The 72089-nt window shown below is 40.9% G+C and overlaps 1 protein-coding gene across 1 annotated transcript; it reads right to left on the reverse strand.

Moving 5' to 3' along the window:
• Positions 1–6578: 6578 nt before the first annotated feature.
• LOC136886203 (F-box/LRR-repeat protein fbxl-1) lies at positions 6579–42612 on the reverse strand. Its single transcript, XM_067158937.2, has 4 exons — positions 42158–42612; positions 21179–21450; positions 19412–21086; positions 6579–7175 (listed from the first exon to the last, which is right to left on the reverse strand). The coding sequence occupies exon 3, from the start codon at positions 21071–21073 to the stop codon at positions 19844–19846; it is 1230 nt and encodes a 409-aa protein (XP_067015038.2). The 5' UTR covers positions 21074–21086; positions 21179–21450; positions 42158–42612; the 3' UTR covers positions 6579–7175; positions 19412–19843.
• Between the last annotated feature and the right edge of the window lie 29477 nt (positions 42613–72089).

Below are 72089 nucleotides of genomic sequence, written 5' to 3' on the forward strand. Positions count from 1 at the left end.
TACGAGCACTAACATGAGTCAATGCAGAGTGTCACGCACCACTACGAGCACTAACGTGAGTCAATACAGAGTGTCACTTACGCACCACTACGAGCACTAACGTGAGTCAATACAGAGTGTCACGCACCACTACGAGCTCTAATGTGAGTCAATACAGAGTGTCACTTACGCACCACTACGAGCACTAACGTGAGTCAATACAGAGTGTCACATACGCACCACTACGAGCACTAGCGTGAGTCAATGCAGAGTGTCACTTACGCACCACTACGAGCACTAACGTGAGTCAATACAGAGTGTCACTTACGCACCACTACGAGCACTAACGTGAGTCAATACAGAGTGTCACTTACGCACCACTACGAGCACTAACGTGAGTCAATACAGAGTGTCACGCACCACTACGAGCACTAACGTGAGTCAATACAGAGTGTCACTTACGCACCACTACGAGCACTAACGTGAGTCAATACAGAGTGTCACTTACGCACCACTACGAGCACTAACGTGAGTCAATACAGAGTGTCACTTACGCACCACTACGAGCACTAACGTGTGTCAATGCAGTGTGTCACGCACCACTACGAGCACTAACGTGAGTCAATGCAGAGTGTCACTTACGCACCACTACGAGCACTAACGTGAGTCAATACAGTGTGTCACTTACGCACCACTACGAGCACTAACGTGAGTCAATACAGAGTGTCACTTACGCACCACTACGAGCACTAACGTTAGTCAATACAGAGTGTCAATTACGCACCACTACGAGCACTAACGTGTGTCAATGCAGTGTGTCACGCACCACTACGAGCACTAACGTGAGTCAATGCAGAGTGTCACGCACCACTACGAGCACTAACGTGTGTCAATGCAGTGTGTCACGCACCACTACGAGCACTAACGTGAGTCAATACAGAGTGTCACTTACGCACCACTACGAGCACTAACGTGAGTCAATACAGAGTGTCACATACGCACCACTACGAGCACTAACGTGAGTCAATACAGAGTGTCACTTACGCACCACTACGAGCACTAACGTGAGTCAATACAGAGTGTCACTTACGCACCACTACGAGCACTAACGTGAGTCAATACAGAGTGTCACTTACGCACCACTACGAGCACTAACGTGAGTCAATACAGAGTGTCACTTACGCACCACTACGAGCACTAACGTGAGTCAATACAGAGTGTCACTTACGCACCACTACGAGCACTAACGTGAGTCAATACAGAGTGTCACTTACGCACCACTACGAGCTCTAACGTGAGTCAATACAGAGTGTCACTTACGCACCACTACGAGCACTAACGTGAGTCAATGCAGAGTGTCACTTACGCACCACTACGAGCACTAACGTGAGTCAATACAGAGTGTCACTTACGCACCACTACGAGCACTAACGTGAGTCAATGCAGAGTGTCACTTACGCACCACTACGAGCACTAACGTGAGTCAATGCAGTGTGTCACGCACCACTACGAGCTCTAATGTGAGTCAATACAGAGTGTCACTTACGCACCACTCGTAGCACTAACGTGAGTCAATGCAGAGTGTCACTTACGCACCACTACGAGCACTAACGTGAGTCAATGCAGAGTGTCACTTACGCACCACTACGAGCTCTAATGTGAGTCAATACAGAGTGTCACTTACGCACCACTACGAGCACTAACGTGAGTCAATGCAGAGTGTCACGCACCACTACGAGCACTAACGTGAGTCAATACAGAGTGTCACTTACGCACCACTACGAGCACTAACGTGAGTCAATGCAGAGTGTCACGCACCACTACGAGCACTAACGTGAGTCAATGCAGTGTGTCACGCACCACTACGAGCACTAACGTGAGTCAATACAGAGTGTCACTTACGCACCACTACGAGCACTAACGTGAGTCAATGCAGTGTGTCACGCACCACTACGAGCACTAACGTGAGTCAATACAGAGTGTCACTTACGCACCACTACGAGCTCTAACGTGAGTCAATACAGAGTGTCACTTACGCACCACTACGAGCACTAACATGAGTCAATACAGAGTGTCACTTACGCACCACTACGAGCACTAACGTGAGTCAATGCAGAGTGTCACTTAAACCCTTATAACTACATTCGGTGAGGACTTTTTCAAAAAATGTAAATAAAAGCCTGAGGGTATTCAACTAAGGAACAGAAATTATGATGTAAGTAAGTTAATTTGGCTGGGAATTGAATCAAAAAGACAACGAGTAAAGAAACGAGCCATTTCAGGCTGTTGTTCCACAACTGCATTTAGGCCAGAAATGATTTTTGAAATTTGATTTTCAGTTTGATAAGGTTGAAATTTCTCTCACATTCATTGCATTCTCCTCACTCTGGAACATGGACGGATGGCTACTTCTTCTTTCATCCTTAACCAAACCTGTGGTCAGTAGCTTCGGAAGACAATTCCTTATTGTCTCTGGACGGCTTGTGGCATTCCTTCCCTTCACCACATGCCATTATATCTGAATAACTCTGAATAACACTTCAGTGTGTGGCCTAATCTGTGGTTGGTCCCTAACACACAGATGGTCAGCCATCTTGCTTTTTGCTGTGTTTACCCCCTCTCACGGCCAGCATATGTACTATCAATGTGCGAAAGAGTAAATCCTATTTCATGACATGCATGTACACACTAGTTTTATTATGATTCCTTTGATATTATAAATTCTACAGCCATTACTTAATACCTAGTTACTTTCCAACCACCCTGTACATGTAAATTCTGCCGACATTGATGAGCATTTTTGAGGACTCGTTCCAGTTTGAAAGACTACAGGTCAAGAGTAAAGTAACTGAATAGTCTGTAAGTCAAAGTGGTGTCATCACAAATTAACATCATATATAGTACTAGCTGATGTACCCGTGCTTTGCTACGGGATTCTCAGAAAGACTTGACTTTGTGGTCTTCTTAACTGAAGTCAACATAGGTCATTACAAAAACGTCAGTAGTAAAGTAGCGATTAAAAGCAATGTTATCATATAAAAAATTCAATCAAATGAAAAACTGCACATTTTCTCACTTTCAACAAATAGTACTACGGTGCCGATCTAACAGTCCAAAGTTCCAGAGCTGGAATGACCAGGCCGCAGACATCCATGAACGCTCCTTTGCCATTATTCCGTTAAATATGCACACTGCTCATTACAATCAGTGCCTCAGAGTAGGGATTGAATAGCTCGAATGCTATGATGAACCAGTCTTTTATGTACCAGTAGTACCAGAAAATTTATGAACCAGAGGATTGGCATGCTAAAGAAGAAAGTTATCTAACTCCCCAGATACTTCCCGCCAATATTCAGGCAGGCTGTTACACTCGGTACGACCAGGCAAGTTGGCCGTGTGGATAGGGACACGCAGCTGTGAGCTTGCATCCGAGATAGTGGATTTGAACCCCACTATCGGCAGCCCTGAAGATGTTACTCCGTGGTTTCCCATTTTTACACCAGGCCAAGGCCACCTCCTTCACACTCCTACCCCTTTCCTACCCCATCATCGCCATAAGACCTACCTGTGTCGGTGCAAAGGAAAATTAAAAGAAAATAGTCAGTACGCAGCAGTAATCCTATCTGTCAGAGATGGGTGGCAACAGAAGACACAAAGCACATCACAACAAACAATGGTCAATGTAATGTTATTGTTGATCAATTTTATGAGCTTTCAGTACTGTAGGCCTTCACATTTAGTTTCCTTCCGACTCTGTGATATTAGGGTGTCTTATAAAATTCCTTATAGCGCAGACTGTAGTTCCTTATTCTCCGACTTTACATACGGATTTTCATTAAATCCCGTTTAACCATTTTATCGTGACTCGGCGCTGATATGGACTTGGTAACAAAAATCCAAATTCATGAATATCTCTGTGATTATAGCCGGTACGGTAACAATGTATAAGACATAAATGATCGGAAATTTAATACCGGGTAGTATTTATTGATACGACCACTAATAACATTATTATTTGGGAATTAAATTCTAGGCCTTCCCCTAAACTACCATTCACTCAGAGCGAATTAAATTATTTATGGCCTAGAATATACCTAGTTATTCCCCAACCTTGCATACCGATTTTCATTAAGATAAGACCACTAATAACAAATATTTGAGAATTCCATTTTAGGCCTTCCACAAAACTATCATTTCTCTCAGCGTGATACAATTATTTATGGTCTAGATTGTAGCGACTTATTCCCCGACTTCACCTACCAATTTTCGTTATGATACGATCATTAATAACATAAATATTTGAGAATTAAATTTTAGGCCTTCCACTAAACTAACATTCGACTCAGCGTGAATAAAATTATTTATTATCTAGATTATATCAACATATTCCCTGACTTTGCATACCGATCTCCATAATAACATAAATATTTGAGAATTAAATTTTAGGCCTTCCCCTAAACTACCATTTCAGTCAGCGTGAATAAAATTATTTATAGCCTAGATTGTAGCGCCTTATTCGCCGACTTTGGATACTGATTTTCATTAAATTCTCTTCAGCCGTTTTCTCGTGATGCGTGTACAGACAGACAGAAATTACAGAAAAGTAAAAAGTGCATATCCTTGTTACTGTGGACACGACTGATACAGAAGTACCATCCTTTTTTAAATTCTGAGCAATGTACAGACAAAACTCTTATTTTATATACATAGATTATAATAATGTAGTGGGAACAATAGAGACAATTCCTTAGCAACTACAGCACAACACATAAGCAACAGTTCACAAAATTATTTTACTAATTTAGGTAGTTTACATGTTATACTTACAGTGGAACCTTGGATTGCGAGCATAATTCGTTCCAAAGCGCTCGTATATCAAAGCAAGTTTTCCCATAAGAAACAATTGAAACGCGAATGATTCGTCCACAACACAAAAATATTTATTCGCATACCATTTCTAAAACAAAACAAAACATAACTTAAAACAAATTAAAGTGCACTTTTCCTTCCAATACAATCATTGTTGGTGTGAGGGAGACGAGAGATGACATGAGAAGAGTTATTGTGTAGCATGAATTTCATTAACGGAATCGCTGCTATCTGTTGGCTCACTGGAATTGTTTTCTTTTCGTGCAACTTTAACGAGGAACCTGTCCAATAACTGTTGCTTTTGCCTCTTTTTGAGGACTTCACGAAAATGTGACATTGCATTGTTATTGAAATGATTCATCGCTCGCACTGCTACAGCCTTATTTGGGTAGTGATTTTCTAAAAAAAAAATGCACCTTTTCCCACATTTTGCACTTCTCCCGAATCACAGTTGAAGTGAGAGATTCCACTTACTTTTCCTCCTCCTCTTCCCCGGACGAGATCTCCATAACCTCCTCCTGTTGTTTGCGATGCAGGTCCATCAGTTTGTTGGTGGTCAGTTCTTGCCATGTTCTTCCACCAGCTCTTGAATGTCCACATCGTTCGCCTCCAGCCCCATAGTCTTCCCTAAGGACACAATTTCATCGACAATCGGCGGCTCATTGTCACCAACAATCCCTTCAAAGTCACCTCCGAAAACACAGTCAGGCCACAGCTTTCCACAAGCGGAAAAGAGAGTTCTCTTGGTGACTCCATCCCAGGCTTCATCGATGATCTTCAGGCAGTTCACGATGGGGAAATGATTTCTCCCAAACTCTCGGAGGGTAAGGTTTGTTCCTTCAGTGACTTTGAAGCATCGCTGAAATAGTGCTTTGGTGTATAGCTTCTTGAAGTTCGAAATGACTTGCTTATCCATAGGCTGGAGTAGTGCTGGGAGGAAGGAACTTAACCTTAACAAACTTGAATTCTTCGTCATCCTCAAGGCCTCAAGACCTGGAGGATGAGCAGGAGCATTGTCCATAACCAGCAAGACATTGACCGGCAGATTATATTCTGAAAAGTATTTCTTCTCTACAGGACCAAATATCTCGTTCATCCATTCAACAAACGAACAGGGAAGGGGAAATGTAGACACACGTGACGCTCGTATTGCGGAACCCCACTTGCATATCAAGTTACAATTTATTTATAATGTTTGCTCGTCTTGCAAAACACTCGTAGACAAAGTTACTCGCATTCCAAGGTTTCACTGTATTTCAAAAAGGCTTATGGCTGTATATACCGTGAGAGAATGTTCAACTACCTAACAGAGGTTGAGATCGCTAAAAAAAAACTCGTCAACCTTGTAAGGATCTGTCTGAATGGAACAAGCAGTAAGGTGAAGATGGGAAACAGGGCCTTGAAACTTCTGAGACAAGGAGATGGGTTATCTCCTACCCTGTTCAATTTTATACTTCAGAAAATCATAAGCGAGACTTTCTGAGAGAACGTTAGATGGATCCAAGTAGAAGGAAAGAACCTGGTGCATTTAGCTTATTCTGAGCAGTTAACAGCACCATTAAAACAAAGATATTAAAACATGGAAAATTACTGAGTTAAAAACAACATAAAATCAGTAAAACCAACAACAAATACAGGGTAAGGATGTGGAAAGCGGAATGGACTCTACTACATACTAGAGCATAAACTTTTGTCAATGATAAGCTCAAGAGAAGGTAACATTTGTTTTGTAGGAGAATAATTTATTTCTATAATATACCAAATTTAAAAAAATAAAGAACCCTGTAAAATTAAATCACTAACCTAACAACAATAAAAACAAAAGGTAAACTGAACTTACATTGTCCTAGAATTAAACTCTGTGCTCGTTGCAATTAACCAACAAAACTCTGCCATATAACAAAGGTGAACAGGTTAACTGTAAGTTACATTTTAAAGAATAACACCACTGGGCCATCACATACGACCAGAAACCCTACTTAGATATTTTTAAGTGGGCTAGTCCCATGTATACAGTAGAACCCCGTTTATTCTAAATAAAGGGGGCGGAGCCACTTCGGTTGACGCGTTTTTTCAGATGACACATGGTAAATATTTTCGGAAGTTAAATGTCGAAATAAAAATGCATAAACTCTGTTAAGCAAAGGTGCATACTGTATACTAACATTTAAATCTTTACATAATCTCACTTATTGTATAAAATCAGTGATTTTCTTCTGAATTTTCTTGGTGCAGCACTGTCGTGCAGCTTTGTCGCGCCACCGTTTAATCAACAATACATCAGCTGGTGTAGATTCGTTGCTTCGTTCAACAAAGCGCAAAGCCATCTGAAATTATGAAAAAGTTTCTTTTGCAATGGAGTAAGAAAAGCATTTGAATTACAGTATAAAACCGCAAGGCCAGAGGAACGACCTTGGGTGAAAGAAAAATATCCCTGGTTTAGTAATAGAAGCTGCAGTATAGTCCGAGCAGTAAACAAGATGAAACTCCCGCAACTGAAGCAACGTTAACCACAGTCTACATAATCTTCATGACGAATAGTACAGTAATAATAATTCCTGCTTGTTCAAGACAAAATGTATCATGGAACGAACTAGATGGTAAGAAACAAACTGTTTTGTTTAATGCTACACGTGCATTCTGGTATAAGTCATATATAAAAATAGGATTTACGTAGTACCTTTCAGCACATATAGGGAAAGAATTACGAATATCGACGGCTAAGAATGAGAGGGTTAAAACAAAATATTAAAATAGAATTTTGTCAGAGCATTTTGGTTAAGCCGGGTTTCAGTTAAACGAAGTTCATTTAAGCAGGGTTCTACTGTACATTTAAATTGCAAAATAATCAAACAAGGTATACAGAAAGATTAATAGTTTACATTTAGTTAAACAGAAAATAACAGAGGCAAAACATGATGGGAACTTAAAGTAAATATTACCAAATTCGACCAAATTTGAGATAGGAGTAATTGGAAAATGACCCCCAGTGATGAATTCCTCCAACCTTTTAGGCTACATAAATCAACAAGAAAACACTTGTGGTAAATATTACATCGAAAGTTTAAGTTAAATTTAAGCTGAAACAGTGGGCTGAGTGGCTCGGATGGTTGAGGCGCTGGCCTTCTTACCCCAACTTGACAGGTTCGATCCAGGCTCAGTCCGGTGGTACTTGAAGGTGTTAAAATATGTCATACCGGCCGAGTTGGCCGTGTGGTTACGAGCATGCAGCCGTGAGCTCACATCCGGGAGACAGTGGGATCGCTTTGCTAGTTGATTTACGTCGCACCAACACAGATAGGTCTTATGGCGACGATGGAATAGGAAAGGCGTAGGAATGGGAAGGAAGCGGCCGTGGCCTTAATTTTTTTTTTTGCTAGTGGCTTTACGTCGCACCGACACAGATAGGTCTTATGGCGACGATGGGATAGGAAAGGCCTAGGAGTTGGAAGGAAGCGGCCGTGGCCTTAATTAAGGTACAACCCCAGCATTTGCCTGGTGTGAAAATGGGAAGCCACGGAAAACCATTTACAGGGCTGCCGACAGTGGGATTCAAACCCACTATCTCCTGGATGCGAGCTCACAGCTGCGCACTCCTAACCGCACGGTGATAGTGGGTTCGAACCCCACTGTCGGCAACCCTGAAAATGGTTTTCCGTGGTTTCCCATTTTCACACCAGGCAAATGCTGGAGCTGTACCTTAATTAAGGCCATGACCACTTCATTCCCATTACTAGGCCTTTCCAATTCCATCGTCACCATAAAACCTATATGTGTCGGTGCGACGTAAAGCAAATAGCAACAAAAAAAGAGAATCGTCAGCCACATGTCAGTAGATTTACTGGCACATAAAGGAACACCTGTGGGTCTCAATTCCAGCACCTCGTTGCTTACCCCAAGAGAAGCAAGGCCCCTCATGTGCACGGAGCACATGAGCAACATGTTCATACAACCAGATTCCCAAAATCAGAAATCCGCCATCCCACAACATGCTTCCCGAAGGTAGCACGCACTAGGTGGGAGTACAGGAAACAATACAGCGAGAAAAATAACCAATGAACGCGTGAGTTTACCATTTCAACTTATTTAAACCAATTGTATTTAAATATTTCTGTACCCGCTGGTCATCCCATCCTTGGTAACTTCCAGAAGCTTATGTCTTTTGCAACTTAATCAAGCCCTACAAAATTTGACACGTGTGGTACCAAGTGTCCTGCAAGTTTCGATAATTAAAATTGAAATTTTTTATAATCTTCAATATTCTTGAAGTTGGCCAAATGTAGAGTTTTATTGAACTTAATTCTCACAACACAAGGCATGCAAATGACGAGATATGGCAGCCAGCATATTTGGCCTCATCATAAATGACTAATTACCTCATGACTGGAGGGGCAAGATCAGGATGCTCAATAACTACAGTCAATGCAGGTAGATCAGTCCTACAGAGTCCATGAATTCAAATACCTGGGAACACTTTTCACAGAGGACTTGTCATGCGAGGGGCAGAAATCAACTCTTGCATCCAAGCAGGAAACCTATCTGGTCCAAAAATCTCTCAAAACAGATTAAGATTCGACTGTATGAAACCCCGATCCAGCCCGTTGTACCGTATGGCTGTGAGACGTGGAGTATCTCAAAGCAGGCCATTCATAAACTCCTCGTATTTCAGAGAAAAGTTTTGTGAAAGATCTTTGGACCAGCACTGGACGAATGGAGGATCAGACACAATTGTGAGTTAGAGGAACTGTACCAGGATGCAACCATAAGAAGCAAGCAACTGCAGTGGGCTGGACATGTGGCCACGGAAGCTCCAGGAAGGGGAGGAGTGATGGTCCCCATGAGGACTTGAAACAGTCAGCAATAGGTATACATGGAAGGCGATGGAGGAGACTTGTAGCAGTGCACGGTTTGTTAGGTCTAATCGCATAAAATAAAAATAATTATTGATGCATGGTAGGCCATCAAATGATACAGAATTCTTTCTGTAAAAGAGGACCACGTTCCTGCATTAGCCTGCATCTTTGACACACTGGTAACCAAGATTAAATTAGCTGGAAAATCTATCATTTCAAATAACGGACCAATTACAATGCTATTATGGATTTACTCATTCAGGACAAATATTTCAAGTTTCCTTTGGGAATCTAAATTTAGATCAACATATGGCTTAGTCGAGCAGCTTGTGTCCTTTCTGCCACGTCTTCCCAATCGAAAATTTGCAACATTTTGTCGGAAATCACCCAGAACCAATTAAGCTGCTTTTCTCCGGATTTTTTTCCAGTTCTCGAATCAAGTAATCCTTTGGAGGGTCCCATACATTGGAACCATACTCTAATTAGGGTCATACACTGGAACCATACTCTAACTGGGGTCTTACTAGAAAATGAAAGAAGGTTGCCTGGAATACTATCTTTCAAAACTGTGTTATAAGTTATCCTTGAAACATCACTGAAGCTAACTCAAAATTTCCAGAAGATGGCATCATAAATACATTTAATATTTCTAAAGCATTGTTGATTTGCTTGTATAATTCTTTAAGGGCTTTCCAGAAACTATCAGTGTTACAATCAGACAAGTCACATGAAAGTTCCATCTTAAAAGCACAAATTCTGTGCTACTGTGAGCAAAAGACACATTTTTCCCTTGCAAACAAACATTTAAATCACGGAAATAGTTTGTTATGTCAGCTAAACTGACAAGGTAAGCAACGCAGTGCATGTGTTATTACATCAACACAGCCACGTTAAGTAGTGGAGGGGGCAGCGTGAGCCACCGGGCAAACTCGCCTTAAAATTCCGAGTTGGCTTAAGGCAGGCTCCGGTGATTTCTGTTACCTGGAGTGACAACGCAACAATTTCATATGTATTAATTAAAGAATTACAAGTGATAGATTTCAAATTTACTTCCATATTGACTAGACAATTTATGACAATATCATTCAATGCTTCAATACCAAGTTCTAGACTATACACTTTAATCCTAATGGTGTATATGGTCTTGTTAAAATTAGTACACATTTCAACCCTTGTTGGGCCATCTCAGCTAATAAATGATTATGGAAGACATCTTAAAATTCATACAAAACATTAAGAATGAAACAGTAAAGTAACACATTAACTTTATTTTTCAAAAACAAACAACATGCAGTATCTGTCTTTGTCTTGACTATATCTTCTTAATCAAGTTGGTTGGTGGTGACAGTGTGAAACTATCATATTACAGTATTACAGGCAAAACCAATGCTAGTTAAAAGGTCATAATAGGCTGGAGGAAATGTCCCCTTTACGAGGGTGTACCAAATATAAACCAGAATTTAAAATTAGCATCTCCGATAGCAAACGGGGAATGGGCGGGGCTTTGAAAGGATATTGGTGGAGTAGTAAGGGTCTTGAAGCGCCACATGCTGCAGAGCGACCGCTCGCTTCAATACGCCATGAGCGGGCAAGATGTACACACATCCGTTGTGCAGAACATCATCAATTTTCTGATGAAAAAAGGCACCAAAGCTTCGGAAATTTTGAGAAGGCTCCATGTACAGTTTGGAGAAGCAACCCTTTCAAACACCCAGGCGTATGAATGATTATCTCTACACTATTCACATTATTTTATAAATTGTACAACGGTGTTCCATAATATGCTTTGGCATAATAGCAGGCTTTAAAGCCTGAGCCCCGACCATTTAAGAAAGGCAATAAACTAAACTAAAACTATGAATGGCACAAACAAATTTTGGCAGAGGAGGGGACGAAATGGAAAATGAGCCCGCCACCAAAAACGACCATGGACAAACATCGCTGCAGACAATATTCATCACCTTACTGAAGAAGATCAGCACAAAGCATTTCTGAAATTGACCCACACATAGGAATAGGCTTTGGAAGTGTTCAAGCCATCATCAATGAACTCAACCTTCGGAAATTGTCTACCAGGTGCGCTCCTCGTCTCCGTATCCAGCCTACGAGTGACTACCATTTAAATCTAGGAATTTCATTTTTGTCCGTATTGAACTGTTTATATGTTTATATGTTTATTGTTTAAGTGATTATGTTATCTCATGTTTATACAATTTTTTGACTCACCCTTCATGACCACTTTGAAACTGACATTGTACTTCGCGTCTTCATGTTCTCTCATTTAATCACACTGATGTAACACCTTGTGTAATATAAATATCTACATGCTAGCCTTTTTCCCACATTTTGGCTAAAGACGACGCCAAACAGCGTCGAAACTAGTTCCAAGTGTAAATATATGTTGTAAATAAACTATAACATTTATTTGTATTGAAAAGGTGGACCCTTTTAAGTATGACTACCATTTGTTTGTAATACCAATATAAATGGTCCGTTATTGGACATTATAAATTTTCCAGCTAACTCATTCCTGGTTGCCAGCGTTACGCCCCCGTGTGCTAGGCTGGGCTCTTCAGTTGGTACCTAGCACACCTACCAAGACGCTGGCTAGTGCATACCATGGAGGCCACAGGGGCGAAACGCTGGCAACCAGGAATGAGTTAGCTGGAAAATTTATAATGTCCAATAACGGACCATTTATATTGGTATTATAAATTTACTCATTCGGGACAAATATTTCAGATTCCCTATGGGAATCAACATCTATACCATTTGTTTGGACCGCTGAAAGAACTGGAAGGAAAGAGATTTCATGACGATGCAGCGGTCGATGAATTCGAGCACAACTGGCTGCACACATGTTCTTCTTTCTTAGAGGATGGCATCAAAAAACTGGCCATTCCCTGGCAAAAGTGTGTCAAATCAACACCACCTAGATATAAGGCCTGTGCATGGTGTCAAGATTAAAAGGAAAGTGGCGGACTTTTGAGGCAATGCCACGTGAAAGTGAGCCTTAGTTCTGTCTTACAAAATACAATAATGGTCTACAAATGTTGTGTGCCGAATTGTAGAGGAAACTACAGTGCTAATAGCAAAGTACAGATTTTTAGATTTCCAAAAGATGAAGATCTAAAAAGGAAATGGATATGTGCAATAAAGCGTGAGAATTTCGTTCCAACCAAGTGTTCAGTGGTAAGTAACTAGAGACTAGGTTGTGCATTTTTATTCGCAAATGTTTTTATTTCATATCATGTTCATATATTCATATAAGAGAGGGTAGTATAAGATATCTAAAAAACGGCTGTTAGGTTAGATGGGATCTAACCTCCAACATGCATGATGAAATGCATTCAGGTTAGGTTAATTGATTCAGATATTTTTCTTATTTTCTTTATCACAATTAAATTAGAATCTAGCGAGTTCCACCTTTTCAATACAAAATACAATGTTGTTGGATGGTATTTACAACATTATTTATTACAGAACATGTTTCGGTGTTCAATTTTTGACACCATCATCAGGTGCTCATAAAGTACGAAAAAACTTGGCAATCTAAACATTAAACAACATATGTTGTTTATGGTGTCAAAAATTGAACACCGAAACATGTTCTGTAATAAATAATGTTGTAAGTACAAAATCACAGACATTAAGGAATGTGAAGACAACTCATCAAACAGACGAGAAATTTTATATTTATGACTTACAAGAATTTTCTTCTTACATATTAGAGTTTTAATATAGCATAATTTACTGTAGATGTTTTAGGATTTAACTAGTGCAATATTCTGTTGTTTGTATATATGTATATTAAGGAGTTACGTATGACAATATGTTGTTTAATGTTTAGATTGCCAAGTTTTTTCGTACTTTATGAGCACCTGATGATGGTGTCAAAAATTGAACACCGAAACATGTTCTGTAATAAATAATGTTGTAAATACCATCCAACAACATTGTATTTTGTATTGAAAAGGTGGAACCCGCTAGATTCTAATTTAATTGTGATCTCAGTTCAATACGGACCAAAAGATGAAGTTCCTTACGTTTAATATTTTCTTTATTGCATGACTGCCACCACGAGATGTCCTTTATGAAGTAAAGATGGGGAAATGTCTGTCCCAGCCAGCGACATAAACAGACTAGCTAGCATGAATTTCTTTTCTTTCACCATGATACATCACATTTGATCATTTAAAGAAAGTGTCAACTCATCAGAACCTGAGAATTTTTTTTTTTTTTTTGCTAGGGGCTTTACGTCGCACCGACACAGATAGGTCTTATGGCGACGATGGGATAGGAAAGGCTTAGGAGTTGGAAGGAAGCGGCCGTGGCCTTAATTAAGGTGCCTGGTGTGAAAATGGGAAACCACGGAAAACCATTTTCAGGGCTGCCGATAGTGGGATTCGAACCTACTATCTCCCGTGAGAATTATGCACTACAGCTTAAGTTACATTTTACTGGATGATCACATTCACACATTTCACCACCCACGAACTTGATTACGAAGATATAATCAAGTAAAAGACAAAGCATTACTTTTTTTAGTTTTTAATGTGTTAATGTCTTTATACATAGATACATACACACATACATAATCATTATAGGCTGTTATGCCTTTCAGTGTTCAGTCTGCAAGCCTCTGTGAGTTTACAAAACGTTGCCACAATCCTCTATTTGCAACTAGTGCTCTGGCCTGATTTGGTTCTATAACTTTCATCTTTAAATCGTTAGAAACTCAGTCCAACCATCGTCGTCTTGGTCTACCTCTACTTCTCTTACCCTCCAGAACAGAGTGCATTATTCTCCTAGGTAACCTATCCTCCTCGATTCACCTCACATGACCCCACCACCGAAGCCGGTTTATGCATACAGCTTCATCCATCAACTTCATTCCTAAATGAGCCTTTATCTTCTCTCCTGCCACTGTTCCCACCTGTTTGTACCAGCAATCATTCTTGCTACTTTTATGTCTGTTATTTCTAACTTATACAGAAGATATCCTGAGTCCACCTAGCTTTCGTTCCCATAAAGCAAAGTTGGTCTGAAAACAGACCAATGTAAAGATAGTTTTGTCCGTGAGCTGACTTCCTTCTTACAGAACAACGCTGATCGAAACTGCAAGCTCCCAGCATTAGCTTTACTACACCTTGATTCAATCTCACTTACTATATTACCATCCTGGGAGAACACACAACCTAAATACTTGAAATTATCGACCTGTTCTAGCTTTGTATCACCAATCAGACATTCAATTCTGTTGAATGTTTTACCTACTGATATCAATTTAGTCTTCGAGAGGTTAATTTTCATACCATACTCACTGAACCTATTTTCAAGTTCCAAGATATTAGACTGCAGGCTTTCAGCACAATCTGCCACTAAGATCAAGTCGTCAGCATAGGCCAGACTGCTTACTACATTTCCACCTAACTGAATCCCTCCCTACCATTTTATACCTTTCAGCAGATGATCCATGTAAACTACGAACAGCAAAGGTAGAGGATTACAGCCTTGTCTAACCCCTGTAAGAACCCTGAACCAAGAACTCATTCTACCATCAATTCTCACTGCAGCCCAATTGTCAACATAAAGGCCTTTGATTGATTTTAATAATCTACCTTTAATTCCATAGTCCCCAAGTATGGCAAACATCTTTTCCCTTGGTTCCCTGTCATATGCTTTTTCTAGATCTCTGAAACATAAACACAACTACCTATACCTCTCGTAGCATTTTTCAATTACTTGGCGCATACTGAAAATCTGATCCTGACAGCCTCTCTGTGGTCTGAAACCACACTGGCTTTCATCCAACTTCCTCTCAACGGCTGACTGCACCCTCCCTTCCAACATGCCAGTGAATACTTTGCATGGTATACTAATCAATGAAATACCTCAATAGTTGTTGCAATCCTTCTTGCTCCCTTGCTTATAGATAGGTGCAATTACTGCTTTTGTCCAATCTGAAGGTACCTTACCAACAATCCACGCTAATCTCCCTGCCTTCCTACTATACTTCACCATTTCAGGTCTAATTTCATCTATTCCTGCTGCCTTATGACAATGGAGTTTATTTACCATTCTTTCCACTTCCTCAAGCGTGATTTCATCAACATTTTCCTCTTCCCCATGAGCTTGGCTGTTTGCGACACCACCAGGAAGATTTCCTTTTACGTCGAGAATATTTTCAAAATAACCCTCCACCTCTCCAGTGATTCCCTGTGATCTATTAAGAGTTCACCTGAATTACTCAAAATACTCTTCATTTCCTTTTTCTCCTCCCTTCCTAAGATTCTTAATTACTGTCCAGAAAGGTTTCCCTGCTGCTTGACCTAGCCTTTCCAGGTTATTACCAAAATCTTCCCATGACTTCTTTTTGGATTCAACAACTATTTGTTTCGCTCTGTTTCTTTCATCTCTGCCCTTGTTTGGAGCCATTTCTGATAAGACTTCTTTTTTCATTGACAAGCTGCTCTCACTTCATCATTCCACCAAGATGTTCGCTTTTTCCCATCTCTTACAGGGCTGAGTGGCTCAGACGGTTTAGGCGCTGGCCTTCTAACCCCAACTTGGCAGGTTCGATCCTGGCTCAGTCCGGTGATACTTGAAGATGCTCAAATACGACAGCCTCGTGTCGGTAGATTTACTGGCATGTAAAAGAACTCCTGCGGGACTAAATTCCAGCACCTCGGCATCTCCGAAGACCATAAAAGTAGTTAGTGGGACGTAAAGCAAATAACATTATTATTATTATATTTTTCCATCTTTACACACAGTTGTTTCTACTTCCCTTGCAATCCCTTGCTGTTTCTACTACAGCATCCCTATATGCCACCCATTCTCTTTCTATATCCTGAACCTGCTTGCTGTCTACGGTTTGAAAATTCTCGCTAATCATATCCATATACATCTGTCTAATTTCCTCGTCCTGGAGATTTTCTACCCTTATTCGTTTGCAGACAGATTTCACTTGCTCTACCCTAGGCCTAGAGATACTTAGTTCACTACAGATCAGATAGCGGCCTGCATCATTGAAAAATCCCTGGAAAACTTGTACATTCCCAACAGATTTCCTGAATTCAAAGTCAGTTAAGATATAGTCTATTATGGATCTGGTACCGCTCGCCTCCCATGTGTAGCAGTGAATAGCCTTATGCTTGAAGAATGTATTCGTAACTGCTAAACCCATACTAGCACAGACGTCGAGCAAACGCGTCCCATTCCCATTAGCTTCCATATCTTCCTCACATTTACCAATCACCCTTTTGTATCCTTCAGTTCTATTTCCAACTCTCGCATTGAAATCACCCATTAGCACTATTCTATCCTTGCTGTTGACCCTGACCACGATGTCACTCAATGCTTCATAAAACTTGTCAACTTCATACTCATCTGCACCCTCACATGGTGAATACACTGAGACAATTCTCGTCCTAATCATTCGCTCATTTACATGTCTAACAGAAACTGTGTTGCATGCAATGGTATTCCTGATAAACAGCCCTACCCCATACTCTGCCCTTCTCTTTCTAACACCCGTCAAGTATACTTATAATCTCCCATCTCTTCCTCGTTATCTCCCCTTACCCAAATATCACTTACTCCTAGCACATCCAGCTGCATCCTCTTTGCTGACTCAACCAGTTCTACTTTCTTTCTTCCATTAGCCCCATTAATTTTGATAGCTCCCCATCTACTGTAATTCCATTTTGTTTGCCAAGTTGTTTCCAAGGAGTCCCTCGCCTGTTAAATGGGACTGGGACTCCGTTACTCCCATAGGTCCGAGGCTTGCTTAAAATGTTCTGAGCTAGGTAAATTCATGAAGCAGGATGCTACCCTACTTACACATAGTCCAAGTGAAGGTCGCTCCTCTAACGGGTTATGAACCACCGGTGGATTGTATAGTTTTAGCCGCCTGAGCACAAGGAGGGCCATGACTCAGAATATGTCCGAGATGCCCACTCCCATTCCATAGCAAGTGGTATAACGACTCTCAGGAACTACTAGACTACTCAGCCATTGCCCATGGTTCACGAACTAGGACGTGACTATAGTAACCCACACCATGAACCATTAATGTCTTTATAATTGAATTTTGTCATGTCACTTGTCTAACATATTTTATGAATTTTAAGATGTCTTCCATAATAATTGATTAGATTAATATGACCCAACAAGGGTCGAAATGTGTACTAATTTTAACATGACTATATTACATACCATTTAGATTTAAGTGGATAGTCTAAACTTGTACTGAATAGGTGGACCATTAGTTAGTGCAGTCAAGGTTACGCAGCTGTGAGCTTGCATTCAGGAGATCATGGGTTTGAATTCCACTATCGGCAGCCCTGAAGATGGTTTTTGCATTGTTTCCCATTTTCACACCAAGCAATTAATTAAGGCCACAGCCACTTCCTTCCCACTCCTCGGCCTTTCCTATCCATCGTCATCATAAGACCTGTCTGCATTGGTGCAAGATAAAGGAAACTGTAAAAACATATTTTGTCAAAAATTATTTAAAGGATGTGCATGTCTTCGTGCTGAAGGGAAAAACAAGCAGTCCACATAAACAAGGTCCTTGGGTACTTCACATCACTAAACAAGCTCTCGAATATTCTAATACCATATTCCTAAATGTCGAGAGAATGTATAAGATCTTGAAAATTAACTTCTGTACACCTGAAAAATCAAATTAACCCATTTAGTGCCAGGCAAAAATGTGAAGGTGAGGTCTTAAAGTGCCAGGCTGGGAAAATGTAGGCTTTCATAAAAATAAAAAAGAATGTAACTCCTCTGTTTTTAAAGATATGAAAGTGAAGCTTAATCAGGAGGTGCAAAACATAGTCATCTAAATTCAGGATAATTTTCAGATCATGATGAAATTTATTCCTAATGTTATTAATTAATTAATTAAAATAATTTATTAAGGAAATTAAAAGTTGGAAAATCTGGTAATTCCTATTACCACATGCTTACAAATGGAGGGCACACATACATAACACAAGAACCAAGAAAAGCATTTTGTTTGTTCTAAAAATATCTGCAGGGGTGTCAAAAATCCAAAATTCTAAAATCTAGCATATTGAAAAATGCACCAACAATGGCAATCACACAAGTAAGGACAATTAAATGAAGATGGTGAAAATAATATAGCAGATGACTGGGGAGTAAATTGGTGACCTCTCGGACATTGCAGACTGTCATTCCAATTCTGGTGATGAATCAAGAGCCGATATTGCCCCAGACAATGAATTATGTTACCTGCGTGGAATGTAACTGTACATAACCAAGCAAGTGATAGTGTTGATACAAACAGTGACTGGGAAGAAAGGAATGTTGAGCAGGACAATCCTACGCATTTCCTGAACTCATTAGTTCTTTAATTTCCTCCACTCTTACCCAACTCTTCTTACACTCCATCGCACATAAAGTAGTCAAGGAACTTTTAACATCGCTCAAGATTATCGATAGACAGAAAACAAGACAATGTTGTCAGAACATGGTAGCTTGAACTCTCTGAAATGGTCGTGCCGAGATTAGGCACCATTTTCGGTGTAGAAGCCTATCAAACAATAAAGAAAACAACTGTCTCTCAGAGCGACACAGGCAAGTATCATTCATTTTTTTTGAAGAGTGCTCGCTGTGACTCTTGCACTAAAAAGATTAAGATTACTGAAATGAGTATGAAAATGGACTGAGGGGACTGTTACCTTGTCCACAGACATTCTGAAAGGCTATGGATCAGTCCAGGCTGTGGCTCTTGCGATTAGAACATCCGTTGAAGCATCGGTCCAATTCCACATTAACCTGGAAACGTGCAGCATTTGTTGACATCTCTCCTACCTTCATCTAAGGAAGACATGATCTACAAACTCCGTCTGTTTATACCTCACAAAACCATAGCACAACTTATTAATAGGAAGTTTCAGGTAATCATCGGGAGCATAAGGGGAGGAAGCTGAACAACTTCATTTTATGGGTTCTGCAGGCTGCAATACTGGTAGGCTACACTACATACAGTTTTAATCATGGTGAACTAGAGCTGTGTTGACTGTCTGCCTGTAATAACTGACTGCACTCAGACACCAAAGAACAACTTTACACTTTCTCACTTTTGAAGCACAACATTTGCAGGATAGCATTCAATCCCACACAGAGTATTCTTTGAGCAACGATATCCTGAGCCGCTGACGTCTAAGGTGATCCAGTACGCACGTATCCTTACAATTATAAAACATTATGTGAAGATCTGGGTTCTTCACATGGCTGGCACCAAGATTGGCAGGAAGATCACAATACTGAAGATCAAACTTCAACGTCTGTAGCTTATCAAAACTACACAGAACTAGCAAGCATTGTGGGGAAACTTCTTCACAGTCTGAAATATCAAGATATCTCAATTCCAAGATTGCTTGGAGGTGGACCACACAGTCATCATTGATGTAACTGTTGCTTCTCAAACACAAGAACTTCAGCTTTTTGAAGTTAGAAATATAAGTAAGGTTGCGATTTCTGAAGTAGCGTCCTAGAGAAGAAAGTGTCAATTTCTCAATTAAAGGACAGTTTTCAGCAACCAAACGCAATGGTTGTTCATCGTGTAGAGTGCATTTGTCCAACTGCAGCACCACCAGATTGGGAAAATAAGCAAACAGTGACAAATAATCATTCATATCAGACCACTTTGAATCTCGAAGTGTTAAAGAAGAAATCCGTTTCAAGTGTTCCATCGACTGAACATTTAACAACTTAATTTGATCGCACAGACAAAACAAAGTTAGACTTTTCAAGTTTGTACATACTGACAAAAATGGTAAGATACAATGAGAATCATATGTTTCACAACGAAAACCTGCAGTATGCAAAGAGCGTCTCTTCTTCTTCAAGTACGCCTTGAGGTCACTCTCCATAATAAGGAGAGAACTGCAATCTATGTGTTCAACATTAGGAAAATATTTTTGCAGGAATTTTAAACTGACTTCATCATAGTCTTCAAAGTCCAGAATCAAGATCTTGATTTTCTTGATCTCCACATGTATTTTTTCAGATAAGCAATCCCACAAAACCGTGAGCTGCTCCAATCCAGGACACCCATTTGCTATCTCCTGAACAAGTTCCTTAGTGACAGTACTACGTTTGACATACCTCAGATCAAGTGCTTGTAACTCTGGCGATGCCTTTAAATTTTCTATTATCTGTTTTGCATCGTCCGTCCAATCTGGTTTGTAAACAATGTCTTTCCACAAATGTTTGTGTCTGGTTACCTGCTGCCACCATTTGCAGACAGACTGGAATTTAACCAGATCTGTGTAGGAGCAATAGGAGAAAATTTCCAGCAGAATGTCAGCAGGAAGTAAACCTGGATTGCTCTCCATTTTGAACCAACAGCTGGAAAAGAAAAGAAAAAATCAGTTATCAAAGTCATTTTTTACAAAATGTTAAGAAAAGACTCTAGAAATAAAATTCATATAAGTTAACACCTGTTAACAATAGGCTGGCAATTCTGTAAACGATGTTCATCAATATTCACACATCCTCTGGGTCAAGTAGCAGTGTTAGGATATGAGCTCTGATGCCTGATATTTGGTCGAAGCTAGGAAGCGGAAAGAAGTTCATCAGAGGTTGAGAAGAACTGGGACTGACGGTGAACGAGCCCTTGTTCTTGTGTGTTTTCATGTTTGTGCACAACTCTTCTTTCTGTTGCCCATCACCATGGTCAGTAATTATCAAAACTGTAATACAGCATAACTACCTGCAACAGTAATACAACCTAACTGAAACAGAAAAGTATAATACCGTTATCATATGTTATCTTTTTCACGTAGTTTATAAATTTATTACTCAAGATTAGTTTTGACAGACTGAAGAACCAAGCAGCTTCATGGGAAGTCGCGGCAGCTTGTAGGTACTGCACTGAGCTACAAACATTAGTCGAGATGAACAGTGCGAGCTCTGCGTGTTCATTATGCAGTACTTACAGTAAATGTGTAACTAAAGCACGACAGCACCTTAGTGAACAATGTTTATTGGTAGGCCTTGAGAGTTGCGCACCCGCCGCACACTTCTCGTCAGACGACCATGGCATAAATTAACTGAGTCAAAACTGAAAAGAAATGGCTTAAGATATTTCCACATAAAACAGTTTCTCTCCACATTGAATGAGGTTACTGGTTCATATTTAAAATGAACAATACATGATAGCAAAAATTCTTCTTTGGCTCCAGATTTCTACTGCAACAAAGGACACTACTTGCACAAATTTATTGTGTGTGTGGCCTCTTAACCTTCAGCATGGGCGGAGCTAGCGCATGACGCCACCATTTGACCCATCCACCCCTTCAAGCCGACCACTCATATTCGGGCTTAGGTCCTAGGAGGCAGCCCCCTCTCTCGTCTAGCCGCGGTGGCACAGCATAACGACTGTACAAACTATGCTGCAGATTGAGAGCCTTCCATATCTAGAGATTTCCACGGAGTTACAGTTAATGACATATCTCGAACATTGGCCCGTTTATATAAGGCAAGAGCCCCATGGAGGAGTGAGTTAGCGAGGAGCTCAGTTGAGAGTTGAGTGAGAGTTTGAGTTGGGACAGTCAATGAGTGAACGAATCTCGAGATTTCCACAGAATTAACAGTTAATGACATATCTCTAATGTTGGCCCCATCTATATAAGGCAAGAGCCCCATGGAGGAGTGAGTTAGCGAGGAGCTCAGTTGAGTGAGAGTTTGAGTTGGGACAGTCAATGAGTGAGCGAATCTCGAGATTTCCACAAGGATACAGTTACAGACGTCTCTCTAACGTTGGCCTCGTCTATATAAGGAAAGAGCCCTGCAGAGGAGTGAACTGATAATAGGTATTTTATTTGATCCTGTATTCTGAATCTATTAAAGAAACTATTATAGTTTTATTTTGAGTCCACCTTATCAATGCACCTTATAAAGACAGAAAAATTATTAATTAACATATTTTGGGAAAATCAGCCATTCCCTTCATCAGTGATGTCAGTTCAAGGAATAAAACATATAACACTATCTTTTGTTTTTCCTTACAATGTAAATAAGTATTGTATCCTAATTTCACCATAACAATGAATAAAGAATCTAATGAAACATTTTGAAAATGATCATTACATAAAATTTAATATTTTCTTAAACTGAACGAGAATACCTAAATAAATTTCTAAGATCTTCGAGATTTTCTTCTTTTTCTTCCTTAAATGATCAAATGCTAGTTTTTACAATAGGTTCTCTTCTGTACTTCTTTCATTTCAACTTGAATCAAGGTCATTTTTTTTGTGCAAGATAAATTTATAAAACTTTTCAAAACATTCATGAATTTTCCCTTCTTGGCCAAATGTCATTAAAAACGTCTGTAAATTTATGATCCTTTTCAACCATATGCTCTCCCATTGCTGAATATCATTTATGTTTGACTGCATTAACATGTTCTTTGTTACCTTATAGCCAAACTTCTTCCACACTGTCCTATGTATCCTTGTCTACATGTTTAGCATGTCAATTTGTAAAATCCTGATTTATTAAATATACATTTATTCCCTACTCTATCTGAATTGAAAATAATCTTATTAGTATTATTATCAGTTTTGTATGTGACATTGATGCTCCTCTTCCTCAAAATTTTAGCCAGTTGATAAGAGTGCTTATTTCAATAAGTCAGAACTGCAAATTTCTTTTTCTCCTTTTGCTCTTTAATTAAAGTTGTTTTTGTTTCATTTTTCAATTTATTTATCATTCTACACAATTTTAAAAAATTAGGGGAACATGATCCATGCTCCACAAAACAATACCTCACACTCAGGTATAATACCAACTAAACCTTTATTCTTTACCATTAAATTATTCCAAAGAACATCGATGGATTCATGTTCATTTTCAGAACACAAACTGAAAAGTCCAAATAGGGGCAAAAACAAAGTGATAACATTCCTCCAGGGTGGATTTTTACTACAGTTGAAGAGCTTCAGTATGGTGTATGTCCTCCACGAGCATTTATCACAGCTTGGCACCTACGCGGCATGCTCTGTATAAGTCGACAGAGGTCACGTTGCAGTATCAGGTCCCATTCTTCAATGAGAGCCTGTTCGAGGTCTTGGAGAGTCTGTGGTGGAAAAGGATGCCCACGAACACTTCCGTCGAGCCTATCCCACACATGCTCGATGGGATGAAGGTCAGGACTCACTGCTGGCCATTCCATCTCTTGAATGTCCAATTCTTGCAAGACAGCTCTGGTGATGTGTGCTACATGAGCCCTGACGTTGCGCATGAGTAAGAATTCAGGGCCAACACCGTATGCAGCAACCTACAGATGCCGTAGCAGTGTGTGTTTGAAGTACCCCGTAGCAGTAAGATTACCACGCATGACTACAAGATCCGTACGGCCATCAATACTGATGCCACCCCACATCATCACAGAACCTTGTCCGAATTGGTCGCCTTCCTGTACAACATTTGGCAAGTACTGCCCACCACGGAGTCTCCATACACGCTGACGTCCATCACGCTATGTCAGGGGAAATCTAGACTCGTCTATGAACAACACAGGTCTCCGTTGGTGAAGTTGCCAGTTGACGTGGGTACGGGCATACAGAAGGCAAGCTGTGCGATGTTGCTGCGTTAAACGGGACACTCGAACAGGACGTCTGGGTCGTAAGGACACTTCTTTTAACCTGTTCCTTACTGTCTGGTCAAACACTGTTACTCCAGTGGCCCTCCTGAAGTCTTGTTGCAGTTCTCTGGCAGTTGCTGAACGACGCCGCAATGCACAGATGGTCAGATATCATGCATCCTGTGGGGTTGTCATGCGTCCACGAACTTATCCAACCCTGCTTGTGAACTGGTCTATCTCATAGTAGTGATTCCACAAACAGTGAACAACTGACGGAGACACATTGAGATCCACAGCAACACGACGAAAAGTCCATCCTTCCTGGATCAAAGTGAAGGCCCTTGCGACTTGAACCTCGTTAAGATGTCTTATGGGATGTGCTGGTTGACGAACGTGCTCAAATGACCGCAGTAGTCAGTGTACCTCACAACACATGGACGCACCACTATTCACTTTGTTTTGAGAGGTTACCTGACAGTTTAATGCATGGCTACGCCTACAGATGGAGTATAACTTCGATTTGACATACCTTGAGTAGCTAAGGTCTCAAGGTATGCTGTACGACCATTCTATTTATTTATTTATTCGTATCAGAAACAATACATCGTATAAATTATTAATTAAGAATGAGAAATAGATAGGCCTAACTGGTGAAAACATACTAGAGGTATATTCAAGTAACAATTATATCATATCGGACCAGAATTTGGTAAGATCTCAACCATTTGGTGTGGCCTTCACCAAATCTTGCATGGTGCAAACAAGAGGGCAGAAATTGCAATTAAGAAGGTGCGCCATGGTTTGTTCTTCTCCGCAGGCACAGAGGGTTGACTCTTCAGATAGACCCCACTTCTTCACATTGTTCTTAGATCGACCGACCCCCGACCGCAGCCTGTTCAGACTCTTCCATGTAGACCACGACTCTTCATAATTGGCTGGAAGAGTTTCAGACGTATCCATCCATTGAGATGGAGGTTTCTGGATCTCCAAGAAGTTAGTCTTGATGACTGAGGTGACTCCGAAAGGCACTCAGTAGAATGAAGAAAACTTCTCCTCGATTTCAATCGTTGTTGAGCAGGTTGGTAATCATGTAACGGATGTGTTTGGGAAATGTCTACTTTAGATCTTTCATGTTTGGCAGCTACTTCACGTCTGATATCTGGGGCAGCATTGCCAGCCAAGCAATATATCTCGTCACAAGGTGTAGATCTTAGGCAATCAGTTATAAGCCGGCAAGTTTCATTAAAAGCAATATCTACCTGTTTGGCATGACATGATCTATACCAAACAGGGCATGCATATTCTGCTGCAGAGTAGCTCAGTGCTAAAGCAGTAGTTCTCATTGTTTGAGCTTCCATTCCCCAGCTGGTACCGCATAACTTGCGAAGAATGGAATTTTGCATAGATACTTTGTGTTTCATGTTAACACAATGTTGTTCATACGTGAGTGCACGATCCAGAGTTACCCCTAGATATTTAGGAGTTGAGCAATGATCCAAGAGAGCACCTTCCCAGAAAATCTTCAGTTTTCTTCTTGCCCGCATATTCTTGAAGTGAAAAGTGCAAACTTGCGTCTTTGAGGTGTTAGGCTTTAGATGGTTTTCTTCGTAGTATGGACTCAGTTCATCTAAGGCTTTGATGATAGGAAAGGGCTAGGAGTGGGAAGGAAGCAGCCGTGGGTTTAATTAAAGTACAGCCCCAGGCATTTGCCTGGTGTGAAAATGGGAAACCGCGGAAAACCATTTTCAGGGCTGCTGACAGTGGAGTGCTAACTCACTATCTCGTGGATACTGGATACTGGCCGCACTACAGCGACTGCAGCTATTGACCTCAGTGGAAAAACTCTGAGCTAGTGTGTACTGTATACTGTAAATACATAATAAGAATAGTGATTTTTTTATTTATCTACAGTACAATGAATGTTATGTCCACTAAAACTATTAAAAAAAGCACTACAGTATTGCCCTATGTTTTATTTTTATTTGTACTATAAAGTCCTCACCCTTTAATGCTTAGTAAAAAAAAACAGACTTTGATTAGATTTTTAGATTTTTGAACGTGCCCACGCTGATTCAATTTTCCGACGAAATCTAAATAGAGTTTCAATCATTTCTGATTGGTTATATACTAACACACAATGTTCTGACTCATTAATAGACTGTGCACAGCTTTTCGATGAGGACATGGCTCCTTGGGGACAGCAACTGCTTCTTCTTCTCTTTAAGACAATCTTTCTTCTGAAGAAATTACTTTTTGTAACACTCCATCAATTGTTCCAGGAACATCATCGTCGACTTCCAGCACATTATCAAAATCACTAAAAACAGTCTGACAATTCACTGCGAAAATATTCTGGGAAAAATCTCAATTTCTCAGTTAGTACAATTTTATCTATGTGAGATGGTTCTTCCTCTCATTTAATAGGGGCACAAATTCTGCATGATGGAAACATTTCAGAATTGTTTCTTTAGACACGTCCATGGAACGAGCGAACTGGGTCAAGGACCGCCACACTCCTTGTAAATTTGACTGCATTCGTCTTGAACCTGTCCAAACTGTCATTTAAGGGCTTTTTTAACATGTAAAAACATAGGGAATTAAACGGTGGATTCAATATATATTCAATCAAAAGGGGTTTCACTGTTTTATTACTAGTATTAACTATTATCCAACCAGAGACCCTTTAAAGCATAATGTGTGACCTCCTAGCAAACCCACAGCTGGAACCCAAGGAATTTTAAAAATTCCACAACAGATCTTGGGATTGTCCCATGGCTTCCAATAATCAGCCCCACCACATTCAATTCTTTCATGTTATATGCTTCCCAGAAGTTGCTCATTCTTGGCTCATATATTTCCGTTTTTTTCGTATTAACAGCTGCCGGCTGATACAGTCTTTTCTGGAAGTGTACCATGGGGTCAATTACAATACCTCTTTCCCTTATCCTGTCCAGCACAATGATGCCTGTTCGGCAAGTGCTTCCATCTTCAGCCATACAGTGAACCTTCTCGTGAACTTTGTAAGTTGGTTGCTTTAGCACTCGTCTTCCATATGGAAGTGATACGAGCTACATATTAACTAATTCATAAGCAATCATATTGTTTCTTGGCATCCCTCATTGACATTTTAATTTCAAAGTCTACGCCTATTCTTTGAACCTACTCTATTCACGACACATATTTACAGGAAGAATTGTTCAGGTGTCAATATCAAAGAGAAGGAATCCATTTTTAGGTATTTCATTATAAGGTAGTATATCTTATCTTACTATATATAAAAATGGATGTATCTATGCATGTGTGTAAATGACAAATCTCCTCCTAAACCACTGGAGTAATTTCAATCAAATTTTGAACACTTATTATTTGCTATCTGGAGACGAACACTGTGGGGGTAAGCCATCTCTGGCCCCCTTAGGGGTGATCAGGTATAAAAATGATTGAAAATAGTGTCGAATTAAGTTTTCAGGGTCGCTGAGATCAATAGTAACACTCCGGATTTTTTAAAATCAAAGTTCAGCCCTCTTTGCGGTGGGAGGCGAGGGGGGAGTGAGATATAAAAATCTATCTACCTATCTTCTATCTATATTTTATAAAATGGATGTATGTGTGTGTAAATGACACATCTCCTCCTAAACTACTGGAGCAATTTCAACCAAACTTGGTACACGTATTACTATCTAGAGACTAACACTGTGGGGGTAAACCATCCCTAGCGCCCTTAGGGGAGGGGGGTCAGGGGGATAGGTATAAAAATAATCGAAAATAGTGTTGAATCCATTCTTTTCGGGGTCACTGAGATGAATAGTGACACTCCGGAATGTTTTAAAGTCCAAGTTCAGCCCCCTTTGGGGTGGGGGGCAAGGGGGAGTGATTTATAAAATAAATAGAAAATAATGTTGAATAGGTCGTTTTCGGGGTCGCCAAGCTGAATTGTATACTCTGGATTATTAGTATCTGGAGACAAACCACGTCGGGATAAGACACCCCAGGATCCCTTAGGGCCAGAGGCGAAGGGATGAGATATAAAATTCATCGAAAGTAGTGTCGAATCCATACTTTTCAGGCTCGCTGAAATGAATAGTGACACTCCAGAATTTTTTAATGTCCAAGTTCAGCTCCCTTTGGGGTGGGGGGGGCAATGGGGGAGTGATCTGTCTGTCTGTTAGGTCATCAGCCCAGAGGCTGGTTGGATCCTCAAATACCACCACCAAAAGTTATGCGGCTATAAGGAAACCCCAAAAACCAATGGCAGCACCAAAATGAGGCATATTAGGCACGATGAGGAGTGAGGGAGTTTGGCATTGCTTTCCTCACTGGGTCAGAAAGTACTATTGCAGCACAACTGACCCTATGAGCAGCACCTTTCATAACACTCAGATGCACTAGTCATGCTCTGAATGTCATTACTCAGCACTACCCATACCCCAGCAACTTCCATATTGTCACAGCCATGGATGTTGACTGGGACTTCAATGGAAGGTACACTTTACTCTGGCCTGTGCCAAGAGATGGATGCAATAGTACTGTATCCATCAAGAAATGACAGCAGGCAGCGGGGGAGTGATATATAAAAATAATAGAAAATCGTGTCGAATCCATAGTTTTCGGGATCGCTGAGATGAATAGTGACACTGGATTTTTAGTATCAGGAGACAAACCAAGTGGGGTTATACACCCCAGGAACTCTTAGGAGCAGGGGGCGAGGGGGTTGAGATATAAAAATCATCAAAAGTAGTGTCGAATCTATTCTTTTTGGGGTCGCTGAGATGAATAGTAACACTCCGTTATTTTTTTAAAGTCCAAGTTCAGCCCCCTTTGGAGTAGGAGGGGGGCGATGGGAGAGTGAAACATAACAATAATCGAAAATAGTGTTGAATCCATAGTTTTCGGGGTCACTGAGATGAATAGTGACTCTCTGTATATTTTTTAAGTCCACGTTCATCACCCTTTGGGGTGGAGGGCAAGGGGGGATTGATATATAAAAATAATCAAAAACAGTGTCTAATCCATAGATTTCAGGGTCGCTGCGATGAATAATAAATTGTCCAAAATGGCCGAGATAATGGACGTATGACTTACAACCTGGAAAATATACCGTGGGAGTAAGATGCCCCTAGAACCACTAGGGAAGGGGGGGTGAAATGTAATCCATAATAATAAATGGAAGTTAGTATGTAGCAATCTATATATACTGTACTCTATATATATATATAAATTATGGCATAAAACTGAAAACAGACGTGAATTAATGAGAAACTTCCAGGAATCATAGAAACTTAATACTTGGTACCGGACAAGCTGATGACTTCAGGATCCCTAGAAAAATCGGAAATTCTCAGCATTTTCTGAGGGGAACGCGCTGGGAGTTTCAAATCTACATAGGAACGCAATCAGATATAATATATATATTATATTATAACCTATAAAGTGCCATGGGGTTTGGTTTGGTTCTATAAGTTTCATGGGCTTAAAAGTTTCCTGAAAGTCCTCATTTTTAACCCCCTCCCCCATATCAAGATGGCGGCACAATCTGCCATATGAGCTAGAAAATTGAAATTTGGCAAAATTATACCTTTTAGCCCGTAACCGACGGGAAAATTACAAGATGTTTATTTTTTTATTTTTTAACCCTGATAAATATCGAAATATGGAGGCGATTTTAATGACGGTGTAGACCTTCCTTTTGAGGTATTTGGTGGCTAAACAGTAAGTCGTAGCACAAAGCTGATGGCACAATGGCACAATTTGGAGTGATCAACAACTTTGGTCCTATGACATTTTGTCGTATCTCTATCCCTTATACGTTAAATTTGGCTCTATTTCTGGATTTACCTCAATTTTGCACTTTGTACACGTATAATTGATGGTTTGAATCACTTATAGGAAAGGTAGGATCATCAAATTCTACAGGAATATTGGCCCACCCAGTAGCCATATGTGAGCCAAATTCTATGTTTGAAGCTGTCACATAAGTATCTGAAAAGTACCTAATTCAATGTGTGGAAATCTTACACAAATTTCATCCTATTCAACGTTTCTAAAACAATCTTACCTTTAAATAGGTGAGATACGAGGAAATATCATAGGACCAGCCATTTAGATCGCTAAATGAGGCCAGAGGCGTCGTATTGTACAATCCGTTTTTCGATATGATGCACCGTTTAGCAGCAGTTATTCTCTAAATGAAGGTGAACATGCATATACTTCCATATGTCGATCTATATATTTTATAGATTGAATTTGATTTGTAGTGATCTAGAAGGGGTTTGTCTGCCATTGTAATTAATAATTTACAAATCAATAGTGACTGTCAACAGGAGGTAGCTATTGTAATCAGTACTTCCCACATCTACTTTAACTGGCAGTAAGAATGGGGTCCTCCTCCAACTCCTGTGTACCATTGTAACGAATAATTCCCTTCTCGATTTGACTAGCAGAAGGCAAAGGAGCGTGCAATTTTTTTCAAAACTCCTTTACCGATTCTGTTTTTTCAATATCACATCAAAATGTGACTGACGTTACGCATAGTGAATTGCAGTATACAAGTGGACCTGTCGTTATTATCACAACTCCGCAACTCACACTTTACATTGGTAATAACATCTGCGGACCTCCCTATGCTGTTTCTCAGATAACACCACAAGACATGGAATTTTAAAAATCTTATTCACTTCATGTACAGTAATTTACTTCGATATCCGTATACAATGTAGAATACCGTAGCAAAGCACGGGTACATTTGCTAGTATATATATATATATATATATATATATATATATATATATATATATATAGATAGATATATGAGCTGAATTCATAAGCGGTAGTTAACTTAGTATATTCATAACTTCAACATCATCGGTGGCCGACTCTCTAAGCGGTAATTCAGTCTTTACACACCAGTAGTATCTCCCAAGACCAGGCAAGTTGGCCGTGCACTTAGGGATGCGCAGCTGTGAGCTTGCATTCAGGAGATAGTGGGTTCGAGCCCCACTGTCGGCAGCCCTGAAGATGGTTTTCCGTGGTTTCCCATTTTCACACCAGGCAAATTCTGGGGCTGTACCTTAATTAAGACCACGGCCGATTCCTGCCCACTCCTAGGCTCTTCCTATCCATAAGACCTATCTGTGTCAGTGCGACGTAAAGCAAGTTGTAATCTATGTCACTCTTTGCATTAACTGTTGTGACTAGTTTGTCTTCCATCCTATTGTGCACCATCTTAACTAAACTACAATCAGCCGGGCTGAGTAGCTCAGACAGTTGAGGAGCTGGCCTTCTGACCCCAACTTGGCAAGTTCGATCCTGGCTCAGTCCGGTGGTATTTGAAGGTACTCAAATACATCAGCCTCGTGTCAGTAGCTTTCCTGGCACTTAAAAGAACTCCTGCAGGACTAAATTCTGGCACTGCGGCATCTCCAAAAACCGTAAAAGTATTTCATGATGATGCTTGTTGTTTAAAGGGGCCTAACATCGAAGGTCATCGGCCCCTATAAAAGTAGTTAGTGGGACATAAATCCAATAACAGTATTAAACAACCTCAGATGATACACTTCACCTTCTCCGCACTCCATCCTTGATTTGTGAATATTATAAGAAAAACTCCTCTCAAGTGCCAGCTAGTAACATAATTTGTTACTATATAGTACCACAAACATGTAGCTATAAATAAGGCCCTAAAAACTGCAGGCAGGGATTTATTTATTTATTTATTTATTTGTTTGGGGGTATAGACCCAATAACAAGTAACCCTTGAGTTTGAGCCCATAAAAGTTACAGGGTAGGATGATTTTGAAATGCCCTTAGAGCCCTTTGGGCATGGTTACCACAGTATTAAGGATCACCTCTCTTCCCGACCAAAAACAACCAGGCACTTTCTTTGTCAGACCTCTTTAAAAGACCATTTCTAGGGTTAAATCTACTGTACACAGTATCAGAGGTGCCAACTGTTGAAGTGGATTATCAGTAATCACCCTCCGCACCCCAGAGCATTTTCGAGACAAGTCCAAAGCATGCTCTTCCCTTTTTCAATAATGACACCTCCTTTGCCCTTCCCGACAGTAATCTGTTTTAAAGTATATCATATTACACAACATTTGCATACTACCTCTTAATTCAGGGATAAAACATCCCTTGTAACTCGTTTCGCACCCAGCAGCTGCTTTTCAAGGTAGGTTTTCTTCAAGCATCCTTCACCTTCTGATCACATTTTCGTCTCTTGAACCATAAGCGATTCCAGTGTAGATGTCCTTAATGTAGGTCTCAATTCTTTCTATCAGCTGTCCGGTACACTTAATATAGAAATACATTACTTAAGGATTTATAGCAGAGAGCGTATGGGTAGCAAAAGGGAGTGACGACAGAATAAGTATCGTTGTCTCACAAGCACTGAAACGAGGAGAATTGAGCAGAAATGCTGAAGGATTTAACATTTTTCCTTCTTTTCTTTTTTCTGTAGAAAATGATTTTCGTGTGAATGTCAGCTTTAATAATTTCCACTTTGACCGTAATGCCGTAATCGTGAGGTGAAATCCGTAATAATTATGGACAATCCGCAATAGTTGGTATCTCTGCAGTATGTATCTAAAACTGAAAGGATGTTGGTCTATCCGCCTTCCGAAACAACATGGTAGCCTTGTTGTTAAAGCACGCATTCCAAGGTACTCAGCCATCCAGCACTGTATATATAGCTGGAGGTTTCAATTGCTTGCTTTGGCTCATTAACATTCTGCTACTTTAGGATAAAATAGCACAAACTGGTGACTCGTAAGTCCCTCGCCACGTTAACAGAGCAGGTTTTCTTTTATGAGTTGCTTTATGTCGCACCGACATACATAGGTCTTGTGGTGATGATGGGGTAGGAAAGGGCTAGAAATGGGAAGAAGCCACGGATTTAACGAAGGTACACCCCAGCATTTGCCTGGTGTGAAAATGGGAAAACGCAGAAAACCACCTTCAGGGCTGGGGTTCAAACCCACTATCTCCTGAGCGCAAGCTCACAGCTGCACGCCCCTAACTGCATGGCCAACTCACTTGGTCAGTGGAGTATCATGCTCATGTTGGGTAAGATAATATCTACCTTTGTGTGAATGGGGCCTACAGTGACCAGAATGATTACGAACTAAGGGTTTCCCAATTCAAAGATGACCCACATTCAATTAGGAAGGAAATGGTGTAATAATTATCAATTAGAAGTTTAAACAGCCAGGCCACTTGGGAAATTCCAAGAACAGATTGGTACTGAATGCATGCTAAAAAATCTATTCATGTTACTGCACACGGCATGACAACAAAGTGTGTACTAACCCTAGAAGAGTGAGTGAATGTGGTCTGCAAAAATGAAAGTGGAGTATCAGAAATGAAAGTAGTCAGAAACATAAATGTAATGAAACTAAAATGAAAGGATAATGAGTTGTCGTGTGGCCTTCAGAAATGTTTGTGCAGCTGTTTCTAGTTTACGCCCACAGGCATCACAGTATTAGTATTACTACTTCCAATTATTTTTAAATGCCAACCCCAGGCAAAGTATTCACTGGCATCCTGGAAGGGAGGGTGTAATCAGTGGTTGAGAGGAAGTTGGATGAAAACCAGTGCGGTTTCAGACCACAGAGGAGTGTCAGGACCAGATTTTCAGTACGCGCTAGGTAACTGAAAAATGCTACGAGAGAAATAGATAGTTGTGTTTATGTTTCGTAGATCTAGAGAAAGCATATGACAGGGTACCGAGGGAAAAGATGTTCGCCATACTGGGGGACTATGGAATTAAAGGTAGATTATTAAAATCAATCAAAGGCATTTATGTTGACAATTGGGCTGCAGTGAGAATTGATGTAGAATGAGTTCTTGGTTCAGGGTACTTACAGGGATTAGAAAAGGCTGTAATTTTTCACCTTTGTTGTTCGTAGTTTACGTGGATCATCTGCTGAAAGGTATAAAGTGGCAAGGAGGGATTCAGTTAGGTGGAAATGAAGTAAGCAGTCTGGCCTATGCTGACGACTTGGCCTTAATGGCAGGTTGTGCTGAAAGCCTGCAGTCTAATATCTTGGAACATGAAAATAGGTGCAATGAGTATGGTATGAAAATTAGCCTTTCGAAGACTAAACTGATTTTTATTTACAATAACAAAGTTTTATTATGTTCCACCTGTTCAATACATTATAATGTTATCACATTTAAAATATTTTCATTAGTTAAAAAGTTATATGTGGGGCATGTTTCGCTCCCTTACAAAGCACCATCAGCCAAATCTGAATCTCGAAGAATGGTTATGTTCGTAAATAATGACTTTAGAACTATTAGACCATTTTCCACAAACTTAAAACTTACTCTATTAGAATATCATAAAATACAGAATCTTTGGAGACATGCCTTAATTACATGTGCTTAATAGGATAGATACATTAAAATTGTGGAAGAATGAGTTCTAAAATATTTAAAACAAGTAGTAAGTCTAAAATCTTAGAAAGACGTGAAAATCAATCTTAAGAGCTAAATTTGAAGATTTTCTTGGCAATGAAATCTGGTAAAAAAGTTTTTTATCCCTTGTGGATAAAAGTCTATAAAGATTCAAAGATCTCGAAGGTGGATCATAATAAAACTTTGTTATTGTTAATCAACAGATTTCAATACGGATTAAAACATGAGATTAGTCACTTACAATGACTAAACTGATGTCAGTAGGTAAGAAATTCAATAGAACTGAAGTCAGATTGGTGATACAAATCTGGAACAGGTAGATAATTTCAAGTATTTAGGATGTGTGTTCTCCCAAGACGGTAATATTGTAGGTGAAATTGAAACAAGGTGCAGTAAGGCTAATGCAGTAAGCTCGCAGTTGCGATCAACAGTATTCTGTAAGAAGGAAGTCAGCTCCCAGATGAAACTATCTTTACATCGGTCTGTTTTCAGACCAACTTTGCTTCACAGGATTGAAAGCTGGGTGGACTCAGGGCATCTTATTCATAAGTTAGAAGTAACAGACATAAAAGTAGTGCGAATGATTTCTGGTACAAACAGGTGGGAACATTGGCAGGAGGGTACTCAGAATGAGGATATAAAGGCTAAGTTATGAATGAACCCGATGGATGAAGCTGTACACACAAACCGGCTCCGGTGGTGGGAGAATAATGGACTCTTATGGAGGGTAAGAGGGGTGGAGGGAGACCACGACCATAATGGTTAGACTCAATTGCTAACAATTTAAACATAAGAGGTATAGAACTAAATGAGGCCACAGCACTAGTTACAAACAGATTACTGTGGCAGCGATTAGTACATTCACAGATGCTTGCAGATTAAATGCTGAATGGCATAACAGTCTATAATGAAGATGCATGTGTGTATGTTATTATTATTATTATTATTATTATTATTATTATTATTATCATCACCAATTACAGACCTCATTTTTGCCACCAGAATGCTCTATGAGAAGTATTGGGAGAAAGATAAAACACTTGTAACTATTTTTGTGGACATGGAGAAAGCATATGAGCATGTTACTACACAGGAATATACAGGAATGTTTGAGACATAAGAAAGTGCCCGATGACATCACAGCATGAGTGCAACAATTATTATATAATGACACCAAGAGTTGTGTCCAGGTCCAGGATGGACAGGTTGGCTCGAGACCAGCACGGAAATTATCTTTCACCACTCCTCTTCATTATCATAATGGACGAAGTTTAAAAGTGGTTAAAAGAAAGGATCCAGCAAGTAATGCTCAGGTTTTTGCTGATGATGGGGGTGAGACGGAAGCAGAAGTACAAGATAGACTAGATCTTTGGCATGAAGCTGTGGCGATCATTACACTTACTGACTTTATACAGAAAACTATATCACACGATATCAATCACGTTGGGGTCACCAACCGTGGGGATCATTACACTTACTGACTTGCCAGCTACAGTAAACACAACATTAAATAGAACTGCATGTTTACTCTGCACGGAACTCTACATTGTGGTTTCCTACAATACCGTTCATAGATAACATTACGTAGTTAGGCACTCGATGTATTTGGTTATTATCTTAAGTGTCAGCCATCTTGTTTTAATTATGCTGCCATGGATATCATAAAGCAGACAGGCAGTCTACACGCTTTCACCGGCGTTGCCTAGTGTGGCGAGGTCCAGCTGCTGCCCCTCTAGCTTCCTGTGGCGGAGAGATGATGTAGTTTCGCCACAAAGCTTTTACAACCTTAAGTCTTAATAAAATCAGCAAAACCAAGACAGTTGACTTGGTGATAAGTAGAAACTCTTCAACTGTTCATCTAAAAATTGGAGGTGAGGAGATGGATTTTGTAGACGACTTCCAGTACCGGTAGTTGGTATTGTTTTGTCCTCAGACAATAACATACATCAAGAGATTAGCAACAGAATACAGAAAACTTCCACATTCTATCTCGCTTATACGTCAAATATTTTAGGATGAAATATTTCCATTAATTTCCAAAGTCAACTTGTACAAATTATATCTGATACCTATACTGATGTATGGTCTGGCAGCAGCAACACTTACTGGATCAACAAAGAGTCGTCTTCAGGCAACAGAAATGAAGTTGCTCCGTTCTTGTCTATAAAAAAAAAATTTTTAAATGGATAAAATAAGGATTGTGGATATCCAACAACAGCTTAGATTGGCAAGAAGCTTGCTAGAGAGCCTCAAAGTGAAGAGACCGCAATGGTATGGTCACATGAAAAGAATGGATCCCCACAGGACTCCTCCAGTATATTTTGAGCGCAGTGTTCCTGTAAACGAGATCAAGAGGAAGATCTCGTGACGTTAGGGAGAAGCAGATTTACAAGGACCTTGAAATGAGAGATGTTATAAATAAATAATGTTATTTGCTTTACGTTCCACTAACTACTTTTATGGATTTTGGAGAGATGAGAGATGTAAACCAGCGCTGCATATATGAACATCTGTGGATGGACAGGTTTCTTTTTTACGTTGCAGCGACACAAATAGTCTTATGGCGACAATGGGATAGAAAAGGCCTAGGAATGGGAAAGAAGCGGCTGTGGCCTTAATTAAGGTACAGCCTCAGCATTTGCCTGGGGTGAAAATGGGAAACCATGGAAAATCATCTGGAGGTCTGCCAACAGTGGGGGTCAAACCCACTATCTCCTGGATGCAAGCTCATAGATGCATGCTCCTAACCGCACGGCCAACTCGCCCGGTGGATGGACAGGACAAATTGGAGGAGGCTCAATCACAACTGCAATAATTGCTGAAGTGAAGAAATAATAATGATGATGATTATAAATTTATTATATAGTAAGCTCTTTTCTGACCAAGAAGTTGGATTTTTAACAATATTCTTGAAGATGAACTGTTGTGTTTCTTCTCAAGTGATTTAATTTACAAATGAATTAAATCATTCAAATCAATAATTCAAAAAAATTTAAAATGACAATTTTTTTTTTTTTTTTTTTTTTTTTTGCAAACTGCTTTACATCACACCGACAAAGATAGGTCTTACGGCGACGATGGGACAGGAAAGGCCTAGGAATAGAAATGAAGTGGCCATCGCCTTAAATAAGGTAACAGCCCTGGTGTGAAAATGGGAAACCACCGAAAAAGATCATGAGGGCTGCCGACAGTGGGGTTTGTCTCCCGGATGCGCACCACTAATCGCACTGCCTACTTGACTGGTTGTGGCAATAATAACAGAAAGAATAAGAAGAATATTTTAAAAGTGTGTGGTGATGATGATCTTTCAAGAACGAAACATGTCTCATTCCTTGTTCGTTTTTCACTTATTTTCTAGATTTTTAATCATAAATTTGTTTCGAGACCAAAAAACTTAACAGTTAAAAATTAACTGAGTCAAAACAAAAAAGAAATGGCACTATCTATAACAAACAAACAAACAAAAACTATCCCTTATAGAGGCCAGCCCTTTGAGACACCATTTGTGTGTGGAACAGTCACCGGTTGGCAAAATTTATTTGATTTACTTTCTGAAATAATGTAATACCAGTGTGGTTTCAGACCACAAGGAGGCTGTCAGGATCAGATTTTCAGTATGCACCAGGTAACTGAAAAATGCTACGAGAGGAATAGGCAGTTGTGTTTATGTTTCGTAGACCTAGAGAAAGCATATGACAGGGTACCAAGGGAAAAGATGTTCGCCATACTGGGGAACTATGGAATTAAAGGTAGATTATTAAAATCAATCAAAGGCATTTATGTTGACAATTGGGCTTCAGTGAGAATTGATGGTAGAATGAGTTCTTGGTTCAGGGTACTTACAGTGGTTAGACAAGGCTGTAATCTTTCACCTTTGCTGTTCGTAGTTTACATGGATCATCTGCTGAAAGGTATAAAATGGCAGGGGGGGGGGGGTTCAGTTAGGTGGAAATGTAGTAAGCAGTTTGGCCTATGCTGACGACTTGGTCTTAATGGCAGACTATGCCGAAAGCCTGCAGTCTAATATCTTGGAACTTGAAAATAGGTGCAATGAGTATCGTATGAAAATTAGCCTCTCAAAGACTAAATTGATGTCAGTAGGTAAGAAATTCAACAGAATTGAATGTCAGATTGGTGATACAAAGCTAGAACAGGTCGATAATTTCAAGTATTTAGGTTGTGTGTTCTCCCAGGATGGTAATATAGTAAGTGAGATTGAATCAAGGTGTAGTAAAGCTAATGCAGTGAGCTCGCAGTTGAGGTCAGCAGTATTCTGTAAGAAGGAAGTCAGCACCCAGACAAAACTACATCTGTCTGTTTTCAGACCAACTTTGCTTTACGGGAGCGAAAGCTGGGTGGACTCAGGATATCTTATTCATAAGTTAGAAGTAACAGACATGAAAGTAGCAAGAATGATTGTTGGTACAAACAGGTGGGAACAATGGCAGGAATGTACTCGGAATGAGGAGATAAAGGCTAATTTAGGAATGAACTCGATGGATGAAGCTGTTCGCATAAACCGGCTTCGGTGGTGGGGTCATGTGAGGCGAATGGATGAGGATAGGTTACCTAGGAGAATAATGGACTCTGTTATGGAGGGTAAGAGAAGTAGAGGGAGACCAAGACGAGAATGGTTAGACTCAGTTTCTAACGATTTAAAGATAAGAGGTATAGAACTAAATGAGGCCACAACACCAGTTGCAAATCGAGGATTGTGGCAACATTTAGTAAATTCTCAGAGGCTTGCAGACTGAACACTGAAAGGCATAACAGTCTATAATGGTAATGTATGTATGTATGTATGTATGTATGTATGTATGTATGTATGTATTTTACACTGCAGTGTGAATAAGCAAAGTTTACCAGCGGATCAGTAGTATTGTGTCGGCCTCTGTGTTCATGCTCAACAGAGGTGGTCAGAGAAAAAGGTACTGTAATTCACCTAATATATTGTGATGGTAGTGATATCCATAGGGGTTTTTTTTTTTCCCCTCCCAATTTGCCTTAATTTGCACTTATTTATTTATTTGTATCAGAAGCATTAATACTATAAATACATATATACTCTAACTGAATTACATACATTATAGACAAAGTCACACTTATCAAAAAAAGGTCTACTACTTTCGCCCAGAAATTGGCGACATCCAGTGCATTTTCTGTTGCCTGAAGTAGATCTTGTACTGTGCATGTTCTAGGGCACTTACTACACTGCAACAAATGAGACGTCGTCTGGATTGCACCACACTCACACAATGATGACTCCACTTCTGCAGGTTGCTTTTACATCTTGTCACGCCTGCCCGTAATCTGTTCATTGATTTCGAAGTACTCCATTTCTCCATGTGACCAGGTGGTAGTTCTTCACTTGGTGTCAGCCATTCTTCGGAGCGAGTGCATCTTGCGCGCCACATATCAATTCGGGATTGCTGAGGTATCCCGTTAAGAGCCTCTGTTGTTCTGAGGAAACTTTTCCTTGATCTGAGTCCATACAGAGGGTGAGCTTCAGATGTTTCCGCCTTATTCCTCTCGTTTTTTGCTGCAACCTCTCGACGGATATCAGGAGGGGCAATACAAGCAAGACTGTACAATTTGTCCACCGGAGTAGGTTTTAGACAGCCGGTAATGATGCGACAGGTATTGTTTAGAGCAACATCTACCTTCCTGGCGTGACTTGACTTGTACCATACTGGGGATGCATATTCCGCTGCAGAGTAACATAGAGCAATGGAAGAGGTTCTCACAGTATTGGGATGTGCCCCCCAGGTAGTACCCGTTATCTTCCTTTTAATATTATTTCTAGCTACCACTTTTTGCTTGGTGTTCGAGCAGTGTTTCTGGTAAGTGAGAGCACGATCAAGGGTAACTCCAAGATATTTTGGTGCGATGCAATGTTCTAGTGTGGTTCCTTCCCAAGTGATTTTTAGAGTTCATCCGCACACACCTACACACACAGGGGACACACACACTCTCTGCTACCGAGGACATTCACGCACACATGCACACACACAACGCACACGCATACTTTACTACCGAAGACACACGCGCACAAACACTCTTACGTACATACACCAACAGGTCCGTGGATACTTACCTACTTACCTCTTTAATAGGCCGTGGACGGGCTGGAACAGACTAAAACAGCCTGGAGCTGAACTCATGCCAGATTAGAGTAAGGGGAGGAACGGGAATGGAAAGAACCCAGAACCCTTCCCAGCAAATGAAAGAATGGGGTCAAAAATATTGAGGTTTATTGATAAACATAAGGCAAAACAAGATAGATGAAAAGAAAATGAATAGGAACAAATGTTACTCACCGAGGTTTACGTCAGGTGTCTATCTCATACATCCAATTGATACCAAGAGGCTCATCAAACACAAATCAAATATGGCCACATTCGCCTCTTACAACCCCAAACATCTCCAAACGTACGGTTGGATTGCCCCACCTTATATCGTATGCGTGACATATGACGCGTCGCTCCCCACAGTGAAATAATAAAACGCACATGCATTAAAGGAACTTCACACACATCAAAACATTAGATACATCCAGATCACAACTCAAATATCTCCGTGTATAAGAACGAGCATCACCAGACGCGATTCATCGCAACAATCCCCCATCTCGAATACACAGCATCTCAAAGAACAAAAGAAAGATAAAAGATGGTTGCCATAGTTACGAGGCGAGTAAACAAATCTAACAATGAAAGAAGACACATTCAAAGGAACACAACAAACGTTACTAAATAATTAGGCCAGCAAATAGCCCAAAGAATGAAAATAAAGAAAATGTAAATAAAAATAAAAATAACACTGTGAGAAATGGAGAATACTATTAATCAGGCAGACAGACAGCACAACCACACATACACACGCACCACAGAAACCCAAGAGAAGTGTACGTAAATCAGAATAATCATTATGTCCAGACACAAAACAAATATACAGTAATCCGCAAAGCAAGACACGTGCTTTCATGGACTCATGAGTTCGATACAAGATACGTAAGAATGATAAAGGATCGCCGCATCGAGGCAAGGCATATCCCAACTTAAATCACCGCAACATCATCATAACCAGCACTCCCACAACGTATCCGTATCGCCTCGCCATGGACGAACATGAATACCAGTCATAGCGTCAAAACACAGCATCAGACATCCAGAGCTCGGCCATGAAAGAAATCGACGAATGATAAAAAGTAGTAGGTCTCAAGCATCATATCACATGCACACAAAACAATCACACAACAGACCAATATCATCCTCCATCCTCACAGGTTTATATGACAAGAAAAATAGAGCACACAAAAATCAATGGAAACCTACAGTAAAATGAAACGTGAAATTAGCAGAAAAATATATAACTAATATGCCCACGCAACCATAACAAGCCAAGAAATGAAAATTACCTGAATAATCGGGTGGAGTACAGTGCCTTTAGGTAGTCACAAGATAGCAACTCAAAGAAAGAGTCGGGCAATTGAGTGGATAAATCCACGGCAGGAAAAGTAAACGACACAAGTAAAATACTTCACATCTCAAGATGTGAATTGTTTTGTAGACTGCCATGTTGGCTTCACCGTCTAACGTTCTTATTCCAAAGAAAGTGAGCACAAGACTGCTGGGAGACACTTCGGCTGATGGCCGGAAGCGCTCTCTGTCAAGGAGAAAACAAGTCATACGTCACGTCTCCAGGGGATAGATCGACAAAAATGTCGATAGCGGTCAAAGAATGTGGTATGTTCTAAGAAGTGCGTCACCAAGGCACAGAGTTCTGTTTGCCATTTTATTTCTGAGGTGGAAGGCACAAGTCTGAGTTTTACTAGGGTTCGGTCTCAGCTGATTCTCCCTGTAGTAATCAGACATCACTGAAAGTGCATTACATAATGTCTGCTCAATATCCCCCTGTGGGTGGGGTCGGTAGAATAACACCCACGGTATCCCCTGCCTGTCGTAAGAGGCGACTAAAAGGGGCCCCAGGGGCTCTGAACTTTGGAGCGTGCGTTGGCGAGCGCGGGGCCCTTAGCTGAGTCCTGGCATTGCTTCCACTTACTTGTGCCCGGCTCCTCACTTTTATCTATCCTATCCGACCTCCCTTGGTCAACTCTTGTTCCTTTCTGACCCCGACGCTATTAGGTTTGCGAGGGCTAGGGAGTCTTTTCATTTTCACGCCCTTCATGGCCCTTGTCTTCCTTTGGCCGATATCTTCATTTTTCGAAGTGTCGGACCCCTTCCATTTTTTCTTTCTGATTAGTGTTATTTAGAGGATGGTTGCCTAGTTGTACTTCCTCTTAAAACAATAATCACCACCACCACCTGTCTGCTCAATAGCTCCAAAGCAGCTGTCTTGAGTGGTAATGGCACAGTCATCTGCATAGATAAAGCTCTGTGTTCCTTCGGGTAGCGGCTGGTCATTGGTGTAGATGTTGAACAATGACGGAGAGAGCACACTTCCCTGAGGTAATCCATTCCTCTGTGATCTCCACCTGCTTCTTTTCCCCTGAAATTCAACAAAAACATCTTCAATTTTCAAGGAGGTTCCTTATGAAGCAGGTAAGCTGGTAGTCATTAGTAGCATTGTATAGTTTCATAAGGAGTCGTCTATGGTTGACGGTATCACATGCAGCTGTAAGGTCGACAAATACAGCTCCAGTGATCTGTTTCCTTTCGAAACCATCTTCGATATGCTGCGTTAGCTAACAAAGATAGATCTTTGGGCGACGATGGGATAGGAAAGGCCTATGAGTGGGAAGGAAGAGGCTGTGGCCTCCAGCATTTGCCAGCTGTGAAAATGGAAAACCACAGAAAACTATTTCCAGCACTGCCGACAGTGGGGGTTTGTCTCCCAAATGCAAGCTGATAGCCACATGACCCAAAATGCACAGCCACTTGCTCAGTGGAAGTACAAGTAGGTAATCAAACCTTTTTATCAAATCATTTTAGCACTAACTGTAAAGGCAGAGAGAAACTAAATCATCCTCATGTCACACATCTCAAAACTCTTTTGGGAATGTCACTCATGTCCATGTTGTCCTCAAGCATTTCCACCAACTTTCTGTATCTTAGGCCTAGCACAGAAAGCTGGTCTTTCCCATTCTTGTTAGCTGTCTCATCATCCTAATAATTATTATAACATCAGGAAAAGTTGACACCATTCAACCCAAGGTTTGTAACATTATAAGGAAGTGGAAATGATGCAAATCTTTCTTGCAATTCCTTTCAGAGGAGACTTGTGTCCATTGCGATGTCTCGGAACCCACCATTATTCCCCCAGAAGTGCATTTACTTTTATAACCTAATAAAGAGCAGCATCTGCCATTGTCGACTGATAAGGTAGCTGCTTGCAATCCTATTGGCCAACGTGAAAAGAATGTGACATCACTGCCATCAATCACGATAATTAGTTTATGTTACCAACCCCAGCCGAATGAAAGCACAAATAAAAACACCACGACTGGGCGCGCAGCTGTGAGCTTGCATCCGGGAGATACTCTGTTCGAACCCAACTGTCGGCAGACCTGAAGATGGTTTTCCGAGATTTTCCATTTGCACACCAGACAAATGCTGGGACTGTACCTTAATTAAGGCCACAGCCGCTTCCTTCCAACTCCTAGCCCTTTCCTATCCCATCGTCGCCATAAGACCTATGTGTGTCAGTGTGATGTAAAGCATAATGTAAAAAAAAAAAAATGTAAGTTAAACAATATGAAATAGGCCTACACAACAGCAATAAGTTTATATGAAACTTACCTTAATGCAGTGGCAGATACAGGGCTGTGGCAGCCTAAGGAATTCATGCACCCTCGCGTCTAGGGAGAAAGAGCTCTTGAATAGGGATTCGACAAGATATCCGATGAAATGGTATTTCCTCCTGCCGAACCCTGGAAGGGAATGCCGCTACCTATTTTCAATATTTTGTGTATGCACAGCAAGACGATTGTTGGGCATCGCCCTCCTATTCGCCCTATGGGCATATGCTGCTTCACCCTACAGAATGCTTGAGACCTTCAAGCCGCTTTGCGGCCCTAGACTGGGGGCTTGCACCCCCAGACCTCCTTTACTTCTTCACAATCCAATGGTTTTGTCACTACCTGAACCTAACCAACACTCTTTTAAATGAGTTTCTTTATGTTACACCGACACACGAGAGGTCTTATGGCACCGATGGGACAGGAAAGGGCTAGAAGTGGGAAGAAGCAGCCGTGGTCTTAATTAAGGTACAGCCCCAGCATTTGCCTGGTATGAAAAAGGAAAACCACGGAAAACTATCTTCAGGGCTGCTGACAATGGGATTCGAACCCACTATCTCCCGAATATTAGATACTGGCCACACTTAAGCAACTGCAGCTACCGAGGTTGGTCCTAACCAATCCAGACCAACTGCTTTCTCACCGATCCAAAATATAAATTACTTCAGTTTTCTGCACTATCCAACATAGAAAGCCAGAGATTTACAAACCGCTTCGTGGCCCTAACAAGGGGGCTTATGCCCCCAGACTCCCTTTGCTTGGTCACAGTCCAATGGTTTCGTCACTTACCGGACCTAACCAACCCAAACCAATGGTTTTGTTACTAGCCGGACCTAACCAATCCAGACCAATCACTTTCTGATTGACCCAAAATATAAATTAATTTTTTCCACATTATCCAACATAGAATGCGCTGTTATCGCGCTACAGAATGCTAGAGGCCTAAAAGCTGTTTTGCAGCCCTAACATGGAGGCTTTTGCCCCCAGACCCACTTTGCATTGTCACAGTCCATTGGTTTCGTCACTAGCCCAAATGATACATTAATTCAGATACAGGCTAATCTTAGTTCCCAACTAAATAGGTTGACAGCATTGTTGACGGCCCGAGTACGGTAAACAAAAGAGATTCATTCCGCGTGCAGATGAATGTAGTTTAGTACTGGGTTGCACAGCATCAACTATTTGGGTCTATACCTTCCAGTTTCCAATCTCTGACTGAAATAACTCAACAACATTTCTACATTCTGGTGCACGCTTACACAAAAAATATTGTGTGAAAGTGGCAAGGCTGTGACTCTTTGGTACCCATCCTGCAAGTCTGGGATCGTAGAAAAATTATGTTTTACGATACCTGAAGTAGCAGAGAGGAGAGATTCTTCCTCGGTACTTGCCAAGGACTTACCATCCCGCCCCAACTACTACTACAAAAATGTTTTCATTCAGTAGCCTGATGGGTGTACCTCTCTCAGGCTAGGATATGAGGTGAGGGGGGAGTGGCTGAGACCTATTGAACTATCCCAGCACTTGCCTTAGTGAGGTCAATAGAAAACCATTCTCTAGGCAGCCGACAATGGGATCAGCCCACTGGCTTCAAAATGTAAAGCCCTGGCCCATATCTCAAAAGTACTCTTACTTACACAGAAGAGTTAAGACTGAGACAGTGCTCTCCCTAGGACCTTCTTAATGGGCCATTTTTACAGACCGCCCAACTAACATAGGTGTTATATTAATACATATTGGATGCTCCAAATTAACATGTAAATACTGTAAAACTGTTAATTTAAATGATAAATCTTTCTTATTGTCAGCATAATTGCATCAGTTACATCAGAGTTCAATTTTTAAGTTTTATTATTTTTATTTCATTTTTTTATTTTAGAATTTGCTTTACGTCACACCGACACAGACAGGTCTTATGGCAACAATTGGATAGGAAAGGTCAAGGAGTCAGAAGGAAGTGCAGCCATGGCCTTAATTAAGGTACAGCCCCAGCATTTGCTTGGTGTGAAAATGGGAAACCACAGAAAACTATCTTCAGGGCTGCTGATAGTGGGGTTTGAACCCACTATCTCCCAGATGCGAGCTCAGAGCTGCGTGCCCCTAACCGCAGAGCCGACTTGCCCGGTGTTCAAATGTTTAGCTTGACTATCATATAGTGTCCTGCACGAGTGTTGTCCGGATTAGCGTAAAATCGCACGCGAGCACTCGATTCTGCATGATGTCACAAACCCACATGACAATCCACAGCAACCAAGAGGTACGCCTAAGCTCATATTACGTAATTATGAACAAGCAGTAGAACACTAGTTCAAAATACTCTTGTTATGTCTTGTTTGTTATAATAACATCAAAATAGTTCAACTTTGCAGTTAATGTTTACCTGCCTGATAATACTGTTAATGCCCTGAGGAGAATAAATTGATTTTTTTAAATTGATTTTTTAGGTGGTATTCCCTGCCCGGCTACTCATTACTACCACCCGACAGACAAAACTTTCTGGGGAGAACACTGCATCCTCACACTGAAAAATGCAACCATTTTCTTTGCTGCTATTGGCTAGCTGTGACCAAGGCAAAGTTCATATTGTCTCCAATAGAACTTGCATGAGTGTGGCCAGAGTTACCACATTCAGAGAGATTAAGAAAACAGCAGTGTTTCAAACAATGGCTGCAATCGCACTAACTGATAATTCACATTCTGTCCAGTGTCCAGGCCTCTTATCTATGGCCACAGTGCATACCGTCAGCACAGCAAGAAAATAGTAATTTACTAGCTCTAACCTAAGCAGCTCAATTTGTCCTAGGTGATTTTCGACAAAACAGTGTTTGCAAGAGACAATTCTCATGGTCCGTATTGAAGCTGACTATAAGCAAATTATCAAAAAATAATTTATTCTATTGTACCACCTATTCAATACAAGCTAGTGCTACGTGGGTGAAGTTGTATTGTATTGAATAGGTGGTACAATAGAATAAATTATTTTGTGATAATTTGGCTATAAAAACAGTGTTTGTTAGTTCAACCCTTGTCCCGTTTCTCTAGAGGTCGGGTATGAGGTGAGGTGAATCTGTCGTGGCAGATTTTTATGATCGAATGCCCTTCCTGACGTCAACCTCATCAGAGGAATTAATGAGATGAAATGAACGACGTGATATATGATAGTAGGAAGAGGGTGAAACCCGTTGCCGGCACATAGCCTACTCCTGTCGAATAGCACCAAGGAGTCTGTTCAAGGCTTAACGTCTCCATCCGACGGACAAATCGCCATCAACAGTGTCATATACCCTCACTCCATATGAGCACTGAGGAGAGGTTTGGAATTTAATCCAGGCTTTTGACACGCAATCTAGCGATTAGAAATTGTATACCACCACCTCCCCTGCCCTGCCAGCCAACATTCTGATGGTGAAATTTTTTCGACCAACGGGACTCAATCCGGCTAACCATGGTGTCAGACCATTTAGACTTCAGCACTTTAATGATCACACCCCACCAGAGTAGCTTTACAGGAAATGTTGCAAAGTTTGGGCTGGGAAGACTTGAGAGAAAGGAGACGAGCTGATCCACTAAGTGGTATGTTCCGAGCTGTCAGTCGAGAGACGGCCTGGAATGAAATTAGTAGACCAATAAGTTTGAGTGGTGCCTTAAAAGTAGGAAAGATCACAATATGGAGATAAAGTTGGAATTCAGGAGGACAAATTGTGGCAAATATTTGTCTAAAGGAAAAGGAGTTAGGGATTGGAATAACTTAGCAAGGGAGATGTTCAATAAATTTGCAATTTCTTTGCAATCATTTAAGAAAAGGCTAGGAAAATAACATAGGGAATCTGCCACCTAGACGACTGCCCTAAATGCAGATCAGTAATGATTGACCTATCATTCATGTTTGTCACTTTGTAGGAGTGTCCAGGGCAATCGGTAGAAATTCAGTAACTGCGCCAGAAGTTTTATAACATTATAATGGATCTTATGCAGAATACCCTGTAGAAAGAGATGTGTTTATTATGACAACCAGGGACCCACCAGCCTCCAGAAGTACATTTACTTTTATAACCTTATGTAATTTTGCACACGCCATTCTTCATTATTGAAGCACACAGTAGCATTTCCATTGGCAAAGACACGATCGGATATGACATCATTCCCACCAATCAAGTGAAATGCATTCCATAACCAACCCGCACACAATAAAAACTCAACTAACGGTTTTGTGACTAGCTGGACCCAACCAATCCAAACCAATGGCTTTGTCACTAGTCTGAATTAAATTTAATTCAGCTTTTCATCACTGTGGCATAACTACAGAATCCGCCCCACAATGAGAGTAATACAAGGCACCACTAGGCTTATGTGACACACGCGAAGTGACTGTCCTTTGTTTAATACTTAGGCTTCCACTAGTAGTGTTGAGGTAAGTAGAATAGCACTGCTGCCAACTGTTGGTTGTTGGTTTGATACAGCTGTCTTTCATTTTTCTTGCCATGCGGACAGTATGCACCGCAGCAATAGGAAAAAAAGCCTCTCAGAGGGAGTGTGGCCTCACAGGGGCCACTGTTCTTGTGACAGAGACCAGTCTGCATGTGCAAAAATACATTGCAGCTACCAAATGACTTTTTTTTTTTTTTTTTTTTTTTTACCTTGCCGTAAGCCCCGAGATTAAAGGAGGAATTAAGAAAGTATAAGGTTTTTGTCCGACACCACAAGACATTCAAACTTCACAGGCCTCTTCAGCCTTTTTTTCTTCTGCAGTCGTTGGTGATTAAATCTTTGTCTCTTCATTGGTGGGAATGGCATCTTAATCTTCGATATCTCGGCCAATTCCAGTTATCCTTGGTAGAAGCAATGGATAATGGCACCTGGGCCATTACTTTAGGTTATAAAAGTAAACATACCTCTAGGGGTAGGTAGGTTGGTCCTTGGCAGGCGTAACGAATCATTTCTAGGTACGAATAGCAGCACTGAAACTAACATATTGTTATAGGCCTAATCCTTGAGAAGCAGGCTCTATATTTCTACTGTCACTGTCCAACCTCGAAAACGCAACGTCTTGCAGAATGCTACAGCCTAACCGCCACTTCACGGCCCTAACATGGGGGCTTATGGCCCCAGATCCTCTTTGCTTGATCACAGTCCAATGGCTTTCTCCCTAATCGGACCTAACCAATCAAGACTAATGGTTTTGTCACTAGCCGGACTTAACACATTCAGACCAATGGTCTTGTCATTAGCCCAAATGATAAACTGAAGTTCGAAATTTGGCAGTCTTATGCACAAAACAATCACGTCGATAGCGACAAGTCCGCGAGAAGAAAACAAAGAACAATGCAATCGCGCCTACGTCTCTCCGCTGAGAAAGTGGCACAGTAACCGAACGTATGCCAGTAATTTACTAGTTCCGATCTATATTTCGTGCTTATATCTTCGTAGGAATGTCCAGCCAATCTCTGTCAAGGAAAACATAAGGGGCTACATTTCCTTTGAGATGCTCTTTTCTATGGCCGTGGCGCATACTTCTTTGAAAAGTAGTTCAGAACTTCTATCTATCTTTCATGTTTGTCGTTCAGTAGTTGTGTATAATGCACCAATGTTGGCAAGCCTGCGGAGTGCATTGTGAAGGCGTTACATTGGATCTCTAACCTCTTTTTAAAGGGACGGGTACCAAAGCTTTACTGCCAACTTACAGACAAGAGATTTCGTAGAAAGATGAATATTTTAATGTAACACTCACTTGTGAAATATTGAAAGTTCCTTCTTCACCGTAGTCAGTCTATCATGGTCTGGTTAGAAACAAACATTAACAGCAATACAAAAGGACACTTCACTCTGCGGGAGTCAAGGTATTAACCTAACCTCACTAATTAAACACACACACGATGTCTCTCCTTCCATCTTCTACGAAAAATTCGCAAAAACAAGAAAAACAAGCAGAATGAGTATCATGTTATCGAGTAATCAATTTATACTCCTTAATATTAATGGCTGCGAGTGCTTTGCAATACATGTAGAGTAACCGCTGAGCGCTCAAGTTTAGTATTTGCATGTCACCGCCGTTTGGCCGTCTCAGTCTCTAAATTCTTCTTCTGCCGCTTGATATTTGATTGGGCTCTATATTTAACTAACACCCAGTTTCAATACTATATGAATGAAACACTTCCGAACACTTAGAAACACTTAGTTATAGTGACTAATAAACACTTTATCTCACAGATGTTAAAGCTGGTAAAACTGTGAACTTCTTGGCTGTTATCATGTATGGATTGGATCGTAGTAAGTGGAAGTAATGCACAATTCAGAAAGTACTTTAGTACAATGCTCGCTGGTATGGGTGAAAATCTACATCTTGTGGGTGTAAGGGTGTCTCAGTCTCCATATACTGCCTACTCTGTGCCGCGAGAAGTGCGTTTATAGCGACTATTGCAGATGGCAGCACTTACCGCACCCAGAGCACAAGTTGGTTAAAAGAGAGTTGGTCCGTAACACCAGTATAAAATGAAAAATAATCCTTAGCATGTTACTAGTTGACAATATAATGCACATACAAAAACTAACATTTCACATTTGAGCTTGGCTTAAGATACAGAAACGTAAAACATAAAATCTTACCAGTTACAGTAGACATATTAGGATTATCCCATGCTGCATGGTACATAATTTCAGAATTTTCTTGACACGTGTAACGGAACACCTTTTACGTACTTTTCTTACTGTTATTTACTAGCAGTGGACCCAAAAAAAATTCTATCACTATTTCGCTGACCCTTTGTTCATGACCACCTTTTAGGATACGTTTTATAGCACATAATTCAGTGCGTGCGTTCGTCATGTCATTAAATCCACCACCCACTCTCACTGAACTAAATACAAATTATATTGCGTCTCCAGAAAATAATCAACTGAGATTCAATCTTTCCCGTTTTGATTCCAACCGAATTATTTTACCTACTCGATGAAATCATCATTCAACCATTGCAAGTATCTTATCTGCCGGTGAATAGAAATTCACACAATCTGGATTGTTTTGTTGAAAGGCAGTACAGTAATCATTTCTGAACTAAATGGGATGGATAGGAGACTTCTAGGCTTTTAACGAGGAAATAGGCAACAGGACTTGAGAAGTTATTTCAAAGTCGGATAACAAAAAGACACAATATTTTATTCGCGAGAGCAGGAGATTTTACTATATCTGTGCCACATACACCTTCAACATTGACCACGCAAACGAACTTGTCACTGGTTCGGTCGTAGAGGAGCAGTACCTAATTAGCCATTTAATCGGCGATCGCTGTTATACTCTTCTCTGTTGGTCTGAGACTTTTGCATTCAGCTCTACGTCTTTCCTTCACTAATTGAGAAATCCCGACAAACACTATCAACAGTTTCCATTTAGGCTACCTGTCCAGAGTACATTGTGACGGAGCTGACACTAGACCAGAAGTCCTGCCATATTCGTAACCGTTTGGGTTACTATTCCCACTTCACATAGTACCCTGTGATTTGTTCTGACTGCGCGGATTTTATCTTGCGCAAATTATGGATATGATTTTAAATATAAACAGTTTTTCGTTCAATATATTTAGCTGCTTCCTTTACTTTATTCAGACGTCCATTTTCTGGGTTGTCTTCGAATTGTCTCTGTAGTCTTTTAACATTATGGTTAGTCATCAGCTGTTATCGCAGTCTCAGAATTCTTAATCGAAGCCTCTAATGTCTGATTTTCCGATCACTGCTGTCATTTTTACTCGCTGGAATATTAACTTGGATTGATACATCGTTGTTCAAATGAATTTCGTACTCGTCATCCAATGTATTTTCTGTAGATGAAGAGCTTGTTTCATCACAGATTTCTTCCGAAAAAATATCTTGTCGCTGTCTGGTTTTTCATTGAGTTATTTTTCTGGTTTGAAGGTAATGGCGATAATTCAAAGATCGACTAGCACACTCTCTGGCTTCAATATATTTTTCTTTTAGTTTTATCTTTTATCTCCATCTCTAAATTTTAGGCTACAAACACGAGAATAACCCTTGGTTGATCCTTGTCATGATATAGCGTTAAGCCAATTTTCCCAAAGTTCTTTACTTGGGGGATAACACGAATCCTCACACCTGAAGAATTTAGATTTCCTGCTTTGATATACAGAGAGGAACAGAACAAATAATCATTTTACAACCAGAGGCACACACTTAAATGCTCGATGCAAACGCACTGGAGCACAACAAAGTGGGTACGGAGGTAAGTTGGGTGCGTTAGCTGGCGCCCCCAGCGGAGGTTCGTGACACTAAGAGCTCACGCTGAGAAGCATGTTAACCGCATGGTATACAGCAAGCAGTATATAGGATTGAGACGGCGGTGTTGCATGTATACAAGCAAAGATTCTACTACTGCTTTATAATAATCTTCTTCTTCTACTTGATGATTATGGGCTCCTATAATTTTGCCCAGCTTTATAATATAATGCCACGGCCGACTGGATTCCCCGCTGCGCTCCTTATACCGGCCTTGACAATCGCTTGTGAACGCAGCATAAAGCTGTAGTTGGAAAGTTTCACCATAATGCCGCTGGAGCGCTGGCCTCCTAAGGAAGCTGTATACCGCACATCGCCGCATTTTCAGTTTTATTTACATTGTTTTCCGGCGTAAATGTTTGCAATGAGGTGCTTGTTGGCTTGATATTGAGAGCTGATAGTTATGCGCTAGTGAGTTTATTTTCAAATTGTGTTTACAAATACTGGAATTTGTGACATTATTGTGCACCTTTTTGTACTTCGAGCAGAAATGTTTTGCAAACAAGAACAAATGTAATGAGTGGCCTAAAGTGATTTCTCGCTGTAACTTCGTCCTAAATAAGAATATTAATTTATGCGCTAATTCGTTCTTTTTTAACGGTGTAGTGATTTGCTTTTCTTTAACAGTGGTTGGAAATATTCGAATATGTGTTGCTGTGTGCCTTTTTGTATTTCGAACAGGAAAAAATAGAGCAGAGGGACACTATCATTCACGAATTCCCTGTAGACCAGGACAAAAATACGGAGTGGTTCAAAGCAGTCAGCACTTTCATCCGAGTTTTCCGTTTCTACTTCGGGTATTTATCTTCTTTATTTATTTATTTATTTATTTATTTATTTATTTATTTATTTTTCTTTCTTTTTTTCTTTCTTTCTTTCTTAATCTGCTTACCACTCCGGGGTTGGCTTTTCCCTCGGACTCAGCGAGGGATCCACCTCTACCATCTCAAGGGTAGTGTCCTGCTGGAAAGGGGGCCTTGTGTTGTGGATGGGAAGATTGGAAGGAATAGACAAGGAAAGAGGGAAGGAAGCGGCCGTGGCCTTAAGTAAGGTACCACCCCACATTTGCATGGAGGAGAAGTGGGAAACCATAGAAAACCACTTCGAGGATAGCTGAGGTGGGAATGAATCCTCCCTCTACTCAGTTGACCTACCAAGGCTGAGTCCAGCCGTCGTACCACATTTGAAATTTGGTGGTAGGGCCAGGAATCGAACTTGGTCCTCCGGGGATGGCAGCTAACCACGCTAATCGAGTATATTTTGGCCCTAAATTTTCTTTCATTGAGTAATCCTTTAGGCGGAGTCATATATACATATACATATACATTTATTGAACATAACAGGCGACTTCGCCCCTATACATGTTCACATGCAATAATGATAATAATAATAATAATAATAATAATAATAATAATAATAATAATAATAGTAATAATAATAATAATAATAATAACGATAAAATGAATAATAAATAATAATAATAATAAAATGGATAATAATAATAATAATAATAAGGATAATAATAATAAGAATAATTAGCAGTCATTAGCTGAAGCAGTTCACTCACTCAGTGTTCATCCAGTGTCCTTATTATGCTCTGTACTTGCGTCACATTCTTGTTACTGACCTACACCTGATCAATAATCAAACAACAACACTCAGCATTTCAGCACTTGCATTCCAGCTAACTTTAGAACAAACAGACCATGCAATCCTGTCCTCTTACCCAACTCCACCTAACTAAGTACTCAGTCCCTATATTCCCTAATCCATTAGAATTTTAACATACTATCCCCTTCCCTTATACAGATAACTATTCCACCCCCCTATTCCCCTGCCCACCCTCTAACTCACTCTCCTTCATTTTACTCTCGCAGGCCTTTTTTGTCGCACAAAAATACCTGTTCAATTCACCCCCTTTTTCCCATTGTTTAATAATCCATCTCAGTATTGCGTTCTCATCCCCTCTCCCCAATATTTCCCGATGCTCGGCACTCAATAATCCATGTCTTAACCCCCTCGTTACCTCACAGTCTCTTAGCAAGTGAAACTCATCATTCACATCTCCACAAAGTACACACCTTGTCTTATCCCTCCCCTGTAACCAGCCTGTATTCCTTGGCAAACCTAAAAGCCACCACATCATCCCATATCGTTTTGACCTATCGACGTATCTAATATTCAACCCTGTTATCTCCTCTATTTTCGTCAAAACAGTCAGCGAATTTCTTAGTCTGCTTTCCCCCAATAATTTCTGCCTATGGATATCTCTAATTCTCCTTTCCAGTATATTCATCCCTCTCACTTCTGTCTTTGACCAAACCTCCCCCCACAGGTGTCCTAATCCTATCCTCTCCAAATATCCCTTTATTTTTTCTAACCATCCACCCTTATACATGCTCTTAAATTGCTGTACATACGCTGCCTGTAATACTCTCCCACCTTCCTGTCTTTTTAAATTCATCCAGTATCTAACTATTCTTTTCACACCCTCTGATTCCAAATCCTCCCCACACATTAATTCCGCCCCTACATTTGCTGTACACCTCGGTAAGCCCATCACTAACTCAGCAAAACTACTAACAATCCTTCTTAGTTCCTCTCTTTTCTCATCCAGCCCCCAAACTTCTGCTCCGTATAATACCCTCCCAACGATTACCGACCTGAACACGAGTCTCAGTGTTTTATAACTGATCCCCGGGTACTTGAGTAGCAAATTTCTGACTGAGGCTAAGGCTGCCAATCCTCTATATTTCACTCTTTTGATCTGGTCACTCCAAGTTCCTTTATCATTAAAAATAACTCCTAGATATTCCAACTTCCTTACCTGTTCCAATCTTTCTCCCTGAATTACCCAATTCCCTTCTATCTTTCTTCTTTTGTCCACCTGTACTACCAATATTTTAGACTTATTTCCATTAATTTTCAATCCCCATTTCCTCGCAAATAGCATCACTGACTCTAAGGCCCTATTCATCGCCCCTGAAGTTAGCGTCATCAATAACACATCATCCGCAAATATCAGTCCTGGTACTTCCAAACCATTAATTACTGGTACAGCCCAATTTTCTGCCCCAAACCCCTCTAAAATATCGTTGATAAATAAAATAAACAGTATTGGCGATAACTTGCATCCTTGTTTTAAACCCACCTTGGACTCTAATGGTCCACTCATTCTCCCTTCTCCCAATTTTACACAAAACCTGACGTCCCTATATATTCCTTCCACTGCCCTCAACATCTTCTCCGAAATCCCTAACCTACCTAATTTCTCTAGTAGGGCCTCTCTATTCACCTTGTCAAAAGCTTTCTCAAAATCTATTGCTGCTACATAAACCGTACTTCTAGCCATATTCTTATACTTTTCTAAAATAGTCTTTACTATCATTATATTATCCACTGTTCTTTTCTTTTTCCTAAATCCCCCTTGGTAATCTGTCAAAATTTCATTTTCTTCCGCCCACCCGCTTATTCTGTTCGCTAGCACCCCAGTATATATTTTACTCAAAGAATCCAACAGAGATATACCTCTATAACTGTTCACATTGTTCCTACTACCCTTCCCCTTGTATATAGGGCATATAATTCCTGTTTCCCATTCCTTAGGGTAATTTCCTCCCTCAAATATCCTATTGAATAGTTTAACCATGCCCTCTATCATTATCTCATTTTTACTAATTTCCTTCCAAAACTTGTTATTTATACCATTACACCCCCCGGCCGACTTCGCTCTGGCTCTGCTTATCACTCTCCGGATTTCCTCTCTTGTGATTTCTTTATCCAGGTCATAAATTGCCAGGTCATAAATTGCCACTCCCCTATTCCTCCAAATTACTTCTTCTCCCGAACCTCTCCATCTATCACCCCCCTTTTTTCCTAGTAATTCATCAAAGTGCCTGACCCATTGCACTTCCTCAATACTCGTTCTCTCTATATTCCTTCCACCCTTAATAATTATATTAATCTTATCCCAAACTCTCTCAAAATTGTTTGTCTTGTAGTCATTATTTATGGCTTCCATTTGTTCCTCTAACCACGTCTTTTTTGTCTCAGAGATTTTCTTTTTATACTCCTTCCTCAATCTACAGAAAAACTCCCTTTCTTGGCTCCCACCTTTCCTTCTATATTCTCCTAACGCGTCCATCCCCTTCCTCCGCAATCCTTCACACTCCCTATTAAACCATTCTTCTCCCTCTTTCTTATTTCCTTTTCTAGCTTTCACCTTCTGCGCTATCATCTTTATTGGATGTAGCAACAATTCCAAGGCTTTATCAGTATTATTCTCTTCTAACGCCCCTTCCCACCCATATTTCAGAAGATGTAGCTCCTCCTTTACTACCCTATTCCAATCCCGGCCCACCTTCTCTGTCCATTTATACTTATTATAACCACTCCCTCGTTTATCCTTTGTCTCATCTTCCTTCATTGTACACTTCTCTTCCTCCCTTTTCAGCATAACCCTCACCGGGAAATGGTGTGATTCAATCCAATCTCCTATTTCCATACTTACAACTTCCTCAATCATCCATTCCGAACTTAAAACCATATCTATCACACTACCCCCCTTCTCCGTAACATATGTCAATTTCCCCGTCCTGTCACCCTCTATCCACCCATTCAGAATATACAAATTTCCCACAGCACACATCTCTAGGAGCTTCTCTCCATAACTATTTGTAATTTTGTCCTCACTCCTTCTACTTTCCAACAAACACATTCCATCCTCCCTACTATAAACTGGGCTCTGTTCTCCTATTCTCGCGTTCCAATCCCCAAATAACAACATATCCTCCTCACCTGGATACATTCCCCTTATCCTACCAATATCCACCAATAACTCTTCAAAAAAATATTTATTTGCATATGCTGAATTACTAGGGTGGCAGTAAACAAAAGCTAGATTTATTTTCTTCCTCCTTCCCTCACTCCCTCCCAAATTCAATCTCAGCCATATGGTTTCCATCATATCGGTCTCTATATCCTCTACTCTTTCACTAATTTCTTCCCTAATTAGAACTATCATCCCTCCTGGTGCTCGTCCCTTATTCCTCTCTTTTCTTCTATATTTATATTTTATCTCAAACCCCTTCCATGAGATCTCCCTCCCTGTTTCCAACCACGTCTCCAAGAGTGCCACAACATCAAAACTTTCAATTACTTCCCGAACTTTCTTGTTTCCTAATTTGTTCCTTAGTCCCTCAATATTCACACATCCTATCTTCCAATATAGTTATAACTTTCCCTCCCTCCCTTCTAGGTCTCCCCCTCTATTCTTACTTCTAGTATTTATCGACCTCTCTCCCTCTGTATCCTCCATCCCTTTACGTACTTTTCCCCATATGTCTTTTAAGCTCTTACTTCTGACTTTACTCATAATTTTTTTACCTTCTTGTCGATCTGTCTCCTCTTGACCTTTCTTGTTCACTACACCACTGCACCCTGTTCTCACCCCTTCTTGCTGCTCACCCCCACTCACCCCCTCACTATTTTGGACTTCTGAATCCACCTTCCTTTGTCCTTTCTTGCTCACTGCCCCTCTACACTCTACTCTCCCAGTTTCTTGCTGCTCACTCTCACCGTCCACTTCACTATCTTGATCTTCTGTCTCCCGGCTGCACTGCCCATTCTCTTCCGAGATGCTCTGCTCTCCTGCCACGTCCCTCCTCCTCTTCTTTTCTTCTTTCTTCTTCCCATCTTGCCTTGTCCTCTCGCCACCCTCAACCCTCTCGTTTTCGTCCATTTCCTTTAGCTTCGTCACTGAATGTACTCTAACCCATCGCCCGTTTGTCACCTCCAACCTCAGACCTCTTATTCGGGCCTTTAGCCCCTGGTTCCTCGCTCTCCATAGGTGCCTATTCAAGATCTTCATATTTTCACTTCCTTCTCTTCCCATGTCTCCTTTCACCCCTATTTTCAGCCCTTGTAAATTCTTGCTGTTACCTAACACAGTTTCTGCCATTAAGGTTTGGAACAATTTAACCCTAATTGGCCTCCGACCTTTGATTTTACCAACTCTCTCTACATCATCTATGTCTATCTCACTAAAGTTTATCTTCATTGCATCACGTACAACTTCCACCACCTTATATATCAGCTCAATCTTGCTCTCTCTCGCCCCTTCCTCAACTCCATATATAAATATGGCTTTTTTCAATCTCTCCTGCCTGTACCCCTCCGCTTCTTTCTTCATCTTCATCACCTCCTCTTTCAGATGTTTCACTTCCCCTCTCAATAACTCGATTTCTTTCTCGTTATTGACCACTCTCCTGCTCGATTCCTCTGTCTTCGTTTCAAGCCATTTCTTCATGTTCCCTATCTCCTTTCTCTGCTCCTCCATCATGTCCTTTATTTCCTGCACCTTATCCAATTGACACTTTTCCTGCATAACTTCACTTACAACCACCCTGAGTGCGGCCAAATCCTCCGTACTATATTTTCCACTGGTATTTGGGCCTGGGTTTACTTCCACCCCCCCCAATAACCAGTAGCACTGCTATCACTGTCACCACCAGCACCGCCTCACTCATTTTCAATCCGTCCGTACTTATCACCAATCCACTCCTTGTCTCCTTCTTCTGCCTTGCCTGCCATTTCCCAATAGCGGCCCGGTACTGTCCAATGCCGACCATGTTTACAGCACGCACTTCACTACGCAACCTCTCTCCTCGACCGCTCGAGCTAGACTGTGCTTTAGGCGGAGTCGAATTTGCCATATGACAGCAACACAACATATTTGTAACCAAGATAATCGGAACTTTAACATTATTTTAAACACTGACAAATAAGAACCATTACTGTGATGATGGTAAGGCCAGCGTATGAAGTGTTGTTACCTGAGCAATGAACAGTTTAAATCTGTTTACTCAAAATACTTTTCTCTCACTGAAATTTTATTTAAAATTTGTCTTCCTTTCTTTGCTATTTGTTTTACGTCGCACTGACACAGATAGGTCTTATGGCGACGGTGGGATAGGAAAGGGTTAGGAGTGGGAAGGAATCGGCCATGGCCTTAATTAAGGTACAGACTGATGTGAAAATGGGAAACCACGAAAAACCATCTTCAGGGCTGCCGACAGTGGGGTTCGAATCCACTATCTCCCGGATGCAAGCTCACAGCTGCGTGCCCCTAACTGCACGGCCAACTCACCCGGTAATTAAAATTCTAGTAAAATGTATTGTACCAGTAAAAGTTCGGGACGTAAGGCATGAGAAGGATCTCAGGTAATGGAAGTTGGTTTTTGGAGCCGGTACAGAGCAGGATAGACTCGCAGGGCGAATAATAGATGGTTATACCCTTTTTCAAACAATTTATTAATAATGTTAATCAATTCACCACCCTGCAATGTCGATATAGAATGCAAATAATTTGTTGAAATCAAAAGGGTTAACGTAAATCTTCTTGAATGCAATTTGTGAAAATAAATAAATCTCACAGATCCAATAGTCTCTTGCGAAAACATAAAGTGTCAGTTTTTCACCTAAAGTCTTTCTAAGTATTATGACATGACATGAACACACTTATAATTGAAAATAAGAATTTGAACTTCTGTTGAGAGTTTCTCAGTTTGTGAGCCTTGAAACATAGAACACTTGAAACTCCTAGAGTCTTTCTCATGTGAAATAGATTTTGAAAATAGATTTATCATTAAAAGATGAATTTCGAGTAATGGTGGAAAACTACGAAGTATCGTCACACGCAGCACTAGGTAAACCACTGGTCACGATTGGTAAGAAAGAAAAAAAAGAAAGTCAGTTTGTGACTACTCACTTATTAAAAAAACTTGGCTTACGAATACTGATGAGAATCTGGAACATTCCGCGGGTGCGGATGATGACTCGAACTTGAAGTTCCACGAAGAAACCACGTTGACGTCATAGATGACATGATGTTGAAGGTAGTTGGATCTTGTAGAATTTTCTGAAGATTTCTGCTGCTCGTGGAAATGATCTTAACACACGGAACATGCAAGTAGTATTTACAGATACTATGTTAAATTTAGGACGTCCAATGAGTGATCACAGTCCTTGTTGCAAAAAAAACACTATTTTAAACTGTCACTGAGAACGTCCAACACAGTGCAAACACGTAATATTTCTCATTACCGTCTCTAACCACAGTCTTTGAATCGTTGTCCTGACAGATAACACTGATTCTCTAATGTTGATAGAACTATCTTATTTTAGAAAAAGTTCTTAACTTTCACTAAGTTTATCACTCTAACATGTCATGTCCCAATATGGCACATAAATAAAAAGACATAGTCCAAGGATGTGCTATGTTAGAAAATAAGTTCTAGAGTAGTTAAAGTTACTGTACACGACAGTTTCTGTTGGTAATTTAATATTGTGTGCAATTCATTAAGTCCACACGTCATGTTGTCAATGTCCAATATATAACTTCGAACTTCACTGATTTCGTTCGTGTTATACTTCGAAATGTCTGTAATTATATCATAGTCGCGGCACAATAGACTACTTACGGTGCGACGTCTTTTTTTTTCAAGTACGATGGCGATTTACTAGCCCGGAATTTCGTCTCCGCGAAACACGACGAAAAGTACTGTCTTCGAGACTGCACGAACATACTATGTGAGGGCCAGTCTCCCCTCTCTCTTACTCATACACATACTGCACTGCTAGACTGGACTGCTTGCAATGAACTGAAATCAACTCAACACACAACTACCTGTTAGCCTTGACCCAGTGGCATATATAGCTGGCGCTGGGAGGGGTAGTTTCTCTCGGTCATGTGACCGTGAGTGCGTAATTTCTGTTAGATTTTAAATCATTGTAACTCAGCAACCATAGGATGGATTAATTTGGAATTTATAGAGGTTAGTTTTCATGACGTCCGCTACAATTTAGCGTTTGTTCCATTAAAATTGATACAGGCGTTGAAAACTTGTGAAAAGAAAGATATTTTCGAGAAATATCTCTAGGGGAGGTGAGCTTTGAGCGCACTCGTGGAGTCTGGTACATACTGGAACATTCTTTTACTTAGATGTTCGTACGTCGGACGGATCTTATATGCTGGAACAACATTTCTTTTGATAACTATGGACCAGGACCTAGGCTTTCCTGGTACAGTATGAATGAAATATAATCTGAAACTATATATATATATATATACTGAAATTAAAATTTAAACATGTTTGAGTCATAATACTTATGTTATCCATACAACGAATATAGAAAAAAGTAAGACATTTATGTTTTGTCTAGCCCCCTTCCTGAGAGCAGCACATGAAGAATTTTATACTCTAATTGAACAATGACTCTTAATCTCAAGATTAACAACGAAACACAAAAGTATTGCGGTAAGTTCTGCTATGTATCTAAATGTCATGATAATAAAAGCTATTACTCTTATTCCTCGCCGTTAAGGAACGTCAGTTGGACTACTTTATCTCTCCGCAGTTTCATTTCACGACATTATTTTGACAAATAGCAACGAAAGTAACCTTTAGGATTAATCATTTTAACAGTATTAACCTATGCAACATTCTCCATAAACTTTAAATTACCGGTACGATAAATTGGCACTCAAAATCAATATCTTTTCCACTAAGAAGTATGCATTTCTACCGCAAATATGCCGCCAGCGCCACGCGTCGAGCTGTGTAACTACTCCGATCATAGTGCGGGGACCCTATTATCAAGGCCGATAAGGAGCTAACTAGAGCACTGAACTGTAGGTAATACTGGAACACTGACTGTATGGGAGCGAAGTGCGGCTTACGGGGCGACTAGCTGTACGGCATGGACGCATGACTGACGTATACGTGCATGCGACGATACACAGGCATCTTAGCGAACTTTAAACATTTAAAGGGCGGGGAGGGTTCAAACTGAAGATTGAGTTAAGCTGTAACTTGAGTTAACCGATGTTGAGTCTTATAATGGCCGGCCTAAGTTAAACTGAAGTGAAGAAGGAAATATACGATCTTTGTAGCAGTGACTTACGAGAAAAGATGACTGTCGATAATGTTTTGCAGTGACTTGCAAGAACCAAGACCAACTCCAATCCTCAAGGGCCCCATACACGCGCAGACTTAGTCGGAGGTAAGTCTGCACAAACCAGTCCCTTCAGACATGTCTCTGTGTGTATGGCTGATAAGTCTGCCGACAAAAAGTCTCAGGCAAGTCTCTGACATTCTAGCGCTGCTTGAATTCAGCCGGAGACTTTGCGACGAAAGCGCCATCTCAGAGTTGCGGCAGAAAATATAAACGTGGTAACCTACGAATATGAAAACAAATTTATTTTTTGCGCGTCTTTTTCGTGCAGAGCGCAAAATTGTGTCCAAATAACAACTCGTCTTCTATACCGACTATCTAATTAATTTCGATCCGCATACATTTTTCAACCATCCGAAGCCCATAATCTTAAACAGAAAACAGCTGAGCGTGACGTACCGTATTCAACTTCCTCGGTAAATAGTCATTTAGTCTGAGCGTGTGTGGGCAACTGCATACTTCCGACTTACCTCCCGGAGGCAAGTCCGTGCAGGTAAGTATTCCAGAAGTCTGCGCGTGTATGGGGCCCTTCAGACCGTAAAAAAACATGGCGGCCGGAGTAGCCGGATTGCTGGTATTGGCTAACACAAAAATATCACGTACATATTATATAAACGGCAGTAATTAACATGATAAATGTAACATCATAGGGAAAATCACCTTTACACGCATGAAAACGCTTCACCAACAAGAATCACATATATTCTACTAGAAAAGAGACCAACAAGCTAATTATTTAGAAATTTCAATTCGTCAAATAACGCTTTTTCTTAGATTTCACTTCGCTGGATAGATGAAAATACATGATAAAACTGTCAAAATGATACTTCTAACATCATTTTGAATGTTTCATAATAAATTAAGTTACTAAATTCTTCGATTTATTCGCTCTCATGAGAACTGTGAAACACAATTTGTTGCCTTATGTTATATCCCAGTAGAATGCGCGCATTTCGACCACAGCATTTATATAGAAACTGTGTTATTCTTTGTAGAGGGTTTTTTGTGGGATTTTTTTGCATTCGGCTCGAAGCCCACTCAGCCAGTGAATTATGAATGGAAGGGATTTTTATAGGAACTTATGTTTTAATTTATTTATTGCTCGGAGACAGGAGAGATGGATTCGTCTTCTCATCATAAGGCCTTTGAGGACATCCAGTAGTACGCGTGACTAGGCCGTGGATCAGAAGAAGGTAGGAGTGTTGTAGTACTGATAGGGTAAGTTCGATGCTAGGTGAAGGACTTAGATTCGCAGTCCAATGTCAGAAAGTAATGCATATAACTCAAAGTAAGCAGATAGGTCACTTTTGTGGAGAATTGACGAAAGAATAGGGGATAATTGGTATCCCAATGCCAATAAATTTTGAAGTAGGCAAGTAGTGCGTACAAAGTGGTGTGGACATCCAAAGAATATATGATTAAGATCGGCAACTATATCAGCTGAACATGAACAGAAGGGAGATCGTAGTACTTGGATTTTGTGCAGATGCTGAAGGAAACAACCATGATGAAACTTCATTCTTGCGATTTCTCTGATGAATTGACGCGAATAGGGACGCTGATGGTGCCAAAGAACGTTTGGAATATCTGGATGGATAGTGGCATAGTGTTTTCCGCGTTGTTGGGAGGTATCATGCCACTCGTTGTTCCACGCCGTCAATTGCCGTCGACGAAGCAAGGAGGTGTAATACGATGCTGGAACTGTCGTGTAGGTCTGTAGGCCTTCAGTGGCAGCAGATCGTGCTGCTTTGTCTGCTAGCTCATTGCCTGGGATTCCTACATGGGCTTTTACCCACACAAATGTAACTTTCTTCCCCTGTGTCTCAAGTCGATGTACCTGTGCTAAAATCTCGTGTACGAGAATCAAGGATGATGTCCGTGAATTAATGGTCTGTAGACTCTGCAGTGCTGATCTAGAATCAGACAACACCACAATCAACCGCTCAGGAAGATTTGCAGCGTATTCGAGGGCCCCCAAAATGGCTGTAAGCTCAGCCGTAAATATAGATGCTGTCGGAGGTAGCTTAAATTTACCACAACTGCCGGACTGAACATCGATATAGGCGCTACCCACTGTATTACAGTCCTTTGATCCATCTGTGTAGATGTGTCGGGCGTGTGGCCATTCTGCCAGGTAACGTTTCAGGCTGACATCGTTACAGTTCACAGTGATCTCAAATGATGTTTCTAGTCGAATATCCAGTTTCTTAATAGTAGTTTCAAAAGAACAGTTAAAACTGGGATGGATATCTGTAGTGCTTATAATACGTCTGCAACCACTGAGATTGGTAAATTCATCCACTAGGATCGGTTGACGTTTCTTTCTCCAGTAGCGTGAAGTCAGTGCTAGGGTAGTCAGCTTGGATATCTTGTGAAGTATTGGAGACTTCCTGTATTGAAAAAGTTTGAAAATATATTTCCCCGCTAGATACTGCCTTCGTAGATGGAGAGGAGGTTCGAGTGTTTCAAGTAGCAGAGCATTTGTAGGAGTAGTCTGCATTGCTCCTATGCAGAGTCTAAGAGCCTTATACTGACATTTGTCTAGTTTAGTTAACAATGTTTTGGAAGCCGTAGCAAAGCATCCACTTCCATAATCCAGGAGAGGTCGAATCAAAGTTCTGTACAGTTGCAGCGCAATTTTCGGGTCACAGCCCCACCAAGAGCCGCTAATGGCTCGTAAGATATTGACTGAAACATCATACTTACGGAGCACATGATAAATATGTGGAGACCATGTCAATTTGTGATCGATGAGAAGTCCTAGATAAGGCACCACCACCTTGTAGGGAAATAAGTATTGTATTTATTCATGAACATAACAGGCGTTCAGCCCCTAGGGAAATAAGTAGGAACCCAGATGAATCGTGTCCAGTGGGGGTCTCGAATGTCGAGTGTAGATAGAGACTGCTGATTTTCCTGCAGATATCGTTAATCCATGGTTATGAAGCTAAAGAGTGAAAGTCCTCATGGCAACCGTCATCTGTTCTTGACACTTGTCCAAGGATTCAGCTTCTGTATAAATGCAAATATCATCAGCATACTGAAGAACTTGAATTTCAGGAGAAAATATAGATGTGAGGTCTGCTGTGTATATGTTAAAAAGCAACGGAGACAATATAGAGCCTTGTGGAAGACCTTGGGATGTCATTCGAGGACCAATTGTCGTGCCATTGTGAAACATGATGAGATGTCTATCTTGTAGAAGGCAACTGAGGTTCCCGATAAAGTCCTCTGGGAGATGTAGGAAGCGTAATTTGTCTTCTAAGACGGGAATAAGCACGCTGTCATACGCAGGAGACAGATCAGTGTACAATGCCACAACGTAATTGTTATTGCTCAGACCAAGTTGGATGTCTGTAATTAGATGTACAAGTGTATCTATTGTACCTTTCCCACGTCGAAAACCCATTTGTTGAGGTGGTAGCAGCTTGTGATGTTCTACCCACCATTCTAATCGATGCTTAATCATCTTTTCCATAGTCTTGTATAAGCAGGATATCAAGGACAGTGAGCGATAAGATGAAGACAGTCGTGGATTTTTCCCATTCTTCAATAATGGTACAAGACGAATAAGTTTAAATGACGGAGGATGCACTCTTTGAAACCACATTCTGTTCATCAGCTTAAGTAGTTTCTTATGTCCATCACTAGACATGTTGAGTAACATTGGGTAATGGATGTTATCTGGGCCTGGGGAAGTATTATTACTCGTTTTCAAGGCTTTAATAAGTTCTTGAAATTCAAATGGACGAAGTAGTGGATGGAAATTATCTTCATGACCATTGCGTGGTAAATAACCTATATGAGCTGAAGGAGGGGCCATTTTTCTCAGGATGTCCTCTTTTATTGGTATGGTACATGTAGATGTAAACTGAGGGCAGTTCTGTGAGTTTCGGAAAAGACGAATATTCCGCCACATCGTAGCAGGAGAGATAGATGAGTTGAGAGAAGTACAATATTGGCGCCAACCCTGACGCTTTTTGAGCTTGAATAAGCGTTTTGCTTTCGCTTGAGTTTGTTGTACGGTGAGGAAATTAGCTTCAGAAGCATCCTGTTTATAATGATGGAGTGCCACACGCCTGTCATGCAGCGCAGCTTAACATTCGTTATCCCACCAGGGAGTTGGAGGTCATTTGCTGTATGCATATGGTCTGTTTTGTGGAATTGTAAGGCAGGCTGCTCGATTCATGGAATCGCAGAATGTTTCGTAGTCTCTGACAATGTCATTCGTTTCGTGGTATTCTTCCAGGATGAGATCTATTGCCTCCTTGTAACTTGCCCAGTCAGCTTGTCGAATTTTCCAACGATATGTTGGGTAGATGGTATGAGGAATGGATGATGTATTAGTCGATGTTAATAATATTGGAAAGTGGTCAGATTCTAGAGTGTCCTGTAGAACCTGCCAGGAGAAGTCGAGTGCTATTGAAGGAGATGCAAAAGTAACATCTACTGCCGAAGGAGCTTGATTAGGTCGGGAAATTCGGGTAGGGGACCCATCATTCAGTAGCACTAAGTTTTCTTCTTCAGCTACACCCATGAGTTGTATTCCATGTGAGTCAGTGGAAGAACTTCCCCAATTCAAGTGGTGTGAGTTGAAGTCTCCGAAGATAAGTACAGGCTGTGAAAGTTGGGAAAAGAGTCGACGCAGTTCGTGTACAGATACCAGTTGGTTAGGTGATCGGTATACGGAAACAATAGTTAACGGTGAACCCCTGTAGTTAACCTTGATGGCACATGTTTCCAATTTAGACCCTCGGAGATTAAGAGTTACTTGATCATAAATGATGTTCTTCTGGAGGAGAATTCCAACCCCTCCATAACCATCACCACGATCACTTCTTATAAAATTGTAGCCTGGAAGCTGAAAGGGGGTAGTATCCTTCAGCCAGGTCTCACTAACTACACACATTGAAACGGAGTAATCTCGCAGTAGAGTCTGAAGGCCAAGTTTATGTGCTCGTATTGAGTGACAGTTCCACTGTATTATTTTATTCAGTTGATGTGCGGTATCCATGGTTATTCTGATTCAAAAGTGATGAAATAACGTCACGTATATGAGAGGGATCAGTTTCCGAGGAGGCCGTGTTTGTAAGCGTCAAAATAAACTGGACAATGTTTTCAAGCAGTGGAGTTGTAGGTAGAGCCTGTGGTGTTGTTTGAGGCTGTTGACTTAGTTGAACTTGTTGTGTAGGGTATATAGGTCCAGTGGAGTTGGCAGGAGAACGCTGTCCATTGTAGTATGTTTTCCACTGGTTGTGAACTGGAACTCTAGACTTTGGGGTGGAAGGACGTTTGGGTGTAAAACGAGAGGACACTTAGAGGTACTAGGGAAAGAAGAGTTGGAAAGGTTATTGGTGGGAAGTGGCCCACGTGCATGGAAAGGAAGGGATGGAAATTCCTTGAGATAAGATGTACTTTGCTGGAGGAGTGTTATTTTGCATCACAGTATTAGCATATGTGCTTGTAGATTCCATTTCGAGTGCTTGCTCAATGGTCATACACTGACTGACAGAGCAAATGCAACACCAAGAAGGAGTGGTCAGAACTTTATGCCAATTGCAGGGTAGACTGACGTCACTGAGGTATGCTCATGATGTGAAATGCGCCGCTGTGCTGCGCACGTAGCGAACGATAAATGGGACACGGCTTTGGCGAATGGCCCACTTCGTACCGTGATTTCTCAGCCGACAGTCATTGTAGAACGTGTTGTCGTGTGCCACAGGACACGTGTATAGCTAAGAATGCCAGGCCGCCGTCAACGGAGGCATTTCCAGCAGACAGACGACTTTACGAGGGGTATGGTGATCGGGCTGAGAAGGGCAGGTTGGTCGCTTCGTCAAATCGCAGCCGATACCCATAGGGATGTGTCTACGGTGCAGCGTCTGTGGCGAAGATGGTTGGCGCAGGGAAATGTGGCACGTGCGAGGGGTCCAGGCGCAGCCCGAGTGACGTCAGCACGCAACGATCGGCGCATCCGCCGCCAAGCGGTGGCAGCCCCGCACGCCACGTCAACGGCCATTCTTCAGCATGTGCAAGACACCCTGGCTGTTCCAATATCGACCAGAACAATTTCCCGTCGATTGGTTGAAGGAGGCCTGCACTCCCGGCGTCCGCTCAGAAGACTACCATTGACTCCACAGCATAGACGTGCACGCCTGGCATGGTGCCGGCCTAGAGCGACTTGGATGAGGGAATGGCGGAACGTCGTGTTCTCCGATGAGTCACGCTTCTGTTCTGTCAGTGATAGTCACCGCAGACGAGTGTGGCGTCGGCGTGGAGAAAGGTAAAATCCGGCAGTAACTGTGGTGCGCCCTACCGCTAGACAACGCGGCATCATGGTTTGGGGCGCTATTGCGTATGATTCCACGTCACCTCTAGTGCGTATTCAAGGCACGTTAAATGCCCACCGCTACGTGCAGCATGTGCTGTGGCCGGTGGCACTCCCGTACCTTCAGGGGCTGCCCAATGCTCTGTTTCAGCAGGATAATGCCCGCCCACACACTTCTCGCATCTCCCAACAGGCTCTACGAGGTGTACAGATGCTTCCGTGGCCAGCGTACTCTCCGGATCTCTCACCAATCGAACACGTGTGGGATCTCACTGGACGTCGTTTGCAAACTCTGCCCCAGCCTCGTACGGCGACCAACTATGGCAAATGGTTGACAGAGAATGGAGAACCATCCCTCAGGACACCATCCGCACTCTTATTGACTCTGTACCTCGACGTGTTTCTGCGTGCATCGCCGCTCGCGGTGGTCCTACATCCTACTGAGTCGATGCCGTGCGCATTGTGTAACCTGCATATCGGTTTGAAATAAACATCAATTATTCATCCGTGCCGTCTCTGTTTTTTCCCCAACTTTCATCCCTTTCGAACCACTCCTCCTTGGTGTTGCATTGTCACTGTCAGTCAGTGTATTTAAATGGGCCATATTATATTTAATCCTACGCTGTCGTTCGTATTCTGGACAGGATCGATCATCTGCACGATGAGGACCAGAGCAGTAAATACATTTAGGCGGATCTGGAGTAAGGCAATCTGCAGTGATGTGACTGTCGCCGCAGCATGCACAGCGTGCTTTGCTACGAAACTGTTTATTTACGTGGCCGTATTTGAGACATTGGTAGCAAAGGGTTACATTCTGGACGTAAGGTTCTACACCACACCGAGTGTTAAATATATACACGTAAGGAGGTAAAGTGCGACCTTCAAATACAACATGCAACAGTTGCCGAGGCACTAGTACAGTCTGTCCATCTCGCACAAGTTTACGGTGAAAGCGATGTACTTCTAATATTTTCTTATCTGACTGAATTTCTGAAAGTAATTCTTCCTCCGAGAATGACGTATCTACTGCACGAATTAGACCTGTGTTCACCGTTAAATGCCTTGGTATGTAAAGACTGAGTGAGGTGGATTGTAACTGAGCAAGCCTGTTTGCACAGGTAGCGGAAGAACTATTTGAACCCTATTACGTCCCTTTGTAGTAATGTTCATTTTAGAAGTACGCATGTCTGGAATTAAGGCCCTAATACACTTTCCCACAGACATTGGATGTAACCGGCCGATATGTTTAGTTGCCGCACCTGCCTCATCGGGTTTATATTCAGCATACACTATGAACGGACCTTCATCATCTAACTTATAGAGGTATGACTCATGCTGAGCGTTGCTTCGTACCTGTTGACTTGGAGCAAGCTGGCTAGCTGTATGCTGGGACGTATTCAACTGCACAGGCTGCACAGATGGGGCTGGCGGAATTGGGCAGCTAGTTCGATGTTCATGAGAATTTTCACTGGCACTTACTCACACTGATATCTTCTTCACACTTAGGCCCTCTTCATTCCAGTAATCAGGACGCTCGTCCGGGAGACCACGTTTACGTAGTGTAGATATTTGAGAAGGTATTTGGTCTACATCACTTAACGGTCCGTCTGAATAGTACAAGTTTAATGCGGTACCTATAGCTGAGCTAAGTGAATTATGGTTAGATAGAGTACCTAGGCCACCGTCTGATGCTTCCTCCATCCTCGCTAAGTCCCGGGGACGCTCGTCCCCACTCACAGGTAACACTAATCCCTTATGTGCACGTGTCTATATAATACTATTATTCAGTACAGTCACACTGAAAGAACAGTTCTGTAAACGCAGTTCAACGGGCACGAGGTGATAGCGACCTCTAGAAAGCAAAGCGACACAGCGAGCACAGCACAACCGTGTCTAGATGTTGAGGATGTTGGAAAGTTATTTTCACAAGATTAGTTTGCGTAATTACTTAGTTTTGGTATTTATGTGTTTGTAGAGGTTGCTTTATGTCAGTGTATCATGAGACACTTTTCAATACAGTGTTTGTGTAAGCAAGGTGTTCGTGTTTAATTATAAATGTCATTCGTGTATGGTCATAACAATTGGCGACGAGGAAAACTTTCAAAACGTCAGAGGAAAATGATAATATAGCGTCTGAATACAAATATGTTCTGCGATTAGTGACTGAACGGGAATACGACTGTCGTGTTACGTATACAACCTCAACTACGTAAATGTCATATTCCTAACCTTTAATTATTTTTGTGGGAGACATAACTCAAATATTTCTCCATGGATGCAGACCAGTTTAAGCAATTTTTGGCAGCAATGCATGCCAATCAACAGGCACTCTTAGATCAACTGAGAACTCAAGCACCAGTTCAATCTACTCAACCTATTATTAATTCCAATACATTTCTAATTCTACCCTTCGAATTTTTCAACCCACAAGCAGAGAATTTTCGAAATTACCGGCAACGTTTCGAAAACTATCTACAATTGAAAAATGTGTTCACCAACAAGAAATACGCCGCTTAGATGTTACTTAATTCGATTGGATCTACGAGTTATAACACATTGTCTGCATTAGTGGTACCAAAAACACCTAGTGATTTCGATTACGACAATTTAATTGAAACCCTAGACAAACATCTTTGTCCAAAGAAGAATGTTCTGGTAGTCCAACATAGGTTTTTATCCACTTACCAGCTTGAAAATCAACCTATTGCTGACTATGTTGCTACATTAAGGCGTGCTACAATTGACTGCGACTTTAATTCTACATGTGAATGTAAGGTAAGGATTGCAGATGTATTAGGGTAATTTATGACAGTTCAATTCGTGAACAATTACTCCAGGCAAATGTTCAAGAATTTAACGAAATTGTAACAACAGCTATCGCTCTTGAAACGTGTAAGTTAGACAGCAAGGAACTATCACCATCAGCTGTATACAAGGGTACTTATAATGATTCTGTTCAAAAAATAA

This window comes from Anabrus simplex, chromosome X (assembly GCF_040414725.1).
Source record: "Anabrus simplex isolate iqAnaSimp1 chromosome X, ASM4041472v1, whole genome shotgun sequence".
In the NCBI taxonomy this organism is placed as follows: Eukaryota; Metazoa; Arthropoda; class Insecta; order Orthoptera; family Tettigoniidae; genus Anabrus; species Anabrus simplex.

Coding starts and splice junctions, on each gene's coding strand:
- LOC136886203 (XM_067158937.2), bottom strand. CDS start 21,073: ATGGAGAGCAATCCAGGTTTACTTCCTGCTGACATTCTGCTGGAAATT.